General features: G+C 36.8%; 1 protein-coding gene across 1 annotated transcript; it reads left to right on the top strand.

The window, feature by feature from the left end:
* Positions 1 to 38217: 38217 nt before the first annotated feature.
* LOC117394238 (peptidase inhibitor 15-like) lies at positions 38218 to 46230 on the top strand. The gene is made up of 6 exons (XM_033992330.3): positions 38218 to 38388; positions 38721 to 39053; positions 40842 to 40960; positions 41177 to 41309; positions 41399 to 41514; positions 41809 to 46230. The coding sequence occupies exons 2-6, from the start codon at positions 38775 to 38777 to the stop codon at positions 41942 to 41944; spliced, it is 783 nt and encodes a 260-aa protein (XP_033848221.3). The 5' UTR covers positions 38218 to 38388; positions 38721 to 38774; the 3' UTR covers positions 41945 to 46230.
* Positions 46231 to 72089: the final 25859 nt, after the last annotated feature.

The following is a 72089-nucleotide window of genomic DNA, read 5'->3' as shown; positions in this document are numbered from 1 at the left end:
AAAGAGTCTTTACCTATGTCAAAATAATTCTGAAAAGAAGTAAGGCAAATGTTAAATTATCACAAAGTAAATAACAATCTTCTACCAACTAATGCTGGTCAGAATATGTTTTTCTTATCAAAGGCAAATTATTATTATTTATTTCTTAGCAGATGCCCTTATCCAGATCGACTTACAATTGTTACAAGTTATAAGTACAATAAAATCAATTAAAGTAAGAGCAAAATAAAGCATACAGTAACTTATAAGTAAGAGTGAATTCGACTAAGAGCAGTTAGTGGCATATAGTCCAGCATAGTCGTGAGTTGTAGTGTTTACAGATGCTGTCTGAACAGGTGTGTCTTCAGGAGGCGACGGAGGGTGGTCAGGGACTGAGCAGTCCTGATATCCATGGATAGGTCATTCCACCACTGAGGGGCAAGGGTGGAGAAGGAGCAGGCACTGGAGGCAGGGGAGCAGAGGGGGGTACAGCTAGTCTGCTGGAGGTGGAGGAGCGGAGAGGGCGAGAGGGGGTGTATGGAGAAATGATTGTCTGGAGATAGGAGGTAGCAGAATGGTCAAAACAGCGATAGGCAAGTACAAACATTTTGAATTGGGTGCGAGCAGTGATAGGGAGCCAGTGCAGAGAGTGGAGCAGCGGTGTGGCATGGGAGAAACAGGGAAGGGAGAGGACAAGGCGAGGAGCAGAGATTTGGATGAGCAGGAGCTGGAAGGCCTGCCAGGAGGGACTTGCAGTAGTCAAGGCGGGACAGTACCAGAGCCTGAACTAGGAGCTGCGTGGAGTAATCGGTGAAGAAAATAAAATAACAACAGAATGATGAAAGTTCCTTAAGAGCCTCATTTAAATTAAAATAAATGTTTATTAATTAAATAGTATATATTTTGGTAGATTTCCAGGAGCTAGGAGGGATGTGGATTCTGGTATATTTAAAAAATAACTGACAGACAGTACTGTCAAGGTCTCCTTTTGAGAGCAATTTCCATGCATCCAAATGGGTGAGAATGTATCTAAGACCAGCTAATGAGTTGGTGCAGCAAAAGTTCATGGATAGTTTAAAACCATTTTAACCATCTCCAGTCTTAATATCGGCTAACGTTACTCCTATTCCAATCAGATAAAGTTATATTTTTTTACTGTGGACTGATCTGTCTGGAGAACAGTACCGTTTGTGTACAACTGGAAAGGGAGAGTGTTATGTGCCAAGGATATTCTTGGCTTCAGGACAAGAAGAATTAGGCATGAGGGACCAGGAAAGGGTAGATGCAATCTGCAGTTCCAGCCATTTAAGGTGAATAACTTTTTTTTTTTTTTTTTAACAAGATGAAGAAAGCTTTTTATGAAATACATATACATTATGTTAATGTTGTTTACACTTGATATAGGTAAGCTCTAGAAAGACAAGACTACCCTTCCCACAGGATTTCTAAGTTCAAGTCTTAAGAGCCCTGCCACAACGTGCTACTAAAGTGAGCAGGCTGAAGTCCAGTTATGGTGGTCTCAGTCAAACGAGAGAAAATATAGTAAATTAGAGTCCTCCCTTTTAAAAACAGTTTAAACTGATTGCAGAGCGAGGTCCATGTTTGTAACCCTACTGCCTGTGTTGTTTACAAATGACACAGAAGCACTAGTATCTCCTTCGTTCATCATTTATTGATTACATTGATGACAGCCTTAAGACCCAAATTCACAAAGTTTTTAGATCAGCTTCTAGGAACCGGACAAACTTAGATGGGCTGAATGGCCTCCTCTTTTTCATTGTTATGTTCTAATGTTCACTTATGTCTTATAAAGTTCCCTGAAAAGCAAGATTTGTTTACATGTACTGTATAAGTATATTAATTACAAAAAAAAGGAAGCATAGTGTGAGGTTATTGCAGGCTCTTATTTCCACAGCTTCTAATATTCTCAGCCATGACCCCAAAATTCAAACACTGCTGACATGCTCTGTTTGCAACTTAGTTAAGTGAAGTCAAAACACATGCAACACATTTCCCTGCTGAATACCTATGGAAAAATACACTTTTGAATTTTGAATGTTAATTATTATTGCTCCTTCTCCAAAGTTACGTTGTTTTAAATGTCAGTCCCAAACAGTCCCAAATCTCACTTCTTTAATGTTGAATGATATTTATTCTGTTTGGTACGGTCACAAGTATATAATTTATTATTATGATAAAAAGCCCCTCTTCCAAATCAGGAAGCCTCCCTTTTGGGTCAATATTGCACTGGAAACTATTATATCCAAATGATTACATATGTGACAGAACTAGACACACAGAGGAATAAAACAGTATCTTTCCTACATGATTTAAAAACTGCTGTAAAACATAATAAATAAATAAACATTTATCATATCTTTCTTCCAAGTAAGGCACTGAACAAGTCAAATTAGGACAGTTTAGGGAACTATAGTATTTCTAAACAACGTGACTGGATAACCCAAACCAACCAAGCACTACAATTAGGAATGCTAAATATGTTCATATCAATGCAAACATAAAGAGATATACCACCATAATAGTTATTTGAAGTAGCCGCATTAATAAAAAATGTGAAATCTAGTTGGCCTGCCAAGTTGCCTGCTGTAGCCCAATAGATATGGAACTAGCCTCTGATCCTGCTCTAAAAAATGCATCTTAATTAATAAGGATTACCCATGCAATATTCTACTGATAATGTTTCAAGAAGTCTGTGTCTATATTATGCATACGAAACCTGATTGTAAGCACCAGTGATGGAGAAGTACTCATGTTGGTGTGCGTGTTGGCTGGTGTGGTGGATGGGGGTTGCTGGTCAACCTATGATGTTAGATTTTGACACCGAATTCTGGTGTGAATACTGCTGTCCCATGCAAACAACTGAAATTAAATATTTACAACGAGTTGTTGTGCCTTGTTATAAGTTACAAAATGGGGAAATGTGATGATTTCGTTGAAGCAAACTTGGACAAAAAAATACAAAAATGAGTTGCTAGATGAAAAATATCATTTGGGTGGATGTCTGTAGCCTGAGGTCAGTTCAATTGTGGTGCACGAATAAACAGCAGACACATGTAATGTTTGATTTACTAAATTATTCACTCCTTTTTTTAGACCTAGCAATTTATTCTGATGTAGTTTGGCTGCTTCTTTATAACTTGGACAATTGCAAAAGATTCATCTTTTATAAACCTTCTTTTTCGCTGTAGAGATTACAAGTAAATATTTTTAGCAAACAAAAATGCCCTATGCCAAAGTGGCATGTTTAACTGATTTTGTTTAAAAACTGATTAGAGAAAGCACACAAATTAGTTCAGTGAAGCAAACTGAAAGTAAATCTCAATTTCACCAAGCTAGAAGGGATGGGAGTGGGTCTTAAGTGCAGCAGTGCCTGTTATTTTGGGTTCAAACATTAAACTGGTCATTATTTTAATAACTAAGTTATGCAGTCTATAATAAAGATATGTAAGGATAAACTTTTCTGTTAACCAGGCCTAAACTGGTAATTTCTTTTAAAATGGTTAAAAGCGCATCCATGATCACAAGACGTCTGTGATATATATATATTTTTTTTCATAGATCCACTTGTTTATCTAAATCAAATCTACACAATCTTTTAATGCTTTTTTGGTACATGATAAATCACGAACAAGTTGATGGAAGGCTGTGGCGGAGTGTCCCACCCCTTTGTTTATATTATTATTTGTATTATTATGATTATGATTTCTGTATTGTATATGACGGCGAAAAGCCAATATTATTTGTTTTTATTGTTTGGCCGGACGAGCAAGACGCTGTCCGCCAGGTTATTGTTTATATTTTAAAAACCTTGTGAGGATGTGTGGCAAAGTGCCCCGCCCCTGTGTGCATTTGTGTGTTTTGTGTATGTATGCGTGCGTATGTTAAATGTTGGTGTATAGATTGGTACACGGGATATAAACAGGTCTGTGTTTCACGTGTATTTAAAAAGTGTATATTTGTATTTAGGCACGGGATTGCACATCACGCACGTGCATTTAAAATATAATATGTGAGCACGGGGTTGCACAGAATTAATTCACGTGCTGGGATTCAAGTGAATAATTAATTAGTAATTGAATCCCAGCACAACAGTATAAATAGGCACATTTTTAGTCAGTCAGGGTTGGGTGTTCGGTGAGTGGAGAACGGGATTGGAGACGGAGGTAGTAATTGTTAGAATAAGAGTAATAGTTAACGTGTTTTCACTCAACGTGTTTGTTCGTCTGTCTGTCCTGCACCATCTGTTTAGTGTTTAGTCGTTTTGTATGTCTGTTTATTTTGGCGTCAAGTGCCGTGTCCTGTTTTTGTGCTGTTTGAAACCTTTTATTTTGTTAATAAACGCTGAGTGCAGCCATTGCACTCAGCTCATCACCATCACCGTCTGTCTGTGTGTGTATTCCTTCCTGCTTCCGGTCTGACGCCACCCACTCTGGCCGTCTTTGTGACAGGATGACTGACTGATCAGCTACTGATTATTTAACTAGCTGACAATCACGCATCCTTATTAAACTCGTGCAGACTATGGCTGAGGGGTAATAAGATAATTACTATAAAAGCCTGCAGCTTTCTGTGCTCATGGAGAGAGTGTCTATGAGTAGAGAATGGGAGCGAGGAGGTAAATAAAATAACTGAACAGTATAACAATTGCTAAGCGTGCTGGCTTAAACACCAGCACGATACTTATTTGTTATTTGTTTGGCCAACGCACCTTTTGTTTTGTGTAGTTTTGTGTTTGTTTAAATCTTTTATTTTCTATTATTTAATAAAGCACTGCGCGCCACTGCAATCAGTTTCACCCGCCATTCATTGTTTTGGTTTTGTGTTTCTGGTCTGATGTCACCCCTGCAAAGCCACCCTTTCACAAAGGCACAACACTTTCACATGTGAGTACAGTGTTTTCTAATACCTGATTTATGGGGTGATAATCTCTGAGGAAAGGTAAGGTAAGGATTGTACAGCTAAACAAGTCATTCTCAAGATCACAGATACAGCAGCCCACTGTACCGACTCAGGGCCAGGACAGAGCTCTGTTGACGGCAAGCAAAAAGCCCATTAGAAGGGTAGACATGTTTTTTGTTCACAAAAAAATGCTTTCTACTTAGTGCTTGTTTAGCAGATGGTGATATGGGTGCTATAAACTATCCTGGAAGTATCAGACCTAGCGCCAGGAACAACTAAGTACTCGAAACACCAGCCAAACTCAAATTCAATCAGTTCTTAAGCCAACAAGAAGAAAAGTGAAGCAGGGCTGCCAACTTTTAAATAGGGTGGGCTGAGCAAAATAATATCTCTGAAATCTCCTGGGTAAAGAGGACAGTCTTTCTTCCTATAGGAAACAACTGATATTTTGAACACATGAATATGTGCTTGTTAATTAACATTCTTTTTGTGGCCTAGTTTAAGAAAGCATCAGGCTTCCCTGTCCATCTGTGTTGCTCATCTCATTCAGCCACTTTAGTCAGTCTTAAAAGATGTGACATCATGCATTTTTTCATCCCGTGAAAAGCAGAGTTTTGCAGTTCTGTAGCTGTGTGTGTTGAGTTTTAAATACTGTGCCCTGTCAATATTGTAGTGTACCAGCTTTTCAGGAACAGTGTTAGAGTTTGAAGGTATGAGACAGAAGACTGTAGCTTTGGTCCGAAATGGCAATTCTTTATTGAGTACACTGCACACAACACACACAAGCCAAGTTTCCCCACTTTCTGTCCCGAGGAGCTCACAGGCCCCTTAATAACACAAAGCCTGCCTGTCACAGATTGCTTTGTGTGGCATGTGGGTGGTGACGTCACACCAGGAAATTAAACTAATACACAGAACGTACGGGTGAAACTGTGGCGCTATGGCTGCGCTCAGTGCGTTTATTAATTAAACAAGCAAACAAACAAAACAGTTAAACAAAAACACACCAAAGAAATGGGCACATGGGCCACAACAATACTAACAAATAATTCTCCTTATCAAACGAGTACCTTTGTTCGTTTATTTGGTCGAGGTAGCATTCGCTCTTTTCTGTTTACTTCTCCGACTCTCTAATACTCTCCTGATTGTCTGAGCTCAGAGTGGGTCTTTTATACTGTGGCTGGAGCCTTAATTACCCATTAGAAAATTACCTTTTTAAGGCTCCAGCCACATTCCCATGGGCTTTTCTGGGATGGGGATTTAATCCCATCCCCACCAGCTACACTTTACGAGACCGGCTTTTCGCCGGTCTCAAACAGTAAACAATAATGGTGGGTGGCTTTCGTCCGTCCGCACACAAATACAATACATAATAATAATGATGCAAATAATAATACAACACAAATAATAATAATACATAAATAATAAAAGGGGCGGGCACCTTGCCACACTGCCACAAAAAAAAAAAACATTATATAATAATTTTCCACATCTTGAATCCCCTGCCAAAGGGCCACTGCTGATGCAGAGATGCACCAACTTTAGCATATGGGGCCTTTTTGTGGCAGCCCTTACAGACTCTCACATGTCTCTCATGTGCACCACTGGGAGCGACTGCAAGTAGCCTCTCTGTTCCGCCTCCCTGCTGGTTGCACACAATAGCTGCCATGTTGACAGTAAATTGTAAAACTGTTACATTTTACTGTATAATGACCCTACACTTATGGACTGCTTTCAAAATGTCATGGTTTTTTTTATGTTAGGTAGAAAGATAAAGAGGGAGCACTGTATCTTATTTTTAATGGTACTCATATCAGGTCCCCTGAGAGATGAGGATTGTTAACATTTCGCTATTTGTGTCTGTAAAGTATCCAGGCTACAGGTTTTTTTTTTTGTTTTATCTCAAAAATGTTTATTGAATGTACACATGTGCATACGTGCTCTTGGTAATCGCCATCTTGGAACTCCCCTCAACTGCCCACGCCCCATGTCTAAGTCCCAAGACCTTTGACCTCTGCTGAGTCTCATGAGAGCAGGTCTGTGGCAAAGTGGTTTGCACTGTGCAGTTGTAGAGGTGATGCAATACTCAGAAATGATTTGAAACAATACAGTTCACGGTTAAACAGCTCTTTACTGGCTGGTAAATAATAATAACTGGCTCTACACACCAATGTGTATCACTCCGTTAAACCACGGGGTTCAGTCCCAAAATAATAAGACACTAAACAAGACACACACAAATACAGACACGATCACTTAATCCAGTAGTGAGTGCTCTTTGTGCAAGTGGTGCAATACAAGTTTATAGTGAACAATGGCACAATGCAATACGGGTTTAATACTGGCTTTGTAGAGGCAGCTCCCAAATAGTTTAGCCATCTAATAATGACATAACACAAAACACTCACTGTTCTTTTTTGCTTCACTCCTTTAGAGGTCCTTTTGTAACCATAACAAAGGAACAGATTGCATGGTCACATCCCCTGAAATACCCTTAGTCACACCCCCTCCGATAGCTAGTTCAATCACGTCTCCTCCAATCCACGACTGACACATTACTTACCATACTAGGGCGATGACTTCTGGTATTGTGACTCCGCCCCCTTCCTGTATGCCCGGCTTCTGATTGACCCTGGAATGAACTGCTGAACCATCCAGTACGAGGCACACTGTTCCTGTTATACAGCGCCCTCACAGGTCGGGAGGGAGATTGTGGACTAGGAATCATTTGCTCTCAGTCACAGGGTCCTAATTACTATAACCACAACCCAACATACCATACTCTACTGTATCAATTGCTGGGCTTAGTTTTACATGCCAGTCATGTGGCATATAAAATATAGGACACACGACTTGACAGCTATGCTAAAATAATCCACTTCATATCAGCTGCACCTGCTGGTTTCATTTCTTGGATTATGTAGAGTATGTAATAATTTATGGATAAAGGAGAGGTTCTGTATTTCTTAGAGACTTTGTCAAAGCAACAAAGAAAAGTTCAGTCTGTTCTTACAATTTATTATTAATTCAATTAGGAAACTGTAGGTTTAATAGATACACATTACCCAAAAATATTGGGACACTGGTATTATTTTTTTTATCTTTAATGTAACTATAGGGTTAGTTACCCTTAAGTAGGTGTAATATATATATATATATATATATATATATATATATATATATATATATATATATATATATATAAAGATAAAAAAATAATACCAGTGTCCCAATATATATATATATATATATATATATATATATATATATATATATATATATATATATATATATATTACCCGGATGGATTCTGCCGTGTCATCGCCCCACCACTACTTTTAGCTGAAAGTCAAATTTTTAACATTCATTTCTGTTTTTTAATAACCAAGCGCAAATAATGCCTGAGGAGAAATATCACAGCTCGCGTGAATAGAAAAAAAAATGCCTAGAAGTAGATGCTCTGTGCGTTGAATGATTCAGCATTAGGGTTACGGTCATCTTCGGTTCAGATAATGAAGACGTGGAGTTCCGCGGTTTTGGATCAGATGATACAGACACACAGTTTGATTGTTTATGCTTTCCTCTTACGCTTCCATTTTACAAGCTCTTCCACTGCAAGAGCTTGTAAGTCAGGCACCGTTTTTTGTATTGAACATTTTAATGCTATACTGCTTCTTTGGATGTTAATTTATTATTTCGTATTGTGTTTTCAAACTGGATACTGCAATTTCTTACTTGCAGAGATTCACGCGTGTATATATTTTTTTATAAATGTGTTTTTTCATGATGTGGGTTTGTACTGGACACTGCAGCTTTAAAGTATAATGTTTGTTTTGTGAAAAGATTTGAAATGACATTAAATATGTTAACTGCACTTCTTGATTCTTTAGCGTGACTGTGTGCTGTGCTCTACCGTTGCATTTTCAGCATGCCTAATTGTAAACTTAATCTATCTACCTAATGTTAAAAATACTCCCTCTGCAATAATGCCTGTAATTTCACCCCTGCCTGAGTCAGGTCCACTTGCCCTCACTACCTCACAACACAGGACGAGTATTAATGATTTTCACTTAAAGATGCTTCTGAGTTCTGAGCCAGGAGCATACATTGACAAGCACAATAGCTGGGTGCATTTAAAATTTGCAACAGGCCTGTTTTCCCTAGCAGGTGTTACAATTAGGCAACTGCTCTAGAAGAGTGTTTCTAGGAGGAAAAGGAAATACAGGAGAATAGATTGTAATAGGATTCATTTGTTTTAAATTGTTTTATTCTTCACTCCTCAACCTCAATTTGGAGTCCCTTTCAAACTATCACCTTGAAAAACAATGTACCAGCCACCTGCAGTGAAGTAAGAAATTAAACATCTTGAGGGTTGGCATTCAGAGTTTATGAACTGCTACAGTATACAGAGAGTGCATGCAGAAGATTAAGAGTAGGTTGCTCTGACAATACAATGGCATGAGCCAAATGTGACCTAATTTCTTAGAAAAACAGACCAAGCATTCTTTCCAAAAAGGACAGCTTTTAATGAAATCCCCTTTTTTTCCTAATATCTTCATGAAAAGCATTGCGTGCAGAATTTCAATCATTTAAAAACACCTACTTTAAATACCACTTTTACAAAGTCTGTTCATCTATGAAAGAAAAACATGCCTTGGAGATTAAATCCAGTAAAATTATATTTTCATGGCTGACCACATCTGCGATCAAGTTCACTGTAAACCTGTCTAAACAATATATTGCAAATAAAAGGTGTAATGCACACTGGTTAGTGACATACAGTAATTCACTGGAGAGATCCTGCTGACATCAGTGAATGGGAAGAACAAAGCTCAAGTGCTATGAACTTCCCAAGAACCCAGAACGTGAGTTACTGCCTTGTTTGACAGTCTTTGTGGCAAAGCCAATGCTGTACTGTACGAATTACTCCGGGGGGCGCAGGAGAGCGAACAGGGTTTGCATATATGTTAGAGTATAAGAAGATTAAGAGTTTGCATAAAATGTCTTTGGTTGTGTAAATAACAGAATGTTCTAATTTATTTGGCTGTAGTAAATTCAGGGTTTTCATGCACTTTGAAGAACCCTTTGTTTCAACTTGTAAAAGGTTTGTTTGGCTAAGATATTTGATGTTTTATGTGTTATTTTTATGTCAAGAAAAAAAGGTTCTAAGGGTGTGCAGACCTTAAAGAAAGAATGTGCATTAACCAATAAGAATGGTTCTGATAGAAATACTTAATTTGCATGAAAATGCTACAGTTCATATTTAGCAGAGGTAGCAGGAAGAGTGAAGGGGGATTTAACCAGGCAGTAGGGCAATGTAAAGCGGAGCTGAGTTTGTTTGAGAGGATTGCTTAGGAGAAGCCTGACCAAAGCAACATGGTTGGCTGTTCTGCTCATAATTGGCTACAGGAAACAAGACTCCGATCGAGGGATTTATTTTTAGTAACTCGGACTAGAGTTACTGGGACCACTTGCTGTGAATCTCGCTTTCTATAGCTAAGGTGAACTGGACTGTGTTTGTCTGTAACTGAAAGTATATAATATACTTAGGGGTAGATGTACTAAAGAGTTTCAGCTGTTGCAAACCAGTTGCAAACGAGTCGGAAGTCTAGGGTCAAATGTACTAAACAAGCGCACTGCTGTTTGCGACTTTTCAGGGTATGCTTTGCGGCAGCAGTTTTTCTTTGCGGTTCAACCTTAGATGAATATGTAATTATGGGCGTTCCTGCACAAATTCGCAAAAAGGGGGCGGAGATAGTACAAATGAGGGTTCTCGAATATTATAATGAGATGTACTAAAGCTGCCGACAATTGCGACACTTACAATTGCATCAATTTGTTAAGAACTTTTGAAGTTGGCATTTCCCAGTCCACTTTTTCTCATGCATTGCCAGTTGTCCTCAATGCATGTGTGAGGCGAACACCCAAATACCTAATTTTCACTAAAGTCAGGGTGTATTTACAAGCCTTGAAAACAAATGTCTATGACATTTCTGGTTTCCCCAACGTGTTGGGAGCAATAGACCCCTCCCCTCCAGCTCATTCTAAGCATCTGTACAGGACCATGATCTATTTTGTGTTAATTGTCCAGGCTACTATGTAGGCCAAGTTAAAAATAATAATAATTATTAAATAATTTTTAAAAATAATTTTGTTTCTATTTGAAATAATCTTTTATTCACATTGTACACCAAATGTGTACTATGCAGCAGCATAATTTATTTTGTGTTACTGGCAGGCTAAAGTAAAAAGAAAGTGCGCTAGGTGTTCATTTGATTTTACTACTGTACTGTATACTGTATAGGCCTACTGTACACATTAATATTTTTACATAATTTAATGTGTAGCCTACCCAAAACACATTAGTGTTATTTCAGCGCAATGATTTATATTTAAAATGCATTGAGCACTGTAAATGTATGTTTCTGCGATTTTATTGTATTGTTTTTAAACCTGACATCTTCTTATGTCGGACAAACATGTCTGGTTTAGCGAGGGGCTAATGTATGATTCCGAAAAGCTTTTTGGGGGTGAAGGTGTGGGCCCCACTATAGAATCTGATGGGGCTAAACTGCCTTTCATATATATATATATATATATATATATATATATATATATATATATATATATATATATATATATATATATATAACAGTATTAAAATAGGTAAAATGAAGCCATCTTCAGAATGCATTGTACAAATTCCGTTTACATTTAACAAAAACAATGTAATTTTGATTCTTGCACCCTTGCATGTATAGACGTTATCCTTCGGGCACCCTCTGCTGCAGCAAACCACAACTCAATACCCGCTAATTATTTGAACAATGTCGCATGACTCTCGCAATGTATAATACTAGAGATCTCGCTAAGAAGACCCAACAAATATTTAAACTAGTATATTGCGTCTCTTTTCATTAACATATTTTCTCTTAGTACATACGACAAAATGTATACTTTGCGAATTGTCACAACGAAAATATAAATTGCGGTATGTCTGCGCTGTGACTGGCCCATCTGAGTACATCTACCCCTTAGTGTTCTGCGATTCCAGTTTATTCCGAATTTTACCGAAAAATTACAGGATTTAACTGGACATTGGTTTTTACTGATTTATATCCGATTTTTGTCTATTCAATATTTTCCCGGTACTATTTTCTAAGAAATACACAATATTTTGATTAAAAAATGCTGTTTTAATTTTGACTCCGACATTGTAATAAGCAGCCCTACACTGATACAGTGTAGGATACAGCAGACGTTTAGACTTCAGAGGATCAAATAACGTTCAAATGTGGGTCTTTGTCGCTTCACAAAACATTACACCGTGTAACAATTTTTTTTTTTTTTGGTTCCTGGGTAGTAAGTGCTATTTCCTAATTGCTTATGCCTCAAAAGTATAGAAAATGGCTATTATTCCCCACAAACTTTGCTTTTGTGACCAGGACAGTGATATTTTGAAATTTACCTATTTTCCAGAACATTCCAGATAGATTCAGTGCTGAGTAAACTTGGAGTAACTTCTAGAACTTTCCAGTAATATAAATAGTAGTATAAATACAGGGGCCTTAAGCCCACCAGTTCAGTTTAGTTCCAGCTGCCTAAGTGGATACATATCTGCATTTTTCTGAGATGGCATCAAGGTCATAGGAGACTTCAAAATGGTGGCATTCCTGATGGGTCTCCAAGGCCGTTTTACCAAGTTTCCCTGCTATCTTTGCCTTTGGGACAGCAGGGACACCAAGGCGCACTACCACAGGCGGGACTGGCCACAGCGGACCGAGTTCTCTGTGGGGAGGAACAACGTCAAGTGGGAGCCACTGGTGGACCCCCGGAAGGTGCTGATGCCACCACTGCACATCAAATTGGGCCTTATGAAACAATTTGTCAGAGCTCTAGATAAGGAGTCGGCAGCCTTCAAGTACCTTCAAGACTTCTTCCCTAAGCTGTCTGAGGCAAAGGTCAAAGCCGGTGTCTTTGTCGGACCACAGATAAAGAAGATCCTGGAGTGCAATGAATTCCCCAAGAAGCTCACTAGTAAGGAGAAAGCGGCTTGGAACAGCTTTGTCGCAGTGGTTTGGGGCTTCCTGTGCAATCACAAGGCCGAAAACTATGTGGAGCTGGTTGAGACTCTGGTGAAGAACTACGGCACAATGGGCTGTAGGATGTCCCTCAACGTCCATATCCTTGATGCTCATCTTGATAAATTCAAGGAGAACATGGGAGCGTACTCGGAGGAGCAAGGCGAGCGCTTCCACCAGGATATACTGGACTTTGAACGCCGCTACCAAGGACGGTATAACGAGAACATGATGAGAGACTACATTTGGGGGCTGATTCGTGAAAGTGATTTACAGTATAATCGTAAATCTCAAAAAACTACTCACTTCTAAATCTTTTGTAGTCATTTTTGTATTACTTTAGTATAAATACATGTTAATTTGGATTCATATGTTGTTTTTTTCTGACTTTATGTGAACGAAAAGACACAAATTCGCCCGTTTTCTCATTGGAAATAGGTAAATTTCAAAATATCACTGTCCTGGTCACAAAAGCAAAGTTTGTGGGGAATAATAGCCATTTTCTATACTTTTGAGGCATAAGCAATTAGGAAATAACACTTACTACCCAGGAACAAAAATTATGTTACATAGTGTTATCATTATGTTGGCCAATCATTCAAAGTCTGATTATTGTTGGGCGTAGTAACTACTAGCTTCATTAAAAACTAAATTGAAATATGAGGCAGTGGCGCATAGCGCTGCAAATACTGCTGCATTAAGGTACATGTTCACGCTGACAATACAAACATACTGAAAACAAGCGACACATTAAAATAAAACAAAAAAGTGAACTGAGAAACAAGCAATTCATTTATGCAGCTTTTACATACGTGTTAATAAAAAGAAAGCACAGAATGACTGTGATGTCATGTTCAAACTTTCTGAAAGGTGTTTCCTTTCTGGTAGAAGGCTGTGAAAAGAAGAATGACCACTAGGGCTGGGCCGATACTTGTATTTTCAGATTAATTGCCTTTTAGAAGATATTCAATAAATCAAACACACTTATTAATGTGTTGCTTTCAAAACAAGAAAAGCTGCCCTTCCCTCACCTTAACAATTGAGTGCCAATCAATGGCAATTAACTTCCGCATTGAGTGGAAGCAAATTTTGCTCTTATCCAGGGCACTGACATCCTACTGCCATACTGCTATACCAAGGCCATAAACTGACAATGAAACTAGCAAAATTAGCAAATGCAACTGTCACATAAACGTGGCCGTACTTTAAACCTAAACTTGAGATACCGCTGTGGAAACTGGAATATGTTTTTCTTTGTTGGGTTTAATCTGAGATATCACCTTGCCCAAGACTACAATCCAACAATTCACTGCAGAGATGACACATTTCTAAAGAAACTAAGGAAAGTGAAATACATTACTTTATATCAAAAGGATAAAAAGGTAAGACAAATAATCGCTTATAAAATATACATGGGTTTTAGTGAGTTTGATCAGGACAGGTTCTGTATATGTTAATAACACTGTCAGATTGTTATTGATTAATACTTAAACCAAGGGACTGCATTGTTTTATGTTGAGTAATTACCACGTTTTATTCCATTTAATTTATACCTAACAACTTCAATTACTTGGAAAATACGAGTATCAGCACACCCCTAATGATCACTTTATACATGGATACAAAAGGGGTTTTTAATCGATTATCAATTGATTAAACACCTGTGGGCTTTGATCAATTGAAAAAATACTTGATCAATTAATCTTGTCTATCTGAGTGTGGTATCCATAAACGGTGAGCAAAAAAGAAACCTTGAAAAATGGCATAGGGTACTTCTAAAAGCTTTGGCAAAAAGGGAGCTGGTCTCCCACCAGGCTAGTGGCCCCTCCATGGGCTCTGTGTATGCTGGTGCACTGCAGTCTTCTGCAACATTCATGCAGGGTGCTGCCCTCAGATCCTGGCAGCATGGGCAGCATCTCACAGGCCAGCAGTTCCTTGGTGGGGCTGAAGCCTGCTATGTCTCCTCCCTTGGCACCAGGAGAGGCAAGTGTGTGTGGCTCCCCTTCATCTTGCAGGTCTCCACTGTTTGGCGTACCCGCTGGAACAGGTTCGAAGCAGTTGACCAGGGCAGTGACAGAGGGGCTCCTCTCACTGTCTGACTGCTCCTGCTGCTGTGGTGGTGAGCCAACCTCACGACTCTCCTTGGGTCGATGTGGCGCCAGAGGATCCTGGTGGATGAACATCAGTTTCTGTCGTCCTTTTTGCTAGACACAGTAAACAACTTGTTGTCCGTCAGGGCAGCCAACAGGGTTCTCAAAACAGGTGAAGGTCATACACGATAAAGCAATCAAAATGATCAAAAGCACAAAACAAACCTCTCTCCCAACAGCACTAAACTCTTCCTACTCCCTTTCACTGAGAGGCTGTCAGCTGTTCTTTATATAGGGCTGGTCATTACCCTTGATTTCATTACCCTTGATTTGCTGACACACACACCTTGATTACCTGTACAGGATTCTGGGTGAAGAACCATGACCATGCCTCAAGTTTTACCACATGATTTAACTCAGATGTACTTGCAAGCAGTCGTCACGTTGGCAGATAATAAAGATATGGGCCAAAATGCCATGATTAAGGTTTATACTTATATAGTGCCATACTAATTGACTCACATGTCATGAAATGGCTATAAGTGATCCATTAATCTGAAGCTCATCTTCTTAGTGGCAGCTAAAGCTGAAATCTGCATATCAGTCATGACAACTTCTGTTTCTGGTGATTGTGTTATGGACATGCAAATGTGTTAACTTGAGGAATACTATAACTCTTAAACTTTTCATTATCAAAATGCACAAAGCTTTGCAAATCTAACAGTCATGCTTAAAATGAATATATAGCCAATAAATTATACATGTATCCAATTCAGCACAATCAATATTGATATTGATTTACTAATGTTTTTTTTTCAATCAATTCAGTCAAATTTATCTGTACAAGAATAGGTGGAATTGAATGGAATTGAAATGGAATTCATAAATTCTGTTGCTTTCAAACTGTCAAGTCAAATTCCAATTCCTTATCTCTACTATTTTTCAATTCCAAATTCAATTCAGGAATTGAAATTGACCAACAAAACTTCCAATTCCATTCGGAATTGACCCCAACTCTGTCTAGTAAGGTAAACCACATAATAAGGTGATACAGTACTTGTTCTAGTTGGTAACAATATTAGTTTATTAAAGTGGAACAATACCATTTTAAGGATTTTAACGTTAAGAATCATTATGCACAGTATATTATCGGATGTTATTATGGAATTATCTGTTATTATTAGGATTTCATAAGTGTATAGATTGTGATTGCTGAGAACAAACAGTTTTTCCATTTTCAGGAGTTCTTTGCCAAGTCATTAATAATTTCAATATAGTAATGAAGATAAATGATGTACTGTATTTCATTTCCCATCCATCATCACCAGTTCCATCAGAAATGACAAAATGGGAACAAAATGGTAATTTGGCCTAAAGTTTGGAATATAATACCCTCGTTGGTACAGTTATATTGTTTCCTATCACAACTCATTCTTTATATTCATTAACACTGGAAATAAACAACGACTAACATGTATCAAATGCAACTTTCCACCTCCTACCAATATCTCCTGGTACTAAATTCAGGTCCGGTTGAACTCCAGCAGACCATTACTTGCACATTGGTCACCAGACCCACTTACTGGTTTATTTTTGTAAAAAAAAAAAAAAAAAAAAAAAAAAGCGTATTTCAAAAGTTGGAATAGTTGTTGCAATAGATTTTCTCCACTTAATTAACTACATAAATGTTATATTTATCAGGATTTTCTACCACGACTCAAAATGTTACCAAAAAGCTATAATATGTTTATCTTGAGCAGGGACTATCATACTCTTATAATAATAATAATAATAATAATAATAATAATAATAATAACAACCTTAATTTGATATACCGGTAGCACCCTTCACACTAGGGTGTCTCAGGGTGCTGCACAATATGAAAAAACAAAATCAGGAACATAGTAATAACAATAATAATAAAACAAAACAAACAATAACAGTCAATTCAAAAACACATTAAAAACAGGTCAAATACAAATAAAAACCAATTCCTAAGAATTCCTAACAATGATTAAAAAAAACATTACAAGTTTTAAGAACAAGTCCACAGGATCACTGTAAAAAAGATGTGTCTTAAGAGTGGATTTAAAATTCAACACTGACGTGGAGTCTCGGATGCAGCTGGGCAGAGAATTCCAGAGAGAAGGGGCAGCACAGCTAAAACAATGCCCACCAAGAGCAACACATCTTGGAACCAAAGGCTTTAGAAGTCCACAGTTTGATGATCTGAGCTATCTTCCAGGGATGTAAGGGCTGAGAAGGTCCATAATGTAAGTAGGACCCTGACCATGCAAAGCCTTGTATGTCAGCAACAGAATCTTGAAGGCAACACGAGAATGAACAGGAAGCCAATGCAAACGCATAAGGACCAGGGTGATATGTTCTGTCCACCTAGTGCCTGTAAAGACCCTTGCCGCTGCATTTTGCACCATCTGAAGACGATTATGTTTAATGTTGACATTCATCTTTACAGTTTCTTTGTTTGTATTACACTCTTACTTGTAGGATACGTCTATCTATCTTAAAGCTGGTTATTATGTGTGCTAAAGCTGGCAGAATGAATGGAATGTTATTTTGAAGGTAATGGTATATTTTGTTTAACACTGTTTACGTCACTGCCACCCACTGCCTTCCTCAACATATGGGCTGTTAACTGGAATAAGCTCCCCTGACTGTAACCTGATGACAAGGGTCACTTCATGAACATGCTTAACATTGTGAGTAAACACATGGCTGGGTCTGTTTGATACCTCATTGTTACATCTTGAAAGAGGACTGGTCATTTTTCTAAACATCAAAAGGCAGCATTCCTTTCAACACTATTACATATATATATATATATATATATATATATATATATATATATATATATATATATATATATAAGGATTATGTAAGAAAAACCTGACTTGCATTCAGTTAAAGTAGGTAATGAATGTACTGGTTGAAAATGTTTTGGCAAAAGTATTAACGTTCTTTTGATATTGCAAATGATCTTTTTCTTGCTTAAAAACAATTTTACAGAAGAACACAACACTAGGGAAATATCCAACCATTTTAATAAACAGTAGGTTGGGGCAGATACTAGTGTTAGAATAAGCTAAGCAGACCGAAAAGATATAGCTTTTTAACTTACGCAGCACATATTATGGATCACAATTTAACATTATACCACATTTTCATGAACCACAGAACTTGGGTATGTGCTCGAGTTTTTTACTGAATAAAAATATTTGAAAACGTTAATACAAGTATAAGGCTTTTCATTATCAGACGCAATAATCTCTCTCTCTCTCTTTCTGTATATATATATATTCAATTCAAACCTTTATTTAACCAGGTAAAGACATTGAGAACAAGTTCTCATTTTAAATGCCGACCTGACCAAGAGGCAACATAAATACAACAAACAACAATACATAGACAGTTAGAGACATTACAGCAATATGAAATCAATAAATAAAAAAAAAAAGTAAAAAAAAAAATAATAATAATAATAAAAAAAACACCTAATAAAATCAGCATCTGATTTGACAAGCACATGAGCTCATGAAACAGGGAAAAGAGCTTCAAGTCTAGAAAAGAAAGCACCCTCTGAGATAAAACCAGGGAGTTTAAGCCTTGATTGTAACTCATTCCAATCGTGAGCAGCTGCATATTGGAATGAGTTATGCCCAACAGCAGTAAAAACACAAGGGACAATATATACAGTATATATACAGTATATATATATATATATATATATATATATATATATATATATATATATATATATATATATATGCACAAGGGCAGTCAAGCGATTAAAAAATAAATTACGATTAACCTTGCGTAATCTTAGTTCATCTTGGTTTTAATCGCATGTGTAATTGATACAATTGCATCCATCTCATTCAAATTTGTTTTATTACGGATGCTATTATTATTACAGTGTACTTCGTTTATAAGAATTACTGATAAAAAAATCAACCGCATATAGTGATCAAAACCAATGGGATTACTGGCTTTGTATCTCCACTTAGTGAAAAACTGTGAGATTTGCATCACAACTGAAAAAAAGCAAGCCACAGATGCTTAAATGCAGTGGTAGTCCTGACAATATAATACTGTACTGTAATGTCATTTTAATTCAAAGGCCATTACATGTAACACCACCGGGCAGTCAAACTACGCACCCACCCTCAAGTATACTGTAAACAGGATTCTGCAGCCTTGAGTAAACATAATCGTGATCATGTAACAAGTTGCTTATCCACAAGGACTAATTGTGATGTATTGAGCATCATTGACATTTGTATACTGTATTTAAACTGCTGATGCGCTGAGGTACGCTTTTGCTAATTGTAATCATATCGGTCTGCTTTTAAGAATCAACCGCTTATAAGAATCAAATCACCCAAGACGGATGTGATTCTTATAAACACTGTATTATTAGTAGTCGTAGTATTATTTTAAAGTTCTTATTACTTATAAGGCCTTATATGATCTTGGACTGACTTAGCTTCACGACCTGCTGACTCCATATGTCCCTGGTCATTCCCTGAGATCGGAAAATGCTCATCTTCTGACAGTCCCTAAAATTTGTTTGAACTCTGTCGGAGCCGGGGCATTTAGTTATAATGCCTCTCATCTTTGGGACTTGCTCCCGATTCCCCGATTCATCATGCTAGCACAATTGAATCTTTTAAATCCTGTTTGAAAAGATATTTGTTTGGGTCTGTTTATTTGTAGCTAGATTATTAAACATAGGATTTTTTTATGAAGAGCACGTAAATACTATATACAGTGCAGTGAAAAATTATTTGCCCCCTGTCTGATTTTCTGCATTTTTGCATATGTTTGACACTGAATGTTATCAGATCTTCAACCAAAACCTAATATTAGATAAAAGGGACCCTGAGTGAACAAATAATACAAACAATTGATAGATATTTCATTTATTTATTAAAGAAAGTTATGCAACACCCAATGCCCCCGTGTGAAAACGTAATCGCCCCCTTAGACTCAATAACTGGTTGCGCCACCTTTAGCAGCAATAATTGCAACCAAACGCTTCCCGTAGTTATTGATTAGTCTCTCACAGCGCCGTGGAGGAATTTTGGACCACTCCTCCATGGAGAACTGTTTCTACCCATTTTCCTGTCATTCCATTTCTGGCACAGAGAGGATCATGGAATGCTATAAAGTACTTTTTTTTTACCTGGGAAAGGGAATTGACGCTAGACGCGCTGGTGTGGCACTGTCTACCATGCGTCAAAACCCAAAAAAAAGCGAAGCAAAGTGACCTGGTGTGTCCAGACATTAAGAGGGTCAAGACAAATAATTGGTCACTCTAAATTAAAAAAAAGAGGGTCAAGACAGAGGAGTGTAAAAAAAAAAAATCTCCAAAGAAATTAACACATTAACACGTTAATCGCAGAACAGAAGTGAACAGCCCTAATATATATATATATAACTGGGGGTCGCGGGTGTCTGAAGGGGGTCGCAAAGGATTTGGTAGATTAAACTTTTTTTATAATTTTTTTTATAGTTTTGTAATTTTATTTGTATTACCTTTACGCACATCGACTTACAAAAACAGCACGTCCTCTGTATTACTATTAATAAGTACTTTCCTCTCCTTTCTTCGTATCTGTGGGTCCTGCCTATATCTCCATAACCAGAAGTTACTTGGTTACAGATATACCGCCGTTTTTGGAGGTTACAGGCTAAACTGTGAAGGGTGGACTGTGTCTCTCTTTAGAATTGGGTATGATCATTATGTGGTCTTTTCCTTGATATTTCTCACCAATTATTCTGGTAACTATAAAAGAGAGGAGTCAATCAATGAAGCAAAGAGTTCACCCATATAAAAACGTAATAAACTAAGTGACCATTTTATAAAAACAAGCTTTTTTTGTGGATGAGTTTCAGTATTAGCAAACTGCGTTGTGTAATAATATGGATCGTTTTTTGAAAAAGCCTGCTTCTAAGATGGGCAGTGAGGAATGTGACCATGGAAGTCATGTCAAAAGCAAAAAGTCGGAAATATGACGAAAAATATATTGTAGCGTTCTCGGTTCCCGCAGGCAGGCGCATCACCCAGGGCAAAGTAATCCACACACAGGCGGAGGGTGGGCGCGAACCCGGGACCTCTCGCACTGAAGCATAGCGCCGATACCGCTGTACAAAAGAGCCGGCTCCTTTGCAAGGAGCGTATATCGGGCTTATGTCTCTGTGTGTGATTACGTCACCTACCAGCCCTACTGCTGCCTTCACCCGTGCACGCTACACTCTCCCCTGCCAGCCTCAAGTCCGCCCCGGACTTGCTAACCAGGCTACAGTCCGACAAGTGCGTGCTGGGGTACCTGCGTCCACTTCTGACACCAATGTAGCGTTCTCGGTTCCCGCAGGCAGGCGCATCACACAGGGCGAGGAAATCCACACACAGGCGGAGGGCGGGCGCGAACCCGGGACCTCTCACACTGAAGCATAGCGCCGATACCGCTGTACTAAAGAGCCAGCTCCTTTGCAAGGAGCGTATATCGGGCTTATGTCTCTGTGTGTGATTACGTCACCTACCAGCCCTACTGCTGCCTTCCCCCGTGCACGCTACAATATTGAACTGCCGCACAGTGTTCTTTGTGGTGAAATGCGTGCTCATGAAAGTATGAATCCATCAAAAATGTGCTGTCATTTAGAAACCAAGCATCCTTCCCTGAAGGACAAACCAATTGATTTTTTTCTGGAGGAAGTTAGTGATTCTGAAAAAACAACAGGATGGCATTTTTTAAGCAAGCAGTGTGAATACCTACTAAATCTCTCCGTGCGTCCTACAGGATAGCAAAAAGCGGTAAGCCCCACACCATTGCTGAATCACTACAGTGCCATGTGCTGCTGATGTGGCAACCATTATGTTGGGAACTGATTCCGCAGGTTAATTAAAAGTTACAGTATATACCCCTTCAAACGCTTCGGTTGCACATGAAATGGCTGCTGACGTTCGTGAACAGCTTTAAAAAACAGTGACTTTTTTGCTCTCCAACTCGATGAATCAACTGATGTGTCAGGGGCTGCACAGCTCTTAGCTTTTGTAAGATACATTTGCAATGGATCAGATGTGACAATTTATTAATAATATGATGTTCATTATTTCTTGCATGTTTACCTTTTGTCAGGTGGCTGTATGGTGTTACTAAAAATTAGTGAAGAACAGAGTTAATAAACCTCCTTTTTTATTTGATATGGAAGACTTTGCATGTCTTAATAATAAATGCTACCCTCTCAAGAACCTTGGAAATAGGCATGGAACAATGAATTGTATAGGATATTTCTGTAACTGAGAACAAGTAAGCAGGTTTTTTATTTCAATACTTAAAATCTCTCATGTGTGAGATGATGCAATTTTCAATCAGCATAAACGAGTTGTAAAAATCTTTACAGCATGGCTTCTTAAAACCCATTGTCCTACTTAATCCCACTGCTCCAATAAGCATTGTGCAGTGGGAAAAGAACACTGGTCTGTCTATGTTGGCCCTCACCTATCTCCTTGCATTTCTTTGCAGTCCCCTTGCATTTCTTTTTGATGGACAGGGGAGGATAGTTAATCTCAACACCCTTGTTTAGGTTCACAGGATGCCGATTAGCTTGAACAGAGTTCGTTCTTTGATCTTCAGTGCTCCTGATCTGCGAATCTGCTTGAGAAAACACTGATCACGGCAAGTATAACTCTTGTATCCCTTAATATTCTTTTTACAGTTTTCTTTGAGATTATATCAGTACTTTAATGTCATTTGCTTGTAAAGGCTTATGAAGTGGGGAATCCTCCCCATTGCTTAATTATTTAGCATCCACCATAGTTGTTACCAGGTTAATTTTGGAGGATTGATGATACCTGTTATTTAGAAGAGAGACCAGCAGATAGCCTTTCACATAGTTTAATAGGAATCGGTATCTTGCACATTGCCTTAATTTCTCTATCTGTCACTATATATAAAAAAAAGATTATTTAACATACTCTGATTCACAGCTTCGTTGCTGAAGTCACAACCTAACCACCTGGGGCATTATTTTCAGTGGATAACTTGGGTTTCCTTTGGTAAAACACAATTATGGCCAACGTTATTGAATATATTGCTTGAAGTTTAGTTTTGCAGGGTCACTATGGAAGCTGTTTACTGAAGCACTGGGCTGTAACTAAAATAGGATATTGCCCTCTCCTCACTTTGAGTAGTCAGAATATTCATCTTTGGGTGCCTGGGTTTGCACCTGGCAAAGCTGTTAACAATTCCAACTGAATTCACAGACATTGATTACCAGTAAAACAAACTGTACAGATGTTTAAATTATTTACTTTAACCAGACGGCAGGATTAAGTGGCCTAGTGGTGAGAACAGGTGTTTTTTTTTCTCAAATTATGGTCTATGGTAGTTTTACAATGAGTACTGCATACAGTACTTAGACAGGGTGGGAGGGATCCTTTGTACAATCTGTTTTTGTCAGCCTTGTCTAGAGTGTTCTTTGGAATGTTATAACAGAGAAGGCAATGTCCTTTTGCATGTGGGTAGAGGGTTTGGTTCTCTACATACCTATTGATTTTAAAGGGCAGATAAGGACCTTTTTATTTTATTATGTTACATGTTCCCATGTGTTACGTAAGGTGTGTGTATTGTTTTTTTGGGGTTTTTTTTTTACATTTTGACCACTTTTTTAAACTTTTAAATTGCATTCCCTGCCTCCAAGATGGCTTACCATGTACCTGCATTTCCTATCATTCTCCTGCTCACTGGTAAATCCATCTCAGTTACATATTTTTATGGAGTACCAAATAATACTGCAGCATCCAAATAATAAATTAGTAACATGGCAGTATTGTTTACTGAGGACTTTTTGTCCCACTGGATCAAAGTATTTTTTTTTAAATATATGCAACTGTAGCCCCTTTTCCACTCACCTTTTTAGACCTTTGTAAGTGCAGCACACTTACAAAGTCGCTCTGCGTAAGGATTCAGGTGCAACTACCAACAGATCATTCTTGTGATCTGCCACGTAGACGTCCAAAAAAATGAATAGACACTAGATATTAGCGTGGCTTTGTGCATTGGTTAAAACATTTGTTTTATAATAATAAACCATGTATATATATATATATATATATATATATATATATATATATATATAGAGAGAGAGAGAGAGAGAGAGAGAGAGAGAGAGAGAGAGAGAGAGAGAGAGAGAGAGAGAGAGAGAGAGAGAGAGATATTCCACAGTAGGCATGTACAACCATTACATCACTATATGCTAAAAATTGTAGCTAAACAAAAAAACTGTTAAATACAAAATGTGGTATTGTAACAGAAAGAAAGCCAGTTCATATAAAAAGAATAAGAACATCATAGTAGGAACATTAAAACAATTTGAAATTAGAAAGGACAACAAAAAAGCAGTTACATTGTATAATAAAAAAAAAACTATAAAAAGGCTAGTTTGTAAAAATGTGTTTTCAGTCTTGATTTAAAGGCAGTACGAGTTCTAGCTTCTCTGACAGAATAAGTATAAGACCCCACTGACACTACCAACATAAGGCAACACATGTTGATTGTGCTTTTTTTAGTTCGTGTGGATAGGGTATAAATGTGACTGAAATCACTGGTCCTGTACATTGTCAAAGCTAGTGAAAAGGTCCGGAAGTGTTTCACTCTGTCTGCAAAGCTCTGTACTGTTAATTTCCCACAGGAAATAACAGGGCTAGAGTAAGTGGAGCTTGTGTTAATAGTACATATAGCATATACTTGAAAGCATCCCTGACTATGCCTGTTTTTGTCAGAATCATGTTCCATCAATGAACCCTGTAAAGCAGTTTGTATGTACTATACATAGAGGCGCTCCCTTGAGTGGACAACACAAGGCGACTCTTCCCATTCAGCAATAATCATGACTGTTTAGTTTGTGAGCACCGTGAGCTCCACAGGAACTGACTCTTTCCCAGCCATTTCCCTAGCTGAAAACAGATTGGAAACACTGTTTCACAGCAGGGCATTTTGCAAAAAGCATCAAAGCCAATGGGATAAATGGGATATTATTATTATTTTTATTTATTTATTTATTTATTTATTTATTTATTTATTTATTGATTGATTTATATCTTAGCTGATGTCCTTACCCAGTTGTATACAAAAAATACATATCAATAATTACAGTACAATTTTGGTCTGTAAAGGTCTTTGCTTCTGGAAAGCTTTCATCCTGAACCTGTCAGTCAGTTGAATATCTCAATGGATTCAAAATATTCCTTTTTAAACCCCATCATCCTGTCAACCAATCAAAATTTAGAAAAAAAGCATTAGCAATTACCTTTCAAAATAACATCTTGTACTTTTCACTTCAACGGCCAGCAGCTGGTTTATTGCGGTCCAATGTCGGACCAGATCTGACATTACAATTTTCCCTTTCCGGTCCGATGTCACACCTTGTCCGACATCATCAAAAAGACGTCAAACACAGGTCTCTAGTCGCTTTTTCTCCGGAAAAAGCAGAGAAAACCTTTAATTGGCCGAATGAGACCGATAGGAGCCGGATCTGAGCAATACACATAGGGTGCGTTCACTACACTTTTTTGCCGGCTAGATTGCAGGAGTCTGCGCATAACGTCATGGTCTGTGCAGACGGAGCGTGGACAGCTTTGGTAGATGAACAACAGTTCTGAGCAGAACCAAAATGGAGGTGGTGTTCTAATCACAGAAGAAGTGGATGCAATTTTTTGTGCTCCAGCAGCTTCATAATTTACAGCATGATCAGAAAAAGTATAGTAGAAACAGTCCCTGCTATAAAGAGATAATATAAACGTATGTTTTGTGATGTGAGACAAATAAATGATTCCCCCCCCCCCCCTCTCACAAAGGGGTTGTTAGACAGTACTGTATTTTGATCTGGGACAGAAATAGTTCAAATACTTGCACATATGGTCACATATCTCACTTCAACTACCTGTTAGTAAAGCTGATTTATTCTCCTTATTTCAAAGTAGGTTATTCCCTGTCCCTGATAGCCTTTCATCAATAACCAATTACACCTGCTGAAAATAACAGAGCGGTTTTAGGTTCATTTCAACCGTTTAGCATTATTTAACCTTTAGAATAAATATCTGAATATTTGAAAAGTATAATAACTGTGTGGAAAAAGTGTCAAATCATTTTAATTTGTATTATAAATCATTCATAAGATAATTAATGACAAGACTCGAAGGCAATTCACACCCCCTGACTAGGTGACATTTATTCATCAATTTGTATTTACAAAAACAAAACAGAATTGCATTATTACAGGAAGACTAGTAGACCTACTAGAACTACCAAAGGCTCATCATTTTGGTTTCAGTGAGCTGAAAGCTAACATTTTACTCCCACCAGATTTCTTTTAGCTCCTCAGCCAATTCTTCTTCTAATCGATATTCAGAGGCTATGCGAAGGCAATGAAAACAAGCAATAAGGAAAATCCTTAACTAACTGCAACCATGTGCTCTTCTCAGTACTGAGTATTCAATCTGCCTGAATGAAGTCATACTTAAATATTCTGTAGAAAAACACCAATATCCAATAAACCTGCCTCCAGGCTTTAATGCAGATGAGATAAACAGTTGTACAGAATGCACAATCAATAAGATTTGATGTGGCTAAACAAATGGTTTGTAACAGCTGGTCAGATTTACTTTGGCCCTGTGTAATCCCAGCGTGTGTGGCATGTATTTGCCTAAACTATTCCTGCCCCTCACGCCTGACTCACATTAGCTAAAAAAGATGTGGAGTAACATTCAATTCCCTTCTGTGCATGTTCGCTAATACATAAATAAATCATTCTGACAAATATATAACCGTGTCAGTTCATCTGGTGGTGTATCATGATTGTAAGTCACATGCCCATTTCAGTTGGAATAACATCCCAATTGGATTCTTGGTAACGGCCTGGCTTAATCTCAATACTAACTTATGCAATGACGTATAATTGGCATATGGTCCAATGGTTGGCAGCTGAGGTATACAAATATAGAATATCTGGTAGACATATGAAATGAAATGATGTAATGTTTTACATTTCTATCACAGGAGGATGAGCTTCTTCCCACATATGAACAACTAACATAGTTATCAACCAAATGTATGCATACTATGAGCATACTTTCAATTACTATATTCAGTCAGTTTATTATAGAAAAACAAGCAATATTTCTGCTGTGTGAAAATACTTTGGCAGATGTCTTACTGCTATGTGGCAACGAGGCCAATGAGGCACTGGGAATTAGACCAGATTTGCAAAGCAGGAACACAACACTATGCTTTTCCAAAGTATGCATTTAGAATTTTAATCTAAAGTTACCTAAAAACACAGTCAGTAGACTTGTCTAACAAAATGATACAAAAGTCAATTGAACAAACACATTTGCAGGTGAAAGCAACATTTGGTGACCTATTAAACACTTTTCATTTCAAGCAGTCATTAAGTAAAAAAGTTGGAAGCACCTGATTCAGCCCCATCTTTCTCTCTGCAGAATTTGTAATTAGGCAGAAGGCTGTTTTGTTTATATAGTCGATGGAATAATTGGTCAGGATTTATATTTATTCAGAAAATGGATTAATGGAGGATGTGTCTGTAATTTACTCCCAGTACTCATCAAGAATATTTTAAAACAATGCTTCAGCCTAGGTATGTGATTGTTATTAGCTAATTCAAAAGAACATCAACAAGGATTATCTTTCCACTGGTATGGGACAGCAGGTACAGTATCTACTAGTCTACTAACTTCTGTAATAGGTCAGTATCATGATTTGTATGGATAATACAAACTGGAGACATGGCAATGTGCATTATTTTAGTAACAGAAAACAGGCTTTGAAATCTACCCATTTGAATTGCTGATAATGACTTAACTACATTTTTCAATTTACTGAGCTAATTTTGTTGTATTTTGTCTGTGCTGATGGAATCCTGTGTGACAGGTTATTTAACTCTATAGAGTCCATCTAATGTTAAAAATCCTGCCTTTGACTTGGCCATTTAAATCTTTTTACTCAGACACTATGAGAGACAGCCCGGAGAGTCAGAGCTTCAAAATGAGGTCCTATTCGCGTATTTGTGGTATTGGACCATGTTAGGAGATACCTGTCAATGCAAGTGTTTTGCAATGTTACTGCTGCACTGTAAAACAGACCGACCTCGGTGCAGTAAACATTTTCACACAAAATCTTTACAAAATAAGAGAAGTGGCGACATCAAAGGCACAAGGACCTATTTTCCTATCTTGCATGGCTATAATGACACATTCAGCAGGGTAGTGTAATTGCATGGTTGGGGTCATTTTTTCATTGTTGGTCTGGATTTGTGCCGCTGCTGCATAATAAACAAATGACTATCAGTGCTCTATAAATATAATAACTACATGTTCATTTTCCCCTTTCCAAAATATAAGTCCATACAGTATACTGTCATTTTCTTTGTTCGACAAGCTACAGTAAAGCTTTGAGCATTTCTTCCAGTGCATGGCTGAGATTAAAAAAGAAAATGTAAGAGGCTGTAAATTTGACTGTTGTGTTTGTAAGAGGCCCAAGAACAGGGAGAGACATGGGAAAGAACAGATATGATTTGCTGATGTAAGCAAGGGTTGCTTTTAACAGGCTGCAGTTTGATGCAGGCCTGTGCCAAACTAGGATATTTGAATGCTAAGTGAAAAATCAGAAGTTAGAATTAGCAGTGCCCTTCAGAATAATCAACTTTTACTATTTGAACAGAGACCAACAAACTCCAACCTAGAAATGCTGTGCATTATATTTCTAGCAGTTATTGCTATACAGCATGTTTCCCATACATTATATAAAACAGACTCTGAAAGTCTGGACTGCTTTCTCTTCTATGCTCTGCCCTATTTATGGAACCACATATACCTTTCTATCTCTATTGACATGTGTAATTCCAAATCAATCACACCCCTTTAACAGTCCATGTGATCAGCCTAGCGTGACTGTCAAAACAGCCTAATAGCAACATGTAAACAGCAACTAATTTATCAGGGGAACTCTCCCAATTATTAATGTGACTGTTCACTCCCAGGTCTATACGGTAATTGAAGAATTTTCATTATCTTTGCAGACTTGTTCCTTTCAATCAAAATAGACTGCCTATGGTCACTATACAGCATACTGACAGTTTTAATTTTTTTTTCAGACTCAATATACAGTATTTAAGAAACAATATATAGGAGGCTGTGTGGTCCAGTGGTTAAAGAAAAGGGGCTTGTAACCAGGAGGTCCCCGGTTCAAATCCTGGTTCACACACTGACTCATTGTGTGATCCTGAGCAAGTCACTTAACCTCCTTGTGCTCTGTCTTTCAGGTGAGACGTTGTTGTAAGTGACTCTGCAGCTGATGCATAGTTCACACACCCTAGCGACTGTAAGTCGTCTTGGATAAAAGTATCTGCTAAATAAATAATAGAGGCTACAAAGTCTTGACTTGATTCCTATGTTACTGGGACTCCTCTGGTGTATAGCTGCCCCTTATAGTTATCTGAAGTGTATCGGACCCTCCAGAGGTTTGGCACTGGTTGTGTATGACTGGAGAGCTCGTTGGTGAGGATCAATGGGGCTTGACCAGCCATGGAGGCTGTGTGGGATGATGTCATACATCTGGATGCGCTCATTTCAAATTGTTATTTTAAGTGACCCCTACTGTATTACAACTTATCAAAGCACTGTACCTTCAACATTATGTGGGCATAAAACACAGGATTGGTTTATCTGTATGCCTGTTATAGGGTTATAATAAAGGTTTCATGGTTCATAAACAATAACGTTGTATACTGCATACAGTAATTATGCAATATTCTGTAGGCATTTTTGGATTTACAGTGAAGTGATCAGTTATGTTTACTAAATTATACATTTTGTATACGTTCATGTGTGACCATACAGTATAAGCGAGACTCGTTTAATAAAATTCTGTTAGACTTGAGATACTTTGATATGCTGTGTTGTGTTTTTTGGCAAGGATATACATATGGGTGCCAACAAACTCCTGCAAGGAATAAGCTGTTAACCACAAAGTCATGGTTTCAGTTGAGAAGATTTATGTGTCACTGACCTTCGTAGTATTTGCAATTAATTTTGGCAATGAAAACACAAAGTTACAGAATTATTTCAATATTTTAACATTTTATAATGCCATAATTAAACACTGTACCTAACAATTTTGCTTTTAGAAGCCTCCTTCACAGTAATATGGCCAGTGTGTTTATGGAGGTCGTGCTGGTTCTTCTTGGTTTTCTGTCATAACCTTGAGGTGAATGCAAAAAACACAAATTAAATTTGTAAGCAATTAAAACAAAGAGTTCCCAGTGTTTGCTGGGAACTCTTCACTTACAATAGACGCTTTTGTCTGTGTAAGTAAGATTTCAAACTCAAACTCTGAGGAACTTACGACAACATTCCCACAATGTGAGAGATAAACATTTAAACTGTTTGAAGTGTAACAAAAGAGCAACAAACAAATCCAATTACCAAATTAACAATCCATTTAATCTCATTATCGAAGTATCAATTAGGAAGAAATGGCATAAACAACTCAAAGTGTTGAAGCGGTAAGAAAATAATCCACAGTTTCTTGCGCCTAAAGGCACTCAAACTGAATGCCTTAATTGTGCTTAAGAAAACTGCCTGACTGAATCATAAAACCACTGAAATGTACAGTAGTTCTAAAAGGAGAAATATGAAAGAAATAGAAATAGCTTCCAGTTTCATCTCTGCCTTTGCCCCCCCTTAGAGCACTAATGTAAATAAATTGCTACCATAACTAATGGGGGTGTATCTCTCTATATGGTAATGTGGCTGCAGTACATGGTTGGAATGTGAATCCATGGCCTGAGATGCATTGTGAAAACAAAATATTTAACTGGGAGCCTTCATCATCTTTTTATTTAATGTACATTCCTCCCAAAAGAGTGTTAACTTAAACACAGCAGAACATCTTACACCAGTGTTCCTTTTTCCATGACGCAGTATCGTCCGATCAGCAGCTTTGTGGAAATATTAAGCATTACCAATGGGAAATGGTTCCGTTGTGCATAAATTAATGTTCATGACACAAAGCTAAACACTTGTGTTTGGAAGATTAATAATACATATTTGCTGAAAATAAAAGCGGATATTATAAAATTGGTTGAAATCTATAACTCACTGCTGTGGGATAACTGACATCATGTAGCACAGTATTATTTATGTTATTTTCAGCTTTCAAGTTGTGCCGTTAGCCTTTCACTACTAACTCCATTTAAGTTTATTTTTTGAACTACATTCTAATATTATTTTTGAAATACGTTCTCAACTTGAGAATTTTTTTTTTTAAAAAGATGCATCTACAAAGATGCATCTACTCATATGAGATACATATGGAGGCAGTTTGCAGTCATCTGCTGTCACACAGAGCATTACAGTTGTGATTACTCACACATATGGGCAGCAGTGTGGAGTAGTGGTTAGGGCTCTGGACTCCAGACCGGAGGGTCATGGGTTTAATCCCCAGTGGGGGACACTGCTGTTGTACCCTTGAGCAAGGTACTTTACCTAAAATTGCTCCAGTAAAAACCCAACTGTATAAATGGGTAATTGTATGTAAAAAATAATGTGTTACAAAATAATGTGATATCTTGTAACAATTGTAAATCGCCCTGGATAAGGGCGTCTGCTAAGAAATAAATAATAATAATAACATGTTTTCCTCCCTTTTTGTGAGCTGTGGTATTGCTTGGCAAGAAGAACAATATGGGGGTCTGTAGCAGGGTGATTGCCCTGCACATGTGTAAATTAGTGTTGGTGTAATTTTATATGGGGAAATGGGTTTATTGTGTGTGCATTTTGGAGTTTATTTGTTTGATTAATTGATTCTTTACAGACGGGCACTCATTTGAGACTTACTCATATGTTACTCAAATCTATGGGGGGTAAAATGTGCTTTCTAGCTTGGGCCATGTTCACAAACCCTAAATGATTTCTTTAACAGTTTGGAACAGTCTCGTGTGTGCAAAACTGTGATTAATCAAACATTTATAATTAATAGATAAAGCCATTTGTGAATATGGCCCCAGATTTCAAACTGAAGACAAATCTTCACTGCTGTACTGGGGGCGGTGTCCAACTGTAAGGCTCTGATTCTGTCTGAAACTTGGAAAAGAGATGTGTACTGCTAAACCTCCTAATACTAGGCAGCAGTGTGGAGTAATGGTTAGGGCTCCGGACTCTTGACCGGAGGGTTGTGGGTTCAATCCCCAGTGGGGGACACTGCTGTTGTACCCTTGAGCAAGGTACTTTACCTAGATTGCTCCAGTAAAAACCCAACTGGGTAATTGTATGTAAAAATAATGTGATATCTGTATAATGTGATATCTTGTAACAATTGTAAGTCGCCCTGGATAAGGGCGTCTGCTAAGAAATAAATAATAATATGTGCTTTCTGTTATGTCTAAATTCACTGACATGTGGTGCTTTCTAAGGGCCTCTGAGGGGAAGAAAAAAAAAGATCTAACAAAATATAGAGAAGTAAATGATTAATTTCTGAAAAATAATGATCTTAGCATATGAACTGAAACAGTTTGGTGTGTAATGGCTTTTCAAAATTATTTTTTTATACATCTTTAATGTATGGGATGAAGAAAAAAATATATATGTTATGAATGGCAAGGGTGGGTGCTTGAAGCAGTATCAATTTGGTCACCCAAGGACCAAGTTCATTTCAGTGGATGAAGCTGTAGCAAAGTACAAGCAATTATATTGCAATGATTGCTGAAAATATTCAAACACTCAATCTATATGTAAGGTATTCAAACACTCAATATATACTCTTTGATTGAGTTATTTTTACTGTTAAAATGGTGGACACTTCACCATTTTAACTACAGCTTGCAACTTCAACTGTGACCTAAGATGGCCGTCATATTGCTGTCATGTGACTTTTTGCTTTCCAGGTTTACTCAGTACATATCTGTAGTCTATGATTCTCTCAGTCAAGTTCAATCAAAGAAAAAAAAATAACGCTTTCCTATCCGTTTTTTTTTTTTTTTTACAAAGCAGCTTGCCTGACAGTGTCAAAGCAGCATACTGTATTTCATAAACGTGCAGATTGGGGACCATGACATTGACCTCTAACCTAATATCCCTTACCAAAATATAGACCTTCTGGCAAACTGTAGTGGCAAGTATTCCGCAAGTTTGCTGCAAACGTGTGGTGAATATTGGTGGCAAACTTGCCACAAGATCGCTTTTCACATGCAAATTTGATGTTGTGGCAAACAGTTGTGGCGATGTTCTGGCAAACATTTATGGTGTAGTAATATTCACAATAGTTCACCTGAAGCATTAAAAAACCTAACATATATTTTTAAATATCTATTTTCTAAAAAAAAGATATATATAAAAAAAGAATGTATACACACCAGCTTGGGATTCAAGTTCTGATAATTCAGCCCATGTATTTAAACAGTGGAACACAATAACATGTTATCAATATCTTCACTGCCTAATGTCTTTCCTTAAATATTCTTATAATACATGTTAAACATTCTCATTACACATTGTAATCCTACAGAGCCACAGCGAACATAGAAACTATTTTGTTATACTCCAGGGTGTGTTTTGCTGACCGCATTTCTGCTTATAACAAAAGCATGTTATTTCAAGTTAGCTACAGACGTGCTCAAATTTGTTGGTACCCTTACAGCTCATTGAAATAATGCTTCATTCCTCCTGAAAAGTGATGAAATTAAAAGCTATTTTATCATGTATACTTGCATGCCTTTGGTATGTCATAGAATAAAGCAAAAAAGCTGTGAAAAGAGATGAATTATTGCTTATTCTACAAAGATACTCTAAAATGGCCTGGACACATTTGTTGGTACCCCTTAGAAAAGATAATAAATAACTGGATTATAGTGATATTTCAAACTAATTCGTTTCTTTAATTAGTATCACAGATGTCTCCAATCTTGTAATCAGTCATTCAGCCTATTTAAATGGAGAAAAGTAGTCACTGTGCTGTTTGGTATCATTGTGTGCACCACACTGAACATGGACCAGAGAAAGCAAAGGAGAGAGTTGTCTGAGGAGATCAGAAAGAAAATAATGGACAAGCATGGTAAAGGTAAAGGCTACAAGACCATCTCCAAGCAGCTTGATGTTCCTGTGACAACAGTTGCAAATATTATTAAGAAGTGTAAGGTCCATGGAACTGTAGCCAACTTCCCTGGGCGCGGCCGCAAGAGGAAAATCGACCCCAGATTGAACAGAAGGATAGTGCGAATGGTAGAAAAAGAACCAAGGATAACTGCCAAAGAGATACAAGCTGACCTCCAAGGTGAAGGTACGTCAGTTTCTGATCACACCATCTGTCGCTTTTTGAGCGAAAGTGGGCTCCATGGAAGAAGACCCAGGAGGACTCCACTTTTGAAAGAAAAACATAAAAAAGCCAGACTGGAATTTGCTAAAATGCATATTGACAAGCCACAATCCTTCTGGGAGAATGTCATTTGGACAGATGAGTCAAAACTGGAGCTTTTTGGTAGGTCACATCAGCTCTATGTTCACAGACGAAAAAATGAAGCTTTCAAAGAAAAGAACACCATACCTACAGTGAAACATGGAGGAGGCTCGGTTATGTTTTGGGGCTGCTTTGCTGCGCCTGGCACAGGGTGCCTTGAATCTGTGCAGGGCACAATGAAATCTCAAGACTATCAGGCATTCTGGAGCGAAATGTACTGCCCAGTGTCAGAAAGCTCTGTCTCAGTCGCAGGTCATGGGTCCTCCAACAGGATAATGACCCAAAACACAGCTAAAAGCACCCAAGAATGGATAAGAACAAAACATTGGAGTATTCTGAAGTGGCCTTCTATGAGTCCTGATCGGAATCCTATCGAACATCTATGGAAAGAGCTGAAACTTGCAGTCTGGAGAAGGCACCCATCAAACCTGAGACAGCTGGAGCAGTTTGCTCAGGAAGAGTGGGCCAAACTACCTGTTAACAGGTGCAGAAGTCTCATTGAGAGCTACAGAAAACGTTTGATTGCAGTGATTGCCTCTAAAGGTTGTGCAACAAAATATTAGGTTAGCGGTCCCATCATTTTTGTCCATGCCATTTTCATTTGTTTTCTTATTTACAATATTATGTTGAATTAAAAATCAAAAGCAAAGTCTGATTTCTATTAAATATGGAATAAACAATGGTGGATGCCAATTACTTTTGTCAGTTTCAAGTTATTTCAGAGAAAATTGTGCATTCTTCGTTTTTTTGTGGAGGGGTACCAACAAATTTGAGCACGTCTGTATATCTTGATCCATATTTTCTTCATCTTTATCAAACGTAATGTATGTATCAAAGATTAAATAAATGAGTCATATTTTATGCCAGTGTATTGATAAGAGTCCTATTTTAATTGGTTCAGTGGGAGATACTTAGATCCTACACCATTATTAGTCCCCTTTACTAACTTAAAAAAGCACTGAAAACTAGCTTTAAAACTTTATTCAATAGACAATCAGAATACATAAAACACAGAATAAAATGTAATGTCAAGTACAACAGCTGTACATTGGTTCCCATTCACTAAATATTACATTTTAAATGGAAAAAAATTCTACATTGTAAACTAAGCTAATAATTTGAAAATGATAAGGTATTACAACAAAATAACATTCACATACTTGAAATAGCAGTAGAAAGATACAATTGAAATGTCTTAATCAAATACAATGCACTCTGTTTCTAAGAATCACATCCGTCTCGGATGATTTGATTCTTATAAGCGACTGATTCTTAAAAGCGGACCGATATGATTACAATTAACAGGGCGCGAAATAAACGACGGCAGTGGCGGCAATCGCCGAAGTGCCCAAGCTGCTTACCGCAATGCCTCCCAAATTTAAAAAAACTTACAGCAAAAGTTGCCTGTAAGCCCGCCCATCATTGCTGCCATTGTCCCTCGGCACCAGCAGATCAAACTTGCCCCGTGTCAGCTGGCCCATTCTGTCCCAATTTAATTTAATTCTGTCTAATCATATCCTGCAAGAAAATGAGTCATTGTTGCCATTCTGTTTACTGTTCCCCTCCCGGCACTAAGCCACGAGAAAGACGTACTGTATCATTGGTTAATGACGGGCAAACAGAGGGAGGGACACTTATGTTAGACTGAGCTCAATATGACTGTGCTCCCAGGATATTTCAGTCACCCGTATTCACTGGCAGTGTCACTGTGATTTTTGGTCTGTGAACCCTGTGGCATATGTCTACCATACTGAGGTCACGTGACTTTTTAAGTTACGTTCCATAGAGACACGCCTGTATTATTTCATTTTCTCACTTGTGATCCATTAATGGTGTTGTCCATTAAAACTGTGAACTGTAAACATTGTTTTAACCTCTGGTCAATGATGCAGATGCAGAAACACTTTGACAGAATGTCCTCATATCTTGTTAATACACTGTTGTATTCTATGATCCAGTTAAATTCCTTTGCAGGTGGTGCAGGAGAAAATAACCATTTCAAAACCGCGCTGATTTAACATTGACATATCAATGATGTACATCTTTTTAACGCATCCATTTAACTTTATGTTTAAAAACCATTCCAGTAGATACGAGATACGAGATTCCCCTAAGACTGGACCCTCAAGGATGCTTTGTCTGATGTCTAGCATCAGTGTATTGAAGTGAATGATTTCCACAACCTGTCTTATATTTTGTAGTCCCCATTTTAGTAATGGGCTTGGGTTTACCTAAATAAACTTCAAATATACTAAGATACAAATAAAGTGTGCTAACATTGTTATGCTATCTTGATTTTTTTTTTCTGTTACAAGATAATTAACCTTAGACCCCTGTAAAAGTAAAGTTAACTGGGATAAGACACTGAATTCACCTACAACACAATTCAGCACAATGGCTCCCATAACCAGCTGCTGGAGAAAGAGGACACATTTACAGTATCTAGGGATGCACCTTGAAAGCAGCCCCTTCCAAGCACAGTATACCACTAGTAAGATACACATAAAAAACAAGACATTTAGGTTATCACTGACAAACGCCAAGTTTGCAATTGAAAAAAAAAACGCTGCAGTTATTTACCAACTCTGAGGGCATCAGACTACCCAGAAGATCGATTTTGCAAGTCAAAGACTCGTCATTTCCAGACACACTCAGAACATCACTGATTTTCTAAAAGATTTGTTCCTGCGTCATGTTGCTTTAATTTGTTATCCTGCTGCCAAAGAAAATGAAGACCTGCTGAAGTGGTTCTTTACTTGGCACAACATTCAATCTAGCGGGAAATTTTTTTTGGATCCATATCCTGAACAAGTGTAATCTTTACAGCATAATGGGACAAGTAAAAAGAAATAGAAAAAGTGCCTTACCCCAATTTTGTTTTATTTTTATGAAGTGTGTTTTGATGACCGCGCTTAAATGGTGTAATTCATCTTTTAATTTATTACTTGTAACAATATACAACTTCAAAAACGAAGTGTTATTTGAATCCTGTCATTAATCTCACGAACTAACGTCATTCGGCTTACCCAAAAGTGCTGTCCTAAACTGTTTGATAAATAGATACGATATGAGCAAGAACTACTATCTGAACTACGCAAGGCAATAACAGGGTAATTTAACACTGCATGCCAACCGTCCACTTTATTTGTTTTTGCACCTCTTTTGTTCACTTTTCAGTCATCACAGACTTCTAGGAACATTAACGACAACGGCAAGACTGAATGTGTAACATATTATTGACAAACAGTAGGCTGTTAATAAGTATAATGCATCATTAGTTTACGCTATATATGATCTAATATTAAATGTATTCAATAATAGGTTTGTTATATTTAGGGTACTGAAAAAAAATATGGAAAATAAATATCCAGAATAAGATACTACTTATAAGGTACTACATATACGGGTCAGTTGCCTAATACTCTTGAGCCATGAAGGTCCAAACTGCCCCTTTACCTTTGCCAGCTGTACAAACTAAATGCAGATGTGTGTGTTTTCTGGGAGGGCGGGCCGGTCGCTAATGTTGACAAAAGCATTACGTTTCCAACGATGTTTTGTTGCAGGTGACATGGAGGTTTGCATGGGCATCATCAAAGAAACAGCGCTTCCTGCACCGTACCAGTTACAATATATAAACTCAGCAGCAACTGCAGCACTCTCAGATCGGCTTTATATAGCAGGGTTCTCTACAAGCTGCATGCCACAGTTATATCCGGGCTCTGCTAAAACTGGAGGATTTTGTACACATTCTTCCAGGACAGACAGAAGGTAAGCTTTACTTTCATAGTTATTGTCATACTTGCTTGGAATTGTAGAGAACAATTATGTGGTTTAAAATGACAGTATAGAATAAGATTTGACTTTAACGTGTACGTTTAAAGAAACATGTACGATATGGCACACTCAGTATTTTCTAATTCATAACGGTTTTATTTTTTAATATTGTCTGTATCATAATACACTGAATTTCTTTCCTTTCTGGTAGTCTTAATCGAATCATAAATAATAATAATAATAATAATAATAATAATAATAATAATAATAATAAATTTATGATAATGTGTAAACACATGTTATGTTGTGTTTTTTTTCACTTTCAGGACGTCTTTTGGGTTGCAATACATGCTTCTGAAATTTTACGAGGAGGCTAAAAAATGATGGGACTCATGAGGCTGTCTGTATTAAAAGCTCTTGTTATGTGCATCGCCTGTGGAGCAAGTACATGGGTAGGGACCAATTCCACTGAAACTTTGTCAGCACCAAGCAATGTCACTGACATCGGCTCAGCTTTGAAGCATCATTTGGACTCTGCGAATATCCCCAAAACTAGACGGAGGCGATACATTTCCCAGGACGACATGATTGCTATTCTCGATTACCACAATAAAGTACGAGGCAAAGTCTTCCCACCAGCTTCAAACATGGAATACATGGTGAGTTTTTATGTTATAACCTTCAAAAGGTATTTTCCATTGTGGTATCCTTGGAATGTTGATAGGGGGCACTAAATCAAATATGAGGTTTTTATTTTGTTAAGGTAATTTCCTTTTTCAAAATGCAAATGATTGTATGGACTACTTTGATAAGAACTTAAAGTTGCATTTCATTTTTTTTAACTATGCATTTGAATTAATTAATGAATAGATGCAGACATTTTTTTTAGAAATTGGAGTATAAAATTTAATGCAAGTACAGTAAGTAGTTTTAGAGAGGACTTACTTGAGCGAAGACTTCAAAAAAGGGGCTAGAAAAAGCTTCTGGTTTCAACAGCTGGTCTGCAGCTTGAGGCATTGCAGACCACCAAGATGGTGCAGAAAAGACTTATCCATTTAGACATTAGCCAAAAAGATCTGTAGATAGTAGTCACAAGGGAATTTGTTACATCCTGTGATTAACTGGAACTGACATTTATTTTCTAGTAAATGTGCAAATGAGCAGTGAAAAAACTTCCACTAGGAAGATGGTTTAACAGTATGGGGTAGGCATCAATAAAATATACAATGGTGACACAATTTTAAGAAAAGTATTTGCCAAGGTGAAAAAAGAGCAATACAATCCATTATGTATTCTCAAATTGCTCTGTTATTATTATTATTATTATTATTATTATTATTATTTATTTCTTAGCAGACGCCCTTATCCAGGGCGACTTACAATTTTAACAAGATATCACATTATACATTATTTCACATTATTCAGATATCACATTATTTTTACATACAATTACCCATTTATACAGTTTTTTTTTTTTTTTTACTGGAGCAATCTAGGTAAAGTACCTTGCTCAAGGGTACAACAGCAGTGTCCCCCACTGGGGATTAAACCCACAACTCTCCAGTCAAGAGTCCAGAGCCCTAACCACTACTCCACACTGCTGCCCTACACAGTTGAGGGATTTTTTGCATGACATGTCAAAAACAAAAAGACCCTGACTTTCCTGAAAGATTTGCACTTTTGGGGGTCCTTTCAGCTCTTCCATACTCCAAATGAATTGAATTATACCCAGAGCAGCTCGGGACCTGGCATATAACCATGGGGGGATAAGTGCATGAAGAAAGATATGCGCTGATGAGATTATTATCTTTTGGTTAGTTATGCCATGTGCCAAAAATACAATAGCTGCCAGTTTCAAACACATACATCCTAAATGAAAGGGGTTCCTTTTATATATATATATATATATATATATATATATATATATATATATATATATATATATATATATATATATATATATTAAACTTCTTTCTCATGACCAGCTCCATGTTGAGCCTTTTTAATATGGAAATAATATGAAGATCTCCCATTTTGCTATATTTTTATTAGTCAGCATATTAAACAACTCAAGATACTGGATTACATGGTTGCATTGTGTACTTTGCAAACATACTCCGTTTCCCTGAGCCCAGAAATTGGCAAATATATGACCAGGACAAATCAGGACAAGTTCATTTTATCTTTAGAGAATACATTACTTCTTTATGGTAGCATGCAAAAATGAAACAGCTAATGTGTGATCACTGAACAAACTGAAAGACCTATTAAAGTATATAATGAGATTGTGCAATACAAACAGTGTAGATGGTTAACATGTGACCTGACATGTGCAGATCATTACCAGAATGAACTATTGCTATGAATCAACCAGTAACTGCTATTCTAGATGTGCAAATCATGGTCTATAAAACTGTTGTAAATCATGTATATAATGCAATTTACAGGTGTGGGATGAGAATCTTGCAAAGTCAGCTGAAGCCTGGGCAGCCACGTGCATTTGGGATCATGGACCTCAATATCTCTTGAGATTCTTGGGCCAGAACTTATCTGTGAGAACCGGACGGTATGTACTAAAAACCTGTTTGTCTGAGTTGACTTAGGATCACAGACCCTACATTAAGTGTACTTGGGCCAAGTTGAATTTAGCTGACTTCCAAGATTGAGATTGAAGTACTCTTGGCCTGAGATGAAAGATATGTAGAACCAAACTTTAATGAATACATTAAATCAACGTCGCAGGGGATGCATGTTACTGACATACTTGTTTTACTGTTTGCAGCTACCGATCCATTCTTCAGCTTGTGAAGCCGTGGTATGATGAAGTCAATGACTATGTTTTTCCGTACCCTCGTGACTGTAATCCCAGGTGCCCTCTAAAATGCTATGGACCGATGTGTACACATTATACCCAGGTAGGTAACTATGTAAACTCTGTAACCTTAAATGGGACACTTAAGTCAATTTAAAATTGAGTTGGACACAAGCCCACTTCATTTTTCAGATGGTTTGGGCCACTTCAAATCGAATTGGCTGTGCAGTCAACACTTGTCATAATATGAATGTGTGGGGATCAGTATGGAGAAGAGCTACATACTTGGTATGCAATTATTCACCAAAGTAAGTAAATAATTTTTATATACGTACATCACAGATTACATTTTTTTTTATTTGTGTATGATCTGCCTGTTCTACAACGTCCCAGTGATCAAACAAATGACAAAGCAGAAAGCACAATTACTGTTATCAGCTGCTAGAGGGAGCTCATTATCACATGCTCTGTGCTGGAAAATACTCTGTATTGTCACACTTTGAGCTAGAGAGTGTTCTTCCAATTATGCTGACTATGCACATTCCAGTGCAGTTGTACCTGGTGCCTATGTTACTAATATGTATATATATTTTTTATTTTAGAGGGAATTGGATTGGAGATGCTCCCTACAAAGTAGGAGTTCCTTGCTCAGCATGTCCACCAAGTTATGGAGGCTCATGCAGCAACAACATGTGCTTTCCAGGCGTCACCTCAAACTACCTGTATTGGTTTAAATAAGGTGTCCCAAATTCAGCTCTCTGACAATAAAAGGCTTATCGTGAAGATTTGCACAAAAAGTATTTTGTATATAAATTTCCATTTATACTGTGTTCATCATACATTAACTATTTTTTCTATTGAACATGCATAACCAGATCTTGAACCAACATAAGAGATTGGTCAATATGAGGTCCTGAATCTCAGTTTAATGACCTTCAGTGTTATCTTTCAAACTATGTTTAATCACTGTTCCAAATCAATCCGCCGGAAAAGCCATACAGTAAATATAGTATTCATTTACCTATTTTCTGCTCAATGAAAGGAAAACTCAGTCGTAGTACACACCCTCTGAATGCTGTCTTTTAATGTAGACTAAAGTATGCTTCCTTGCTGTCCTATGCGTTCAATCTATCCATTTAAATTTACTATAGCAAATAAGAGGTAAAAAACAAAAAAATGAGAATAGAGTTTGCTGGCAGTCGTAATATAGAGTAACCACAACAACAATAGCAACTAGTTCTCTGGTTTGAATGACAAATTGTGGAACTCAAACAACAAACAGTAACTTTATTCAGCATGTCATAACAACAACACAGACACGGTGCTCTGTTCTCTAACAAAGCCGGAAAGAGGCTTTGAATAAACTTCATGAACACACAGTTACTGAACAAACTGCATAATCAGCATTAGCACATGTAGGCTACTAGACATTTTAAATTACTAAATGTTGTTTTTTTATTTTTTATTTTTTATTTCACTAATACAGTTTAGGGCCTAAAGGTAAATACTGAATCTTACACAAATGCACAAACCTGCTCTCAAATCCTAATTAAAAAATACAAAGTTATCGGTACTTTTATTCTTTTGCATGTTTTACAAACAGTTCACAAACCATCTTCATTTTTGTGTACGATGTACCTGAACTAAAAACACCTCCATGTAAGTAGAAGATTTTTTTTTTTTAGTAATGAGGTATTGTTTAGGCTATTGGAAATATCCACGACGCAACACCGTCCATCTCTAAGATACTGAAACCTGAAGGTCACAGATGGAATTCTGAGCAAACCGCATTGCTCATGGAATATTGAGGAAAACATTTGTGTTCATTAGCACCAAAAACTTTCGTCGGGGCAAAGTATTGATTGGTTGGTTTTGGTGGATAAAAAAATTAATTTGGACAAATTGTGTCTTTGTTTAGTATTTGCTGTCCAATAGATGAATTGCGCTTTCAATTCAGCAAGTTAAAATTAAAAAGGCGGTACTTGTGCGGATTGATATTAAATTTGATTCACAGGTGAAGCGGTGATGTTTCAGCAGGCATCTACTAGGGATGGGCGATTCCAAAAATGTGCAAGTCGATTCCAGAATCGATTCCTGCTCTGGGAATTGATTCTGAGTAATATCATTTCGATTCCGATCCTTCAAAAAATATTATTGAAACTTTAAAAGCAACATAATATATAAACTATATTTAGAATGCCTTTATTTTTGTTGTTATCCAAGATACTGTACTACAGCAGTAGCTTAACATTATGGTAACAGAAATGCAGTAGTCTGCTTTATGTTCATGTAACTCATTTATACTAGAATGGCAGGTTGAATAGGCAAGTTCTTGAGTACAATGCAATTTTATTGATTAGAAAGGCGTAAAAAAAAATGCAGGTATGCCATATGTAGAATACAGCTCTTGCTTGCTGGGTTGGTTACTCAAGCCCCCTGAGTGTCCACACCGGTGAACTCACTCAGCTGTGTGCCGGAACAATAGTGTTTAATTAATGCCAACCAGTATTTAGCCTAATTCACAAAAACGTCTTAATACCCCAGATACAACTTACGAGTACTTATTAACAAAAAGAACATAGGATAAAATAAAATGTAAAATAACAAAAATACAATAACAGTAATAAAATAAAAACTATATTACATTTCAGTTAATTATTATGTGTAAAATGAGTTGGAATCGATCCTGGTGCTGGAGTCGACTGTCTATGTTGCCAAAAATAGAATCAAATCCCATACTTGAGAGAAATGGAATCGGGAAGCTTTTCTTTTGGGTTCAGCTCTCCATCCCTAGCATCTACTGTCTATTAGATGCCTGTTATAGCTGGAAGCTGATTGGCAGATGGTAATGAATCGTTTTCTAATGCTTAATTGCTACCTTGTGAACCATCTTGACCATTTTAAGATTAGCACAACCAGTGCTGGCAACAGCTTGAATTTAACATGATAGGCAGGGTACCACCTGCAGCATACAAAATGGTAAAAGGTGCTTGTGTACTTATATTTGAAATACTGTAACCAGTCTAAAGCTATTTATTCTGTATCCCTTTGTTAAGGGTACCCTGTGGTTTTATTGTAAAATAGGATCATCAAAATAGCACATTTGTTCCTATTAATGCTTTCAGTCCTACCTGGATATGAATTATGAATGGTTCATCTTCACATTTAGGACCATCATATAATAATTTGTTTTGTAAATGTTACTACACACAGTCTCGGACTATGCAGAAATTATAAATAAAATATATATTGGGGCAGTACTGTTATCCTTATGGTGCTTAAATGTATTTTTTTTTTGTTGTAACTGTTATGTTCAATAATATGTACACATTTTTAAATGTCATTTTAAATTATTCTTAAACAGATCGTTAATACGCATTCTGTGTAGACTGTTCTTTTTATAGCTTTGAATCCTATTAGTTGCCAATAAAATGAATCAAAGAGAAGAACTGTTTATCTTTTTTTTGTTGCATATAGTGTATACCGTACTTTCTGGGTATAAAATGTGGGTCCGGTTCTTGTGGAGCTAGTGTTTGTACAGTAGACTCTCACTAATAAAAACTATTTGGGACTCTGTACAGAGTATTGATTGTAATCTGTACCATACAAAACATTCCTTGTCTAGTATTTGTTTTTATGTGACATGACTGATACTTATATTTCATCAATAAACAGTGATAAACAATTTAATTAGAAAAATCCAGATATGTTTTACTTAACATACAATTATGATTTACAAGTTTGGTTTGTAGTGTTAGTTCCAGTGTTTAGGTTAGCAAGAGTGTAATGTATATTACTTTGCTGACACAGGCCACGAGCATTAAAGGAGATATACTGTTTTTGTTACCTCTCTCTTAACTTTTTATCATGTTTTCAATCATTCTGACCGGTTCCAAGTTCTGAGTTTTAATATGAGAAAAATATCTATTACTCAATCCAACTGGTGGTTTTTGTGTATTCTTTGGTTTCCAGGTCAGATGGAGTCAGTAGAGTTGAAATGTTACAATAACATATGATTTCTCCACATCAGAAAGCACTAAAGTAAATACATAAATACATAGCAAAACCACTCAGTGCTATGAGAAAGATGGTAGCCAGTTAGATTGAGCAGTAAAGATAAAACCCACAAACCATCACTATTAGAACTACAAAACTCATAACCATTGTGAATGATTGCACACACCAGCAATTTAAATGGTAGCTATACGTCCTGTACCTAGAAAAGATATGCTCTTTTTCATGTTTATATTTGCACTTCGAGGGATTTTTAAAATATATGTGTTGTATTCATAAAACCTAGCGACTAGCGGTTTGTGTTTGTTAAAGGGTATGTGCTATACATGCATGATGTTTTTATATCATTCAAGGAGGTATAGTAATATACGTTTAATTAAATGTTTTTTTTAATGAAAATGTTATGATATATTGAATTTTGGAGATACAATATATGAGTCACTGTACATGTGAGGCAGATAGCCATGTTCACAGCGTTTTAACGTATGGGTTATTTAAAGAAAATAACTTTTTTTATAAATAAAATTAAGTTTAATGGTTATGACATTTCCCAAACTGTTATTCCAATATTATTCAAATTGCTGCTGTACGATTTGGGAGATCACACGTGCTGTTTTATTTATCAATAAATTCCACAGCATCAATCTTTAATCTCTCACCAATTCACTAAGGCATTTATTAGATCAAGCACCATTTGATCAACATAGCCTTGCAAGACAAAACCAAAACAGTAAGCGTTGTTTTCTTTGTTTACTGTAATTTCTAATCTGTGTTCAAGAGGCACACAATAAAGGATGATTTATGCAAAGTGTTATTGTCATTTATATAAACAAGGATTTACTTAAATGACGTTTATATCCTGCTAAACAGCAGCACATGTCATATATTTGTAAAATAATCTATATTCCTCTGTTAGCACTGTACTGTTTATTAAAAGTTTACACTGCTTGTGGTATACTTGCAAGTATGTATGAAATTAAACTACTATTGTCAAACAAATAAAAAGTGTACATGAAACTTAATTTGCTTGTTTTTATGTTCTCTTGTGTTCTTATTTGGTATATATTATTTTATCTCACAAAGTTGTTCACATAGCTAACTAACCTAAAGTGTTACTGCACAGGCTGCTTTGTTGTACGTATTCCTGCAATATCTTTACATAACTGCGATTGTTTTTATATTTTTATTAACATATCCCTGGTCATAAATCAGTTTTGACTAATTCTTTTATTTTCACATTGGTTATGCTTTAGGTCTTCCCCGTTAAAATATCTTCTGAATTCATAACATCGACTGCAATAATCCAACCTGTTCAAAACTGATTTATGACCAGGGATATGTTAATAAAAATATAAAAACAATTGCAATTGTGTTGAGGATATTGCATCCAACAATACATACAACACAGCACAAAACTAGGGAAAGTACAGCCTGTTCAGTAGCACGTTAATAGGAAACAGTCGATACTGAAGTCCACCATCTATGAACAAGACAGTTACAGGCCCTTCACTACTACACCCTTGCACAAGAGTGCCTCAGAAGGGAAACAAGCTGATAAAATCTGTTCAAATCTGCAAACATCTTTGTTGGGAGGAAGTAGGTAAGCCATCAACAAAGGAAAGGTAACTGAAACTGTCTGTCTGTCCAACATACTCCACCCAGATAAAGGATTTCTGATCCCATTTTATAGTATGTGGCTAGAGCCTAATTAATCAATAATTAACAATTACCTAATTAAGGCTCCAGCCACATTCTCCCATGTATTTCTGGCAGGGAGGAATTTAAGGGGTGTGCACCCGTCACACTACTGTATATAGTTATGTGCCAAGTATAAATAGGATTTTGTAAATATCCCGATTGTGAATATGTTGTTGTTTATTGGTATTTTCTAATTGTGCTACTGAGATAAACCATGTTTACATTAGTAGCAGGGATGTACTTATAAATCAGGATTTAGGATTTCCCTAGATTACGCTTCACTTCATTTGTCATTTGTCAAGTGTACCTTGGAAAAATCTATCAAACAACCTCAGTAATTTCTCTTACTAAAGTGGAAGCTATTAAAACAGTCTTCATAAATAATATTCTGTCTTCATCAATTCCAATGATCGCCTGAACTCGTATGTGTTTTTAAGTACACTATTGGAGCCAACAGAATATTAACAACTAGAAGACCTGTCTGTATTCTTAACTTCTTAAACCAGGACTAGGCAACTCCTGTCCTTGAGAGCCAGTCCATACCATATAGGTGTAATTAATGATTAAGTAGAGATTCTGTTGATTCAATGTAATAATTAAGAACATGGTTAGAACAAAGACAAGCAGGTCTACAGCTATGGCCAAATGTTTTGCATCACCCTATAGAATTAACACATTTTGCTTCATAAAGTCAAATGAAACCTGCTTAATAATGTTATGTTAACATATTGAATTACATACCACTTTGTAGTTTTCCATATACTTAAAATACTTGATATACTGTACTACTATTATGACTTCCGGTAGACTTTTGCAATATCATTTTTGTAGTTTCTTTAAGAACATAAGAGCATAAAAACATTTACAAACGAGAGGAGGCCAAGTTTGCTTGTTAGTAGCTTAATGATCCCAGAATCTCATCAAGCAGCTTCTTGAAGGATCCCAGGGTGTCAGCTTCAACAACATTCCTGGGGAGTTGGTTCCATACCCTCACATTTCTCTGTGTAAAAAAGTGCCTCCTATTTTCTGTTCTGAATGCCCCTTTATCTAATCTCCATTTGTGACCCCTGGTCCTTGTTTATTTTTTCAGGTCAAAAAAGTCCCCTGAGTCAACATTGTCAATACCTTTTAGAATTTTGAATGCTTGAATCAGATCACCGAGTAGTCTTCTTTGTTCAAGACTGAACAGATTCAATTATTTTAGCCTGTCTGCATACGACATGCCTTTTAAACCCGGGATAATTCGGGTTGCTCTTCTTTGCACTCTTTCTAGAGAAGCAATATCCTTTTTGTAACGAGGTGACCAGAACTGAACACAATATTCTAGATGAGGTCTTACTAATGCATTGTAAAGTTTTAACATTACTTCCCTTGATTTAAATTCAACACTTTTCACAATATATCCGAGCATCTTGTTGGCCTTTTTTATAGCTTCCCCACATTGTCTAGATGAAGATATTTCTGAGTCAACATAAACTCCTAGGTCTTTTTCATAGATTCCTTCTTCAATTTCAGTATCTCCCATATGATATTTATAATTGTTGGAGAGTGCAGCCAGCGGCTGGTGTTGATTCGCAGGGAAGCACGCGGAGCACAGAGAAGTTTGGTGTAAAACCAATTATTTTTATTTAAGAACAATGATAAACAAAAAGCTAATTGAACCAAATATCAAACAATTTGAAGAAAGAAAAAGTGGAAACCAAAAATAACTATTTATAGTCACCTAATCACAGGTACTGACTTCAATAACTGAGTCCAACCATAGAGCTGCAAAACTGCCCTCTAATCTACACAAAAGGAAGATCCTGACTGAACTAACTAACAGCCTTTATAACTTTCCAGGCCTACCCCTCCCCCAGAATAAACCATTATGCAGGTGGTTATATACGAACAAAACAGCAAACAGTTATCAATAATAAATAAAGTATTCAAAAAGAAACAAATCAATGAATATATATATATATATATATATATATATATATATATATATATATATATATATATATATATATTGTTGGAGAGTGCAGCCAGCGGCTGGTGTTGATTCGCAGGGAAGCACGCAGAGCACAGAGAAGTTTGGTGTAAAACCAATTATTTTTATTTAAGAACAATAATTAAACAAAAAGCTAATTGAACCAAATATCAAACAACTTGAAGAAAGAAAAAGTGGAAACCAAAAATAACTATTTATAGTCACCTAGTCACAGGTACTGACTTCAATAACTGAGTCCAACCATAGAGCTGCAAAACTGCTCTCTGATCTACACAAAAGGAAGATTCTGACTGAACCAAATGACAGCCTTTATACCTTTCCAGGCCTACCCCTCCCCCAGAATAAACCATTATGCAGGTGGTTATATAAGAACAAAACAGCAAACAGTTATCAATAATAAATAAAGTATTCAAAAAGAAACAAATCAATGAATATGTATATATACTAAACATTAATCTAACACATGCATTAATACTATGCTTTAAAACAAGCAGAGGGAAACTTAATTAAAATCAACTATCCCCCCCTGTCAATATCTTCTACAGGTACAGCCCTGCTACAGGAAGTCAGTACCGAGGGAAATCAATAAAAGCTTCCCTCACCAACATGGCTGGTTCCCCACTTCCTGTCAAGATGGAGGACCATACCACCACACCCAACTCCGGTTGCCTAAACCACTGCATATCAAAACCATGCATATTAAAATAACTGTTGTTCATTTTAGCTTAACAATAGTTGGCATCTCCTATTTTTGTGTTGTCTGCAAATTTAACAAGTTTGCTTACTATACCAGAATCTAAATCATTAATGTAGATTAGGAATAGCAGAGGACCCAGTACTGATCCCTGTGGTACACCACTGGTTACCTCGCTCCATTTTGAGGTTTCTCCTCTAATAAGTACTTTCTGTTTTCTATATGTTAACCACTCCCTAATCCATGTGCATGCATTTCCTTGAATCCCTACTGCGTTCTGTTTGAGAATTAATCTTTTATGCGGGACTTTGTCAAAAGCTTTCTGGAAATCTAAGTAAACCATGTCGTATGCTTTGCAGTTATCCATTGTCGATGTTGCATCCTCAGAAAAATCAAGCAGGTTAGCTAGACATGATCTCCCTTTCCTAAATCCATGCTGACTGTTTCCCAGGATACTGTTACCATATAGGTAATTTTCCATTTTGGATCTTATTATAGTTTCCATAAATTTACATATAATAAAAGTCAGGCTTATTGGTCTGTAGTTACCTGGTTTGGTTTTGTCTCCCTTTTTGTGGATCGGTATTACGTTTGCAATTTTCCAGTCTGTCGGCACAACCCCTGTGTCAAGAGACTGTTGCATGATCTTGGTTAGCGGTTTGTAAATAACTTCTTTCATTTCTTTGAGTACTATTGGGAGGATCTCATCCAGCCCAGGGGATTTGTTTATTTTAAGAGCTCCTAGTCCCTTTAACACTTCTGCCTCTGTTATGCTAAAGTTAAAACTGGATAGGAACAGGTCGACATGTGGGTCATGTTGTCCATATCCTGCTTTATAAAAACCTGTGAAAAGTAATCATTTAATATATTTTCTTTTTTTTTTCTTTTTTTGCCATTTGTATCTTAGACATTTAACCTCCTCTTTGAATGTTCTCTTGCTGTTATAATATTGGAAAAACATTTTGGAATTGGTTTTAGCCCCCTTAGCAATGTTCATTTCTATCTCTTGCTTGGCCTTTCTAACTTCCTTTTTGACTTGTGTTTGCAGTTCCAAGTACTCTTTCTGTGTACTTTGTTTTTGGTCTCTTTTAAATGCTCTGTAAAGTGCCTTTTTTTGTGGAATATTTTTTTTAGTTGATCTATTGAACCATTTTGGCCATTTTGTTTTAGATTTAGATTTGTCTACTTTTGGGATGTAATTTTTTTTGCGCCTCTAATACTACATTTAAAAACAAAACGGCCACCCTTTTTCTGTGGATGTTTTCTCTATTTTACTCCAATCTACTTCTTTTAGTCTCTGTCTCATACCTTCATAGTTTGCTTTTCTAAAATTGTAAACCTCAGCTTTAGTCATTACTTTTTGGGTTTTAAAAATCACTTCAAATGAGACCATGTTGTGGTCTGAGTTTGCCAATGGCTCTCTGACCTCTGTTTTAGTTATTCTGTCTTCGTTATTTGAAAAGACTAAATCAAGGAATGCCTCCCCTCTAGTCAGTGCCTTGACAAATTGCGTTAGGAAACAGTCATTTGTCATTTCCACCATTTCAATTTTGTCTCTTGTGCTCCCCACCAGGTTTTCCCATTTTATATGGGGGAAGTTGAAATCACCCATTAGTATGGCTTCTCCTTTGCTACATGCATTTCTAATGTCATTTTATAACAGATTATTTTGCTCGCCGTCTGAATTTGGCGGAATATAGCATACTCCTATTATTATGCCCTTTGAATTTTTGTCCATTATTCTGACCCATATTGATTCGGCGTTGTTTTCTTCATCCAGATTTAACACCTGGGCTTCAAGACTATTTCTTATGAATAGCGTTACCCCTCCGCCTCTTCTGTCCTGCCTGTCTTTCCTATACAGTGTGTACCCACTAATATTACATTCGTCTCCATCACTCTCAGACAACCAAGTTTCTGTAACACCTATCACATTATAGTTACTTGTTAGTGCAGTAGCTTGATTACATGATGTAAATAAAATATATAAATTATGTTCTCAATCCTAAAATTCTAGGTGATGCAAAATGTTTTGCTGTATCTGTATGTTAATAATCTAAATATCACCCTTTTTAACTGTCTTTATCCTTTTGGTGTTTTAGCCCAGGGGAAAATTACTCACTTACAAACTAACACAATAAAAATACAGTGAAATGAGGTCAGCAAAAAAAATCTGGTTTATGCATTTTAAGGTAAGGGTTGGCTACTTAAATTTGGGAGGACAGAGAACAGATTCCTTTCCAGTGGCTTGAATAACATGTTTTCTTGGCAGCCTTTGCCATTTTCCTGGAATTATGTGTGGTAACTTTGTAGAGGCCAAGGTGATCTTTCAGTATGACAGCAATGGCATAAAGTTTAATCTACAGAGACGTGTGTGTCTGTAGATATATATATACTGCTGTGAAAAAGTATTTGCCCCCTGTCTGATTTTCTGCATTTTTGCATATTTTTGATACCGAATGTTATCAGATCTTCATCCAAAACCGAATATTGGATAAAAGGGACCCCGAGTGAACAAATAACACAAAAATTGGATACATATTTCATTTATTTATTAAAGAAAGTTATGCAACACTCAGTGCCCCCATGTGAAAAAATAATTGCCCCCTGAGACTCAATAACTGGTTACGCCACCTTTAGCAGCAATAATTGCAACCAAACGCTTCCTGTAGTTATTGATTAGTCTCTCACAGCGCTGTGGAGGAATATTGGCCCGCTCCTCCATGCAGAACTGCTTCAACTCAGTGACATTTGTGGGTTTTCGAGCATGAACTGCTCGTTTCAGGTCCTGCCACAACATCTCAATGGGGTTTATATCTGGATTTTGACTAGGCCATTCACAAACTTTAAATTTCTTGTTCAACCATTCTGATGTAGACTTGCCTGTGTGTTTCGGATCATTGTCTTGCTGCATGACCCCGCTGCGCTTCAGCTTCAGCTCACGGACGGATGGCCTGACATTCTCCTGTAGAATTCTCTGATACAGAGCAGAATTCATGGTTCTTTCAATGATGGCAAGGCGTCCAGGTCCTGATGCAGCAAAGCATCCCCAAACCATGACACTACCACCACCATGCATGACCGTTGGTATGAGGTTCTTACTGTGGAATGCAGTGTTTGGTTTTCGCCTGACATAACAGCCCCCATGTCGGCCAAAAAGTTCCACTTTTGACTCATCTGTCCATAGAACATTGTTCCAGAACTCTTGAGGATCATCCAGGTGTTTTTTGCCAAACTTGAGACGAGCATTCATGTTCTTCTTAGTGAGCAATGGTTTCCGCCTTTACTACTCTGCCATGAATCCCATTTTTGTCCGGTGTCTTTCTGATGGTGGAGTCATGAACACTGACCTTAGCCGAGGCGAGAGAGGCCTGCAGATCCTTGTATGTTGTTCTAGGGTTCTTTGTGACTTCCTAGACGACTTTATGCCTTGCTCTTGGAGAGATTTTGGCAGGACGGCCACTCCTAGGAAGATTCACTACTGTCCCAAACTTTCTCCATTTGGACAATATGGCTCTGTGGTTCGGTGGAGCCCCAGAGCCTTAGAAATGGCTTTGTAACCCTTTCCAGACTGATGGGCATCATCAACTTTTTGCCAGAGGTCTTCAGGAATTTCTTTTGTTCGTGGCATGATGTGCCTCTAGAACCTGTGTGCTGACAACTTCACTCTGATGGTAAGGGCCAAAGTTAGTCAGATTTATATTGGGTAGGGCTGGCCCAAATCAGGCCTGGTTATTAACCAAAGTACTCAAACAGCTGACCCTAATTATCCCTTTAATTGGGTTGAGTTAACTAGGGGAGGCAATAACTTTTTCACACCTGAAGATTGCATGTTTGATTACCTTGCACACCAAACAAATGAAAGAAGCACCAAACCTTGGTGTAATTTTTTCTCACAGGCTCCCTGTATATATTATAAATATTTTTCACGGCACTGTATATATATATGTATATATATATATATATATATATATATATATATATATATATATATATATATATATATATATATATATATTGGTCATTCTTCCATTAGAGTGCCTTTTGCACCTTGTAAAAACATTGAAAACATTCAATAAACTTATTACAACATTTTAAAACATACCAACAACACATACAACACATTTGCTGAGCTTAACAACAGAAAACCTGTGAATAACAAGCCATAAATCCCACTCTGAACAACATTTTGCATCAACTATGTTACGGACATAAAAGCAACACTTTGACAAACCGTTCAAGCTGTTTAAATTTGAAATGGAACATTTACCAAGTCCCTAAATGCAGTTTTGGAAACACAAAAGAACTGTTGTCAAAGAACTCACTTTTTAATTTTAGATATCAGTATCATTGCCACAAAATATTTGGAATGGATCATTCTCTTCCCTTTTGTCAATCAACAAATCAAGTTATGCTAACATAAAATAAGATATGCGAAGATATTGTGGAGTAATATATTTGCAAGTACATAGTTGACAAAAGTAACTGAATTGATAGGACATTCAGTGCAGTGGCTATTTTGTTCATTTTTAACATGTGTTCAGATATATAAAGATGTCATAGTCAGAAATGTCATTGTGATACAACCATTAGACACTTTTTGCCTTCAGATGAGTTGCAGTAAACATAATTTTGTCTGCATCCCCTTTGTATTATTATTATTATTATTATTATTATTATTATTATTATTTATTTCTTAGCAGACACCCTTATCCATGGCGACTTACAATTGTTACAAGATATCACATTATTTTTACATACAATTACATTATTTTTTACACATTATTTTTACATACAATTACCCATTTATACAGTTGGGTTTTTACTGGAGCAAGCTAGGTAAAGTACCTTGCTCAAGGGTACAGCAGCAGTGTCCCCACTTGGGATTGAACCCACGACCCTCCGGTCAAGAGTCCAGAGCCCTAACCACTACTGCACACTGCTGCCCTTTGTACCACCAAACTCCTCCCTGCAAGCAGCCCGTTTGCCATGGTTTATCCAATTGCTTCCTGACCCGTATCTGATTGCAATGGAGTTGTTTAGAGTACTTGCAGTTACGCACTTTCCCCAAGATGGCCGACTTCCGGTTTCCGCCCACCGCATAGTCGACCCATCTATGGGGAAGTGCACTACCAACCTTACCTGGTGCTGTTTCTGATGTGGGGGCAGATTTACAGCATCAGTTCTTTCTCTCTTGATCACAGACATTTACCTTAAAAAATTACGCTCATAAAATTGTTACATTTTTCCATGCAATGTAAATTTTTGTTTTCCATAGTGTTTATTTACACAGCTATTTTGGACCATATGTCTTTGGAGATCGCTACATAGGAGGTAGTCACAGACTGTGGATGTGGAATCATACATAGCATTTGGAACACTATATATTTTAATGTATACCACAAGCATGGGTATATCTAGCGTGGGATACATTTTTGTTATTCCATTTAAGTTGAATAATATGCTTACTGGGACTAGTTACGAATGTGTCTTTGCTTACATTCCAATCCAATGGTTTACTGTTAAAATTCAAGGCAAAGCTGTGCTTCGTTAGTGTCACAGGTAGCTCAGGTAAGTGTATAACACTGTTAGCCCCAATGACTAACCCTTTGCTTTTCTTTCCTGTTCAGGTTTGTTTTGAATTCCAGTGGACCACCCTCGACCCCAATCAGGATGAACAGAGACAACGACCAAGGTAATTATCAAAAAAGTCCCAGTCTTCATTTACATATTTGTTCAATCGATGCATCAAATTAGAACCCAGTTTGAAGTCTTCTGTTGCTGGATTGCATTAAAACCTTGAGTGTGTGAGAGTGCGCTTCTTGTAGTGCTAGTACGGTAGATTAGCACGTTGCTAGGGTACACACTTTAGGCCTCTACATTCGGGTTGGACAAGCCAAATCAGAAGCAGGCCTATTGTATTCATGTTTCTTGATTTAAAAATTAAGGTAATACATTTTTTGTTTGTTTGTTTTGAATCTATTAAATATACAGATTACCTTATTTTGTTTCAAAGCATGTTGTGTTTGGATTATATGGAAATATTATATAAAAAGAAGCTAAATTTAGTACGATAGTTTAATTCGTCAAGATTTGTGAGATTAATTCAAATGTTTTGCTTTGCTTAGGGACATAAAATGTTAACAGTAATGAATAACCATAGTTATAGATAGAAATTACTTCTGTTAAAATATAGTATTTTTTTATTATTATTACAATGTTAAAGGGGCATATGAAGTGGACGCACGCATATTCTTTTCAGTTGTTAAAAACTCAAGTCCTTTTGTATTTCTTCTTTTTATAATCGGAAGTGTTCTAATTTGAATATAAGTTCTGCCGTTTTGTTTAACTATCATGCACAACAGTGTTTTTACTTATTGGGTCTTCTGTTATAAAAAACAAACAAACTAATGTTTGTTCTTTATTTTGAAAAATAAGACGTCAATGCATCGATTACTGTTGATAAATGCCTATACGATAATCAAATAAGAAATTAGGGTGCCGATTGCACCACTAATAAAGTCCCACTGTAACAATCCCAGGCTCCATTGAGTCGGTGATCTCCAGTTGACTCAACAGTTCCCCATCCTGGCTCTCTCCTGTCCAGGTCGTTCTTGTTCACTTGTCATACTGTATTCAACAATAATCAAGACAATGTTATTTTGCCACGTCGTGTTTACGTGCCGTACCTGGCCTGATACCATCCCATCTCACATCCCCAGGCTCACTAACTCCGTATCCCACACGTTCCCCTTATATCCTCATACCTCTGGAATCAGTGATACACCTGTTACTAGTTAACAGGTGTATCAACAATGACTGTCTTCCTTAAGAAGGGTATTGAAGCATTCGTGTGGATTACCCTCACCAAGATGGCCGCCGCAACCCAACCATAGACTTACGGTCTGTTCCATATTGGTGAAAGGTACCAGGAGTCAATGAGCATTGCGCCACCACCTTTCAGGAGGCTGAACTTCACCAGTATGATCCTTTACCCTGTCACAGACACAATAATTTGGATCATTTTCAAAATGTATGAAAACCTGATCTCCTTAAGAGACCAAGGCTATAGGCATTTTGATTTTCACATGTCTCATGTTCAGATGTGTGTCACTGATGTTATGCACATAATACAATTAAGCAATCAATTAATTTCAGTGTGTAAAGAGCGCTCCCTTGAAATACTCAAGTTTTATTCTTGTTGATAATTGTGTCTTGGAAAAATTTAAGTTTGAAATGTCTATCTATGATTCACTCAGTTGTGAAAATGGCTTTTTGCAAATTTTATGGTCAATCTGATGCCAGCAATTTGTCATGTGTGTGTCACATTGACTAATCAGGCTTCAGTACTCTTCAACAAGGATTTACAAAACCTGGTGTATTATTTATATTTGTAAAATGCGAGACATAGATTCTTTTTTGTTTTGTTTTGTTTTATAAAAGCAAGCTTACATGTTTTAACATTAATTTAATTTAATTGCTTAAACATAAAGGAGATAACCATGAATCTGTTATCTTAATATTTTGTGCCACCCTTAATGGGTCCTGTATAACTACTTTCAACTCAAAATAATTCTCACAAGCATCCTCTCCAGCTGTTGATGTCTCACTCTGTCTGTTGCCAGTTGATCTTGACCACATATAGATCGGTATTCTGAGACATTTGGCATTTCTTCAAGAAGCGTGACACAGTGTTCATTGATTTATTGGTTTTAGTTGCAGTCTGGGATACAGATGCTCTAAAAAGTCAGGTACCTGCTATCATGCCCCTTATATTTGAAATAGATTTGCAAAACTTGAATACAACAATATCAAAATGGGTTATGAAAACAATTAGAAAGGTTTTCTGTTGGACAGTCAGAATCCGCCTCCTATGCTAGAATAAACAAGTGCTGACTAAATGGAGGGTGAATGTAACTTAACGTAACATCCAGCATCTGGACAGTCTAACACTTGATGTGGTCTGCTGAAAACAAAACATATGAGGCTATCCAGCAGCAAGTACACATTGCTTACACCACAATTAACACCAGCGCTAGATAAATTGCACTGTATGTTCAGTAGGAGAGAAGAGGCTGCTGTTATATGTCATTATCCTCTAAACCTGGAAAGCAAAGTAATTCATCAGCACATTGTAACTGAACTCAGGAAGTGTATAATAAAGTTTCCAAGATTGTGAAGGAAGATTACGCAGTAGCTGACGTTTTGTCCGGTCAATAGAATGCACCTGCAATTTGTTTTTAAATCACTGTTTGACAGAAATGTGCTGATCACTTTATGTGATCAACATGCAATTGTGACATGTTCCATGATGATATTGCTGGAATACTAAGGAACACACAAGTAGTAAGAGTGGCTACAATTAATAATGATATGTAATGCAATAACTATCTTTTTGGACTGTTCTCTGTTAACTAGCATTCCAATTAAATGAGAGATATGCTCACTGATTTAACTAGACTTTCATTAATTGTTCTTTTATATGATGAGGGGACAGTCTTTGCCATTCACTTTCATCTGGATTCCAAATATTGTTACCCTGTGATAACAAGACACTTTACAGTTTCATTAAACAAACACCGCAAAAGCCTTCAGCACAGTTGACTGTTTCTGTTGCAATCAGGGTTACACTCCTGAAGAAACTAGTGAGCGGAATCTGTAGGGTTACGCAATAGTGAGCGTTTTCCTACGTGCAAGGGGTTTGGGGCCCAAAGCCCCTGAGGAATTTTTCACATTTACAGTGCCAGTGCAGTTAATTTTACACCTAAAAAGATGAAGAAATTGATCTTTAGATATTATCTGGGGAGGCTGCGTCCATGAAAAATCATAGTTAGTTGGATGGGAAAATATTTATTTGCATGTAAATCCTTATACAGTGTTATGTGAAGATTGAAACGAAGTTTTAGGCTACCAATAATTAGTATACTAATTAGAATTAATAGAACATGCTGAACTGGAAAATGCTGCCAATGTCACTGCTAGGTAGATTTTCTATGGATCCCAGCCCAGAATAAATTAAAGGAGACTCCCTCAAACTAGGAGAGCTCTCCTTGCCTGTTCTTGAGAAATAGTATTTGGCTGCAAGGCCATATTCGGTGCAATACTGGATTTTCACAAATGTTAATGTCGGATGTACCCACATGAAACCATTTGGAAAACAATCTGACTATTCACTTCTCCTAACTGGTCCCCCAAAAAATTGTTTAAGCATTTAAAATAAAAAACAGCTATTTTACATACACTAAATGTCTGTGTGACAGAGAGCAAATGAATTCTAGTCAACAATCTCCCTCCCGACCTGTGAGAGCACGGTATAACAGGAACAGTGTGCCCCGGACTGGATGGTTTGACAGTTCATTCCAAGGACAGTCGGAAGTTGGCCATCCAAAAAGTAGGCGAAGTCACAATACTAGAAGTCAGCGCCTTACTGTGGTAGGCGATGTGTAAGTCATGGATTGGAGGAGATGATTGCACTCACTACCAAAGGGGGTGTGACTGAAGGTATATCAGGGAATGTGGCCAAGCGATCTGTTCCTTTGTTATGGTTGTGAAACACCTGCAAAGGACGGTAAAAGCTGAGTTTTTGTTGTGTTGTATCTGTCTGTCTATCAATTGTTACCCTTATCATTAATAGAAAACTAAATCTGGGACGTGTCGCTATTCAGCTAGCATCAACCCTGCACTGCACTGCACTGCTGTTTCACTGTTGCTGTATAATTCACCACTTACACAAGGAGCACTCACTGTTGGGATTCGTGACTCTGTCTATGTATAGTGTGTGTTATTATTATTTCGGGACTGAACCCCGTGGTTTTGACTGGCTTTACACATCGCTGTGTGTAGTCAGTCTTATTATTTAAAGCAACAAATAAAGCTTCGTTTTCACCATTGGAACTGTTGTTGGCCTGTTGTTATTAAGCATTGTATCACCTCTACCTGTGCACTGCAAACCACTTTGCCACAGTCTGGTATAATGTTTATAAAATGTTTAGGATTATTTCAAGATATTTCGTCCACAAACATATTATTGCTGCACTCTAAGCTGTAAAAAAAAAACCCAAACAAACAAAAACCATCAAACTGCAGGTTGCAAATAAAAACGAAAGCATAAAAATATTAATATTAGCCTAACACTTGTGCATTTTTTACATACAATACAATGGTATCCCAAAGCTCTTTTACAATAAAAATTATAAAGATCACACAGACATCACAGAAATAAGAAACACGCAAACAAAATGCATACAATTAAAAAAAAAAAAAAAAAAAAAAAAAAAAAAAATCGGACAAAACAGCATGTCACAAATAAAAAATAATTACAACAAAATGTATGCAATAAAAGAAAAAATGGAAGGCTTTATATAGTTTAATATAGATATTAAACAACATTCGCATTATATTATAAGCTTTCACAATTATCTGCAGCAAATCGAGAGATCTTGCTAGGAACGCAGGATTGATGAGTGAGACAGTGCCTGCGTGCTGTTTTTCATCAATTTGTCGGATAGTGTTTAGTCAGTTTTGGAAGGAAAAAAAAAAGGTCAACTATTACACTGTACTCATTTTCACTTAGTTTATTTTACAAATGTCTTAACTGAATCAACATGTGTTATGTGATAACATTCTTTTAAAAAACTAAAATGCAATCACTCTCTAAAATCCAGTTGTCACGTCAATTTCAGTTCCCGATGGAGGCTTGGGTGCGTGCAGACTCAATAAAAGAGAAATTTGCGTCGGGAACATTAAACGATGAAGTAATGGGGAGAAATAAAATAGGTTACTATTCAAGATAATTAACAATGAAGATGGAGTGTGAAAAATGGCATTTCACCAAAAAAGTGAGCGGACTGTGTCCACCCGTGGCCACCCCCCAGTCTAACACACTGGTTGCAGTTAGAAAAGAAGCAGCACGGACTGCAACTGACATAACAGCAATAGCTAGAAGACACACACTTACAGACATTCGTCTCCTTTGCTAGTAGAAAAACCTTTACTCCCGTCTTGGATTTCATCCTCTCAGAAGACCTCATAAACTTGTGATGTGTTCTGTAGTTATCACTTCATTATAACAGCATCTAGTGTGATTATATTTAGTGTTAACCTTAAGGGATATTGGTATTGCGATGATGTGTTACTAGGTAATAACAGAACTTCTGTTAATTCAACATCACATAATTGCATCATGGATTTATCAACAAAGTATCTGTATCTCCCCAGTGCAAACAAACACTCTTCGGCAAGGTCTGTATAATGGTGCACCTTTCTTTACAGGCCTTGTCCATGGCATGCACACATATTAGAATGAACACTGTAGTAATTCTACTGACCACACGAATGATTGTACCACTGTTGTAGTAACATGCATTACACTGTGTCCTATAAACTGAGGTTTGATGGTAATGAAAGGGAATTTAAAGTTGGTTAAAAAATCCTGCAACAGGAACAGATTTTCTACTGTGATTGTCTTTTTACAACTGCTGCACCTTTTTGACAGTAAACAGCTTTTTGAATCCAACACTTTCAACTTGCTTTTTTTTGTGCCCAACCAATGACACTTTTCATATCTTGATACAGCCTCGATGCCCTCTATTATTCCAAATTAATTTCTTGGGTTAAATTAAACATTTCTTAGTGGAATTAAGTGGATAGTCTAACCAAAACTGAAGCTTTGAAGGAGAACACAATTTAGAGCCTTTTATTTTACAAATTAAGTCTTGCCTGATGGAAGAACCAATACTTATGTCCACATTCTTCTTTAAAGAATGGTAATATAAAAATAATTAGAAAACACTGCCATCTAGTGGTTATCTCTAATTATGGGTATTCTTATTTAGTAGACTACCATTACCCTTTCTCATGAATTTTCCAGTACTTGAAAAAGCTGATTAAGTTAATTACATAAAGAATGAATCAGGCTATTGATGGGTACAGATTATGCCAGGTGAATTCTTATACAGAGAAAAAGAAGCTCAGAAACACATGTAAAAATGTAAGACATACAGTACAGACATATACCACCAAATGTTGATACTTTTAATTATTATTATTATTATTATTATTTATTTCTTAGCAGACGCCCTTATCCAGGGCGACTTACAATCGTAAGCAAATACACTTCAAGTGTTACAATACAAGTAATACAATAAGAGCAAGAAATACAATAACTTTTGTTCAAGCAAAGTACAAGTGTGACAAACCACAATTCAATAATACAGCAGATAATAGTGATAGTTACATCAGAATATGATTAAATAGTGATAGTTACATCAGGATGTGATTAAATACAAAGTACTACAGGTTAAACACTTGGCAGATTACAGTATTCTGAAGTACAGGATTAAATGCAGTAAAATAGGGGGCAGATAAGAGCAAAATAAAGCACATTTACATGAAGGGTGATAGTGTCCCAGGATACAAACAGAGGAGTTCTACAGGTGCTGTTTGAAGAGGTGAGTCTTAAGGAGGCGCCGGAATGTGGTCAGGGACTGGGCAGTCCTGACATCTGTAGGAAGGTCATTCCACCACTGCAGAGCAAGGGTGGAGAAGGAGCGGGCTCTGGAGGCAGGGGAGCGTAGCGGAGGTAGAGCTAGTCTTCTAGTGCAGGCGGAGCGGAAAGGTCGAGTGGGGGTGTAGGGAGAGATGAGGGTCTGGAGGTAGCTGGGTGGTCAAGGCATCTGTAGGCTAGTACAAGAGTCTTGAACTGGATGCGAGCGGTGATCGGGAGCCAGTGGAGCAAGCGGAGTAGTGGAGTAGCGTGGGCGAAGCGAGGCAGAGAGAACACCAGGCGGGCAGCAGAGTTCTGGATGAGCTGGAGCAGACGCAGGGAGGCCAGCCAGGAGGGAGTTGCAGTAGTCTAGGCGGGAGAGTACCAGGGCCTGGACCAGGAGCTGGGTAGCATAGTTAATGACTTTTAACGTCCTGTTTAGCAAAATTTCAGCACAACAGGATACGAGCCTTTCTCTCTCTCTCTCTCTCTCTCTCTCTCTCTCTCTCTCTCTATTTAAATATATAAGCATTCAATATTTAGGATGGACTGACACCTTCATTACACCCCCAGATTATGATAAACTGAATAACATGTACTAAAGAATGTCCTTAGCATTTTCATCAGTCCTCTATGTATATGTTAAAAAAGTGTGACACAGAGCTGGACGGACAAACAGACAGCCTCCATATACCCTGGTAATATGATACACTCTCAGCTAAGGTAACAGCAAACAGCTAGTTACTTTGTTTATTCTCCTCTTTAAAAAGTGTGTAATATCTCAAGGGACTACACAGGAGTGGAAATACTAAATAAAGCTACTAGGTTCATTATCAAGTTATGAATCAGTATACAGCAGGTGAGCGGGCATTCACACAAAACGTTTCAGACTTTCTTATTTTGCAAGTTTCTGTAGCAGTCAAACAGCCCCAGTGGCCCTGAAGCCGGGAGCATATATTCTGTAGTAGACATATTTAACTGTAAAATATAGTGGACATTCAAGCATGCTACATTATTGTTAACCAATCATTATTTTTAGGCCAACAAGATTTGCACTCAATACGAGGTCTCTAAATAAATAAATAAATAAATAAATAAAAAATAAAAACCTGCTGCCACCACCTTAACTTATATACCAGAAGGACTGGACAGGTGGGTGCAGGAAAAAGAATGAACACTAGGGGGAGGTCACATCAGCTGACAGAGGCAGCAGGAAACAGCTTGAAATAAAATAAATATGCCAATTTTATATAATTAATTTAAGGAATATTTAAAAGGAATAGCGGCAATTATTGGAAACATGCATAGATTGATTGGACTCAATAAGGTCTTACCTCCACAATATATAAAGTGCTTAAAACATGCAACAAGCACAGCACTGAAACAGCCCTTGTGAAGGTAACAGGTGATTTGTTAGTGGCTGCTGATTCAGGATCTCTCAGTATTCTTTTTCTGCTAGATTTAAGTGCAGCTTTTGACACTGTCACTCATATTTTGCTGGAGTGCATGGAACATGTTTTAGCATCACTGGCACATCTCTTTGTTGGTTCAGGTCATATATGTCTAATAAGAAGCAATTTGTTATCCGAGGCAACTGTACATCTGAAACTGCCCCAGTTACACAAGGTGGCACCCAGGGCTCTGTTCTGGGACCATTATTATTTAGTACAGGGGTTTTCAACCTTTTTCTGAAACTGTACTCCCTTCTGTCTGGAGTTTTCAGCTCAAGTACCCCTTTACAATTTTCACTTGACTGAATTGTACCATAGTTGCAATAAAAGGCAGAATATTCTGATTATTCTGATGATTATTATTATTATTATTATTATTATTATTATTATTATTATTATTATTTATTTTTTAGCCGATGCCCTTATCCAGGGCGACTTACAATTGTTACAATATATCACATTATTTTTACATACACTTACCCATTTATACAGTTGGGTTTTCACTGGAGCAATCTAGGTAAAGTATCTTGCTCAAGGGTATTAACACATTTCTCCCCCCCCCCCCCCCCCACCCCTGTTTTATTTAATATATAATTTATGTCACAGCAGTTTGGGACTGACAAACCGCTGGTTTAGGACAGAATACCAAACAGTAGGCTTAAAACTTTGAATTTGTCTTCGGACGCACAGAATTAAAATACAGTATTTGGGAATCTCTTTGGAAACTCTAGTATTAACTTTCTATTCAGCAAAGTTATTATAAATAATACAAAATAGTCTGCGCTGTAAATGTTTATCATGTTACCATTTACTTACAGTACCATATCAGCATAATTATGTATGCCATTTACAATGTTTACAATGTCAATAAAATTAACCAAGATACAACTATAATAACTAACACTGATAAACTTTTTTTAAGCCAAAATAAAAATGATCCAAACGGATTTGGTATAACTTTGTCGCTTTGCACTTTCTGTTCTCTTGAACTGGTGTTTTCTTCCTTTCTTTTGCAAGACATGTATCCATTTCAACCAGCCGCTATTGCTGTTACTAAAAAAATGCATCTGCGCCTAATTAAAAAAAAAAAAGTCAAAAGTCAAAGTATGAGTATTGTGATTATTATTCATGTTTACCAGAACATTTATACTTCTAAAAAATGCTGAAATATTGGGCTTCACTGATTTAGTATTCAATGATATGACAAACTGAAAACAGCGAAGTTAATGAGCAGCACAGAACGCTCTCCATAGGCAGAATCACCAGATGCCTGCTTCACCCATAGTCCATGAGTCAGGGGGGTCGGTCAGAACCAAACGGGGGGACGAAGGCTCACTATGATTTATGGCACGGTCTGGACCCCTAGAGATGGAAAATAGGTAATAGCAGAGCATAATGCTTTGACAAATCTGTTTTATCACCACATTTTCAACTATATCCCAAATTCGCTAGTAGCTAGATTTCTACAATTGTGAACTAGAGTCTTTATATCCCACCAACCAAGCTATTTCAGTTTTTTATTTTTAATTAATTTTCTATAAATTTCTAGAATATTTTTTTCACTTGGAAGTTGTGGGGTAGGATGTGTAGATAAATGAAAACATATATATTATATATATATATATATATATATATGCATTATAATTCCAGGCTATAAGGAAACAAAAGGTGACCATTTTAAAAGGGGGTGTAGACTAAGGGGGTGTATAGGCACTGTATAATATATATATATATATATATATATATATATATATATATATATATATATATATATATATATAGTGAAGGATTTTAGTCCTTCGGGTCCTTTTTCAGCACTTTAATGACCCAGCCACACACAAAGCGCTTGCGCACCATTTTTAATAGACAATAACAAAGAAAACAAAACAAAAACAAAACCTAGCTCTTTTCGAGCACTAACTAAAACACAGGGACCTAAACTATCTCGCAGGACGGCTAAGCCGTTTACCTGCCAAATAAACAAAACAATGCATTAGTAAGACCTCACCTAGAATATTGTGTTCAATTCTGGTGACCTCGTTACAAAAAGGATATTGCTGTTCTAGAAAGAGTGCAAAGAAGAGCAACCAGAATTATCCCAGGTTTAAAAGGCATGTCGTATGCAGATAGGCTAAAAGAATTGAATCTATTAAGTCTTGAACAAAGAAGACTACTCGGTGATCTGATTCAAGCATTCAAAATCCTAAAAGGTATAGACAATGTTGACCCAGGGGACTTTTTTGACCTGAAAAAAGAAACAAGTACCAGGAGTCACAAATGGAGATTAGATAAAGGGGCATTCAGAACAGAAAATAGGAGGCACTTTTTTACACAGAGAATTGCGAGGGTCTGGAACAAACTCTCCAGTAATGTTGTTGAAGCTGACACCCTGGGATCCTTCAAGAAGTTGCTTGATGAGATTCTGGGATCATTAAGCTACTAACAACCAAACGAGCAAGATGGGCCGAATGGCCTCCTCTCGTTTGTAAACCTTCTTATGTTCTTATGTTCTTCACAGCACCTAGTTTAAGGCTGAACCTTGCTGTACCACCTGGAGTCTGTGTGTCTTTATATACTGTTAACTCTGTGGTTTGGTCAACAGGAATGCGTCCATATTGATTGTTGTCAGAGAGCTGAACAGAAAAGTATCCATCCATGAAGCTCTTGTGCACCTCAGGGTGTTCCACTGGAAGCATTGTCATCTGGGCATAGTATACGGGCAAATACCTAGCATAGTTTACTTTGTCATAAGCAAAACACCAGGGGATCATGGATTTTATGGCAATGAGGTGTAACTGCCAGTTGCCTTCTCGGGCAGCACGCAGCAAGGACAGTAAGACGTCTTCAACCATGTCCACATATGACATCCAAAATACAGGAAATCATGGTATTTTGCTATATATTTGTGAATAAAAATAAATAATATCGAGTCAAAATACTGCAAAGAACCCAATACAAATACAAAAACAGATTTCAGTTCAGAATAAGCCCTTGAGGCAATTTCCAAAGGTCAAAAAACCTACATTTTTGTTTCGTAAAGCTGGAGAATTGGCGCATCAATTATTGTACAGATAAGAACCAAATCAATAAAACAAGGCATATCAGTCAGAAGTTTTATCGTATTTGCATATCCTGAATTACATTTTTTCTTTTTTCTTTTTTTCTTTTTAATGTGTAGGACCAAAAGAGCATATGTTAGCACTCCCATATAGATTGCACTTCCTAGGCTCTTTATACCAGGACAAATAAACCTCTAATAATTTGTAAGGAACAGCACAAAAAGTATGCCAGCATCCTTAACACAATTTTGGAATTTATAATTGTTAACCTGCTGTACAAAAAAAAAGTGAGCCTGTATTTGTTGTTATACAGATTGGTCTTTAAATGACTCAAATCAGTCACTGCATTCTTCCCCCACTATAACAAAACATGTCCACTAATGTAAAACAAACTCTTGCATTCACGTTGTTCAAGTCAAGGTGATTCAGCAACAGGGCTTGTCAATGCAAGCACTCGGCCATTCCCCAGGGGTGTGAAGCAACTTCAGAGATAAAAGCCTGGCTCACAATCAAACACACATCCATCATCTATATCGACAATAAAGCACGATACATTTTCAAATATGTACAGAAATTAAATGACCTTTTTCAGTCATTAGGGAGTGGTGTCTAACACTAAGGAAATACAAAAAGTCAGTGTTATCGATTGAGACTCATGCTAGCCAAATCGCATTCTCTACCTTAGCATTTAGTAGGTCGCTTTTTGGATTTGATCATTACTTCACTTCAATAGCACATGGCTGCCATGCTATTACATTGATTACTTGATTGATCAATTCAACTACATGTTAATTTAAAGGGTGATAAAAAAAAATTTACTGCACAACTTGGGGACCAAAAACAACTTTACCTATTTAACAACTGGGACTTGTTTTAATGCTATTTTGTCTCAGAACTGTTCAGATTACTCACAATGCTGTTTTTCTGTATTGCAGGTCTACTATGAATTTTGAATGTAAAAACTATTTACATAAATTAAAAAAGCAAAAAAAAAAAAAAAAACATTGTAAAAATACATTTACAATGTATGATCTTTTGCTCATTAAAAAAACACAGTAGGGTTGGTTATCCTGTTTGTCATCCTATAAGGCTTTGATAATCCCATGCTACTGTAGCATGTGTGAATATATTGTATGGGACACCCTTATAAAAGTTTAGCACAGTATTTTTTCACTGTATTTTTGTAGTTTTCCCATGCTTTTCCCATGGTTATACTATGTATTTACCATAGTTTACTCTGGTTTGGCATGTTTATTAACATGCTTTATGCTTTATCATACTGTAAAGCTATTCTTTGCAATGCTTACCTATGATTTATCATGCTTTCACTGTGCTTTATTACACATTCCTATGCTTTTGCTATGGGAAACTTTGATAAGGCATATAAACATATCAAAATAAAATAAAAAAGCTTTGGGGTCTATTTTAATGATCTTTTTACATGTGCCCTTTAACGCTATATTAATCCTGCTGGTGTTTCCCACACAGGTGATTTTTCAACCCTCTTAACATTACTAAATACAATAATACTATATATATATATATATATATATATATATATATATATATATATATATATATATATATATATATATATATATTATATTTGGAATTTCATACTTTAACAATGAACCTGCTTTTATGAATGTTAGCTAAGGGTCTGCAAAATTCTGCATGAGAAAAATGACACTAGAGGGCAGTGAAGTGTTACGATTTGAACACTGTTTTTGTGATATCATTTTGTAGTTTCTTTGATTACAAAATGATGTTCATATAGTTGTATTAAAAAAAAGAAAAAAAAAGTTTTTGAAAGTCAGGCCTTGATCCTTCTCCTGTGGGACACTTATTGTTTGTCGTGCCATCTCAATTCCAGAGAACAAGATTTCTAATTTCCTACACTTAATCTGCAGGGGCTGTAGGAGGACGAGCTCAGCCACACACCCCTGCTCTACTCTATTACATAAAGATACTACCAAGATAGGAAAGCCTCTGAGCACAACAGGGACTTCTCGTACTCCCCTTGCTCAGCCCACCATATTGCAAACCAATTGATATCCAGCGAGATGGATTTGATTGACAGCTCAGGGCAAGCCAGCACAAACCGTTAACACTTAAATCATGACCTCAAAATGAATATGAATTTGAAAATAATTCCATTGGATTAAGAATGCCTTATGTTTTCTATTTTATTTTCTAGTGAGAGTGGGTAAAGTGAATTGTTTTTAAAACATATCAGCAAAGCTCAAGGTTTAATCTTTATTTTTAGATTTCACTCTTAAAAAGGCAATATTGGCATAGTTTTCTACACTGCATGTAGTACAAACAGTGTTAGATAGTTAAACAGTATAAACCACAATATTTTAGTGTTCAATTGATAGCAATCAACAAGTATATAAACTCTCTTTTTTAACTGTGACATAACATATTTTCTTGTAACATAAACAACATTCTCTGATTGCATAACCTGATTCTTTCAGAAATGTATATTGTGTGCAAAGAGGTTTTGCAGGTTTTCCAGTTGATTTTCACACTAAACATCCAAAATCAGGCTTGCCAATGTTATACTCTGAAGAAACACGCCTGTAAAACCTCAAAGGCCACATTAAAAAGAGGGCTTACCCACAATGCACACTGTCACCCAAAATGCATATTTTCAATGTACACTTTTGCTCAATTACTTGAGTGCTGCCACATGTAGGTTTGTGGTTATTTTGTATAATATACAGTGAAATTGGTGTGCACAGTTGCTTATTTAATGTATTTAACAAAATAAAAAAAAATAAAATGTTTTTGCAGGAGAAGCAATGCCATCTTTTCAGAGTGATCTGACGGCAGGTGACAGCTTCGAAGAAGATATCAATCTATTTATTAAATCGGAACAAATTGAGACTGAAGTCTTGTTTGTATGTGTTTTGGAATTAACATTTAATTACTGACAAACCCTTATTCTGAAAGAAAACGAAATGATACGAATGCAAACACATTCAACATTGTTTGTTATTACTTAACTCTGCATCTGTAACTACTGTTAACATATGAAATTAGAGATGCAAAGATTGATTTCTATTGGACAGCTCTAACCATTTTCAATTTAAGTAATTTCACCATATAACATTACCTATTTGGTTGAGAAAACTAGCACAGTACAGTATATATGGTTTCTGAAAAACCTGATCTATGGCATGTACTATTTACAAAAGCTGATATTTCTTGAGATGAAGTCTGCAATAAAAGTTGTTAATGTTTGAAGTGAGTGGCTAGATTTATGAGCTGACAGATTGAAAGGTTTTGTTTTTACCAGGATAGGATTCCTTCTAGAAACTGTATCTGTGCTGCTTTCAAGTTGAAAATGAACTTGACTGGATTTGGATTAAACCTGTATGTAAATTAAACATAACAGTTTCCATATTGTGTATCACATACCACCAGCCATGCTTATTCTGAAACATAAAAGCAATATTCTACTAATTACCTAATGTTACATTAGGTAAGGTAATCGAGGATTCATGTTAACCAGATAATAATATGACATTTAAAACTGCACTGACAGAAAATAATACCACGACTCTGCAATGTTTCCCCTTAAAGAGTTATTTAACATTTTAAAGGATGAAATATAACTTAATATTGCCAATGAATTGTAGAAACACTTTTTATCCACCAGAGGGTGCAACATGTCAAGTCCTGTGCTGTCCTTTGCAATCAACGCAATTGCTTCTTTCAGGTAACAGGAACTAATGGAACGGGCCCACTTTCTCCCTTTTTTGTCACATCTTGTTTATCTAATTTATATATATATATATATATATATATATATATATATATATATATATATATATATATATATATATATAAACAAATAAATGTAACATGTTGTATTTATTTATATCTGTTGTTTAGTTGTTGTGTATGTATAGATTCATATTATTTGCTAGTTTATTGTTTCTTGGCTGCAGTTTTGCTGTATTTATAATTTGGGAAAGTTGACAGATATATTGTAAGACTTTCACCAAATGTCCAAACTGAGCTTGGAGGAAAGAATAACTGTATGAGAGAAACAACACCTAGAACAGGGCACCCACTGTAATTATACAGGGAAGAAAACAGAAATGGACAGTGTGGCAGTGCCTGAGAACTCAAGGATTCTTTTAAGAGAAATCTACTACCGGTACTGTTTCTCTCTCACTGTTTTCACATGAAGAACAATCATTCTTTTTGGTTTTCTTTGATAAGGAAACAGACATTTCCTGTGTAAAAGACTAAATCAAGACCAGACCAGTCGAGATCCAGAAGATCTTCAATTATTCATTTTAAATGATCCGGTTGCAGTCTCAAATACAACATGTGGATTCTGTGCTTGCTTATTCTTTTTACAGTTATTCACAGGTTCTGACTGCTATACTGCAGGTTTAGTGCTGCCTGGATCTCTCACTCAAACTAGGAAGACTGCATTTGAAAACTGGCGTTGAGATTTTTCTTCCATTCATATCAAATGTGTAGTCACTTGAATTGTGAACAAACCTACTTTTAAATCTAATTTAGTGTCCTTGTCATAAATTCAGCTGGTATCAAACCCAGATCCAGGTTTTTTTTTTTTTTTAAATGTTGCAACTTGTGGGGATCCAGTGTTTTTCAATAGGCCACCATGTACTGAGCTGCTATTTTCAGATTTCAGTGGTGCTGAAACAGACTTCACACTGACTCTTTCATGCAGTTTAGTACTCCTCTCTTGAATTCGGCTGGTGGTCGGTACCCGATCGGGATAGCGAATGTGGATTATTTACAATACATAAGAGGTGAACTCTTGACTGCTCAAAACCTGAAAATATAAGGGGATACCAAGGTAGAAAAAAGTGTTTAGTTAACCAAGGAAGCAGAATTCAGGTAAGGGCAATTTGAACAAGAATCCCCCTTTAGAACAATAACAGGCATGTTTTTTCATTCACTTTCTATTGTACCAGAAACAAAGAAATAATAATACATGTGACCTAGTAACAATAGAAGTACCCAATAGTTAAGATTTGTGAATTTATACCCAATTTAAGAATACATATTTCAAAAATTAATTTAATGATTGCTTTTCAGAAAAACTACCACAGTACACAGGTTCAGTTGTAATATTCTAAGCTGTCCTGTTTTTTCTTAAGGATCAGTTGATTATATTCTAGGATTTTTTAATGCTTTATCTATGTTCAGTATTTATTTAGCACAGCAAAGGTAGCAGAGTTTATGAATTACTGTATTGTGGTTATGTCCTGTGGGAGCCTGGTTACAGTGGTGGTTGCTGTTTCAGCTGCAACACCCAGTTTGCCTTCACTACCCACAGAGCTAAGCAGCTTGTGGTTAAGGCCAGCCCGCCAGTGACCTGGGGAACAGACAGTACCTCTTGCTTTATTGGTTGCAATGAAGATATGAGTAAGCTTAGTTTATATCTGTGGTGTGATACAAACTCTTGATCATGTTCACTTTAATATATTGGTAATGTAACAT

This window comes from Acipenser ruthenus, chromosome 3 (genome assembly GCF_902713425.1).
Source record: "Acipenser ruthenus chromosome 3, fAciRut3.2 maternal haplotype, whole genome shotgun sequence".
Lineage (NCBI taxonomy): Eukaryota > Metazoa > Chordata > Actinopteri > Acipenseriformes > Acipenseridae > Acipenser > Acipenser ruthenus.
Note: the sequence above shows the minus strand (reverse complement) of the source record. Positions and strands in the feature narration are given on the sequence as shown.

Bases quoted from the DNA above. Each gene is read 5' to 3' on its own strand.
- LOC117394238 (XM_033992330.3), top strand. From the start codon at position 38,775: ATGATGGGACTCATGAGGCTGTCTGTATTAAAAGCTCTTGTTATGTGC. The intron at 39,054-40,841 runs GTGAGTTTTTAT...TGCAATTTACAG, and splicing joins CTTCAAACATGGAATACATG to GTGTGGGATGAGAATCTTGC. The intron at 41,515-41,808 runs GTAAGTAAATAA...TTTTTATTTTAG, and splicing joins GTATGCAATTATTCACCAAA to AGGGAATTGGATTGGAGATG.